Raw genomic sequence first — 72,089 nt, 5'->3', positions numbered from 1 at the left:
TGTTACTTTAAAAGTGAAAAATTAAACGTAAAACACATGCACGCATGCAATCACATGGACTCTTTCCATCTTTTGTTTGTTTCCCCCCTTTAGCTCTAGGGTTTCATGATTTAACTAAGTAGTTAATGTACTAAATAGTTTGTTGTTTATCTCAAATGAGTATAATCATTTTCATTTGGTAATGCCTCAATTTATTCTCTTTGGACTAGTTATTAGTTAATGCACTATAGAGTTTGACGTGCTTGAGTTTTTCTACTTCTATGAGTTGAGTTGCCTTGCCAAACAAGTGTTTTCCTTAAAAAATTGCGTCAACTTAAAAAAACCCGACCCGACCCGATATTTATCATGGAGCCAGGTTTGGGAATCGTGGGTTTTCCAAAAAACAACCCAACCCGAGATATTTCTCGGGTAGGGTTGGGCTCTTCAAAACCCGACCCGAGTTGCAGCCCTAACCCCAACGGCTAGTTTATCGCGCAGTCCCGGTCGACCGGGCTCGCGCGGTCTCCCTCTAGAGGGCATCTGGAATTTTAAAAAATGGCATTTTGACTGCCCCGGTCGACCGCGGCTGCAAAAACAGTTTTTGGCTGCGATCTTTTAAAATTCATATCTCACTCGTTTCATATCGGCCTTTGATGTTCTTATACTCTACGGACATTAGAAAAATGAGACCTATCTGTTAAAAATATTTTCAAAAATTTTTGAAAATATTTTGAACCATTAAATAAGTTTTAAAGTGCTGTTTTCACAACTCAAGTGGTAATGTCATTTTTTTTATTTGTAAACTTTGGTTGGCACTTGGGCTTTGGTTCCTTGGGCTATGGACTTTTTCTTTTACTAATGTTTAGGACCTTCAAAAATAATTTTCAATGTAACACAAATGGGTTCCAAGTTTGGTTTTGATGGAGGTTTAGAAAACACTTTGAAATGCAAAACCACTTCAAAGAGATCTCCAATACAATCTAGAAGGATAAACTACTTAGCACCTTGATCGTATTGGCTTCAAAGGTCATTGGGTTCCTGGGCTTCGAAGTGAACACTTTTCTATGGCTTTGGTACATGTGACTTCTCTTCTTGAATCATCTTCACATTGAATGCTTGAGATAGTCACCAACACTTAATCATCTTCTAGCTCCTCTTGGCATTGCGAAGGCATATTTCTGGGATCTTTAAGTTGAGCTTTATGCTTGGAAATCTTCCAAGGATGATTCCTCCAATGTGTGCAAGCTCTCTTAGTTCCATTGTGCATGTTGATCCTCAAGCCTTGTGTTGTGTTATATTGTGTAATAGCGATATGACATATGAAGTTCCTGTTTAAGGCACAATAGTCCAAGGCAACACATTAGTCCATAAAGACTAATCAATTTGGGTTTGCTAGCATCAAAATAAGAAGGTAAAGGTGAATAGTTGAACCCATGGGAACCCTTGGGCTAACAGTAAAAAAGGGATGCGATGGAAGAAGGCTTTGGATCAATAAGTAGGGTGTTGAGGTCCTTATATAGAAACTCAAGGGTCAGTATGGGCATATGGCGTAATCAAATATACGGTGAGGATTTGTGTAGCCTTGCTAAAAAGGCAACTCTACAGATAAGGACAGGAGCAAGTAGTAAAGGTCAAGGATCTCTTAGATCTTTGGGATTAGTACGGACATGTATGCCCGGTCACCTTAATAAAAACTTGCCTCTTCCAACCAGCTTTCCTAAAATCTACGCTCGGGATAGAAAAGATGCACACTAAGGATATAGTAGATTTCATATGATGAGTGGGCGTGCATCCACACATGCGGGGCATCCATCCTTGATATTTGATCAAACAGCATCCTCTTAAAAAGTTGAAAAATTCATCTTCTTTTGGATCAAATGGATCAAATATCAAAGGTGGATGTCCCGCATGTGTACATGGAAGCCCGGTCATCATATAAATTCTCAGGATATAAATAAGTTTAGCAGCTAAACCCGTAAATAAGGGGATCTGCTCGGTGCCCCCTGGGGCGGGGATTTTCCGATTTAAGTGGGGACGGGGACTAGAATCAAAATTTTTTTTACAGAACCGAGGATGGGAATCGCTGTCGCATCGTCCACACCCTTCAATCTCGTCTATAAAATTTACATAAATATCCATATATAATCAATATTACGATATACCTTTATAAAGTGTTATATTTTAGTTTGGAAGTTTGGAATCTTATTTAGTAATTGTTTGGTCAGATTAGAAAAAAATAGAAACTGTAATTATAGCAGGGCGAGGATGGGACGGAGATATTTTTCCTATAGTGTGCGGGGAAGGGACGAGTATTGGATTTTCGTGGCGGGGTTGGGACGGGATGCCCTGCCATCCCCGTCATGGGGATGGGGAATTTCCACTCAGGTAGGGACGGGGATGATGAATGCAACATTCTTCCCTCTGCCACCCCTAGATGTAGGTCCATTCTTAAACTGTTGGGTCCCACCTTTTTTATCTGGTTCCGTGCACTAGGACCACACAGAAGGCATTTCACAGCTGTTGCATGAGAGACCACACCTAGGCTTACTTTTCAACATATTTTGTCTTATTCATTTAATTCAACTGAGGTGGGTGCTCTCTCAGGCAACAGACGACCCGTAAAATGCCTTCTGCAATGATCCCTAGCAAAACCCATGTATAGATATTAACTTTAAGGGATTTGCTTGTGTCCATCGCATAAGGCATTTCGCAGTTGGTTTGTTGCATGTCAGACCAACCACCTTGTTATTGAGGACAAAAGCTGTTGAAAAGTGAGCATCTAGTCTGACATGCAAAAGGCCATGTGTGAAATGCCTTTTGCGATGGATGCAAGCCAATACATGACATTAATAAAAAAAATTGTAAAATCTATACTATGCCAAAAATGTTACTTGTAGATAAACGATGCATATGATAGCTCTAAACTGTGTTTTAAAAGTTTTCTTTAAAATATTAAAATAATCTTTCTAGAGTAGTGAATGGCAGCCGTACAAAACATGTATATTTAATTGTAATTTTTCACTTTAAGTTGGATTATTAAAGCAAAATGTTATCAGCACGACCATATTTTCATATTTGCACAATCCAAGCTGTCTTTTCTTCTTTAATTGGCTCGTTAGACCCTTTTAGGAAATTTAATAACTTTTTGACAGCTCATTAAATCCTAAAAGACAAGATGGGTTAATGAAAATATCTCAATATGGTTGTGCAGATATCATTTCCTTTATTAGACATTGCAAAAAATATCCCTCAAGCAAATGAATAAAAATATGATGGGTATTAGCATACATTAGTACATTAGTACCCTGCCTTCGAATCTAGGATTCTACATGGAACTCAGATTTTGAGAAATAATTTCGGACCTTAAGATATGGATCCAATAAACAGGGTTCAGATCCAGCTATTGTGCCCAAATCCTTTCCATTAATATTCAAACCATTTGGATCCATGGAACCATCACGGTCCATTAACACCCTTAATAGACTCCCTTGGTATATTGATGTGGGCTTGCCCCCTCGAGAATCCGATCGCAACTTATGGAAGCCCACCAATTGGTTGGTCCACATCAATTGCAACTTCTCCAGTTTGACGGTAGTGATGATTTAAACGACTGCGTATAAATTGCACAAAAAAAATCCATGCGTACCTTTATGCAAGATATTCAGAAAATGCATGGCGTTAGCTTTAAGATTTACAAATTCCTCTATTTTTGTTTGGATTTTCGGTTATAGATTCGTATATCTATTTTATATCTTTTTTTATTTTATGATTTTGGGTTTATCATATGTTTCTCTGTTTTGAACAATATGTTCGCTAGCTACCCTTTGCAGCCCTCATATGGGTAAGCTAATCTGCCGGCTTTTGTTACACCAGTCTTTGTTTCATGAGTATATTTTTTTTCATTAGGCGTATTTCAGAAGGTTCCTTTTCTAGAATTCTTATTACCCAATGAATTCGTTGGTTTCAGTTCCTACGTGTTTCTGATAGGATACTTTAGTAAATATGATCTTATTTTGGTGGATTTTCTTATTACTTACAAATAAATCACTTCCATATGTAAATATCTACCATTCATTCTACTAATGTAGTGGACTGCCTGAAGAAAAACTGGGGAATAATTATACTCTATCCATGAAAACTAGAAACAAAATTTTATTAATCATTTAAGTTTTCTTGGTTGCTCTGGTTTTTTCATCACTATTTGTATCGCACGGTGTTTATTACTAAGTATAGATGGAATGAAAACAACTTCATTACTTGTGCAAAGTCGTAGTAGATTTACTTTAAGCTTAAATTCAAGCTCATCCATTATGACATGCATGGTTTTAATTGAAGAGATTTAGACGGTGAGTGCAGTGAAGTCCATATTTTTCGAAAAGTATATTGGGCCCACCTAAGAAGATGATTCAGCCATACATATACTAGACCACAATGTAAATTTGGCATACACCGTAGATCATCTCCACAAGATGATTCCAACCCTCATATCTATAGAGGGGCTACACATTATATAGGCTCTAAATATAGCAGGGTTAGGATTATTATTAGTGAAGGTTTAGTGATGGACACAAAATGATTCCATCAATATATTTTTATGCTAAATTGGTTGTTTGTTGGTGCCAAATTGTCGCATTAGGGACGCTTATATTAAGTCGCCGTTATACGCATTTTTAGTATACGGCCTAACATTGCCGCCCAAATCATTTTTGGGGCAACGGTTATATTAATTGGTCAATATTTAGTATAGGTCATTTCGTGTGACCGTTACATAAATTCGACGCCAAAGCCTATATTTCTTGTAGTAATTTATTCCAGAAACAAATCAGATTAAATCATGCAAACTTTTCCAACTCAAGCCATTCATTATTATTTTTACCGAAAGGCTAGTTTTAACAAAAAAAATGTTACTTCAAATGCAGTGAAAACTTGTCATCGCTCAAGAAGATACCAAGTGAAAATCTTTTAAAATCTTTTAAGAGCCAAGGCTCTGATACCAAGTGAAAATCCGATATATGGGGTCCCAAGTTATAATAGAAATGGCAACTATGAGGAGGGAGAATACGGTTGTTTAAGAAAACTAGAATTTACCAATTTGAAAAAACTTAAACCGATTAAGAGATCAAAAACAATATTTTAAGCATACAGGTTAAATCTAATGGTGCAATGCAAATGAAAGAGCAAAGAGATAGAAAGAGTGCACCCGAGATTTAAAGTGGTTCGGTCCTCAAACCCGAGGCCTACTCCACTCCACCAACCAAACCCGTTGATGGCTTCACTATTTGATCTTCTTAACCTTGGCGAAGATCGGTGCCAATTACAATTGCTTTAACCTTGGTGGCAATCCTCACCACGGAGAAAAAGGGCTCCGCTTCTCCGAATACTCGCCCGAATACAAATCTTGAAAGATGAAAGAAAGAACTAAAAAATCCCTTCAATAGGGTTACAAAAGATGTACAATTGAGAGCCTATGATCCAAATCCTAGAGTTGGTGATGAGAGGCACAATTGAAGCTTGATTCACTCTTGGGTATTCAAATGAAGTTTAAGAGTGTTAGGATTTACAGTTTGTATGTTTAGAAAACCCATATTTATAGGAAAAACCAAAATATGACCGTTCAATGGCATTGAGGTAATTCCAGCAAAATTCCAAACGGCTCTTTTTCAGACCGTTGGAGTGTTCTCGGAGTTCCGAGAATAATTCTCGGAGTTCCGAGAATTCTCGGAGTTCCGAGAAGCCACACAGAAATTGGAAAAAGTCTACTGGACCATTTCTCGGAGTTCCGAGAATAATTCTCGGAGTTCCGAGAACAACTCTCGGAGTTCCGAGAAGCCTATGCAGAGCAGATTTTCAATTCTGTTTTGGGCTTCCAATTCTCAACCAAGATGGGATTGCTATGAGGATTCCAAGGTGTTGGAACTCCACAAATACAATCACTTGTTTATTTAGGGTGTGTAAGATTAACTTAATTATGCCTCTAAAAACCTAATCTAGGTTTGGATCAATTACATTCTAAAAGACAAAAAAAAGGTCTTCAATAAGAATTTCTTCATGTCTTCAAGTCTTCATGACTTCTTGCTTGATGACTTTGGCCTTCCAATTAGTGGTCCAATGTGGGCTTCTTGGCCTTCAATCCAAGCATCCTTGATCTTACTTTATCATGATCTACAACTAGGACATTCAAACACATTAGTGATAAATGATCACTTGTGTATTGGAATCATCAAAACAAGATGGGAATGCCAAGGTAAAAACCATTGGGCTTACAATCTCCCCCTTTTTTATGATGACAAGCACAAGAGATTTACAAATCAAAGCCTATACTCTTTTCACATTTTTCTTACTCTAGAGTCTTTACTCTAGATTCTTCTCCCCCTTTGTCATCAACAAAAAGAAGGGGTAAGAAAAACAAAGGGTTTAAAATTTACAATTTTAAAGCTCCCCCTTTTTCAAAGAAAAATTCAATTTTAACTCCCCCTAGTTAAAATAATTTTACAATACAAGAGGGGTTATCAAAAAAAACATACAAATGAAATATATTCAATTTTAAGTTCAAAAACCCCTAATCTACACAATATGAATAACATCATATGGGGGTTTTGGGAACCCAAGATTTCTTGGTCCCACATCTAGCCCTACTCTTGGATGCACATTGGAATTGGTAATGACCATTCATTCCACAAAAATGGCATCTAACAAGAGGGTTAGATACACTAGTCCTATCATGATAAGCATGTTGAGGTCTAAGACTAGTTTTACTTAGGATTATGTCAATAATTTTATTTCCATTTAGAAATCCATGTAAACATAATCTATGTCTTTCATTTTCATTATGAAGATGGGATGTTTGAACTAAAAGCTCATTTCTTTCATCTTCATAAGAATTGGAGGAGCTTGCCATATTTTGAAATTTTAAAAGTTGGCAAGTTTTCTCATCCAAACTACCCTTAAGGGTATTAATCTCAAGTTTATGATTTTCAAGTGTAACTTGTTCTTGATATATGGAAGAAGATAAATCACTTTTCAAAAATTCAAGTTCTTTTTCTAACTTTAAAATTGATTTTTTAAGAACTTTGTTTTTGGAAATTTGGGTATGCAAGGTTTCACATAATTCATCATAAGGTATGCTATCACTTTTACTACTAGATGAAGAATATGAGGGGTTAGAGTTTACCTCAACTTCATGGGTGAATCTCATGAAGCAAAGATCATCTTTTTTATTTTCTTCCTCTTCACTCGAGCTTTTGCCCGATGTGCTTAACGCATCCCAACCGGCGGCAAGAGCCTTATGCTTCTTCCAATCCTTCTTACCCTTGTACTTAGAGGAAGTTGATTTTAGAAGTGGACAATCCGGTCTTTTGTGTCCTATCTTCTTGCAATTGAAGCATCTTAAGGCTCCATCAACATCACTTTCTTCTTTCTTTTTCTTATCTTTCTTATGCTTCTTTCTCCACAAGCTCTTGAATCTTCGTAAAGCTTCTTCTTCGTCACTATCCGCTTCACTTGATGAGTCTTCCTTGGAAGCCTTGAGTGCTAGGGATCTAAATTCCCTCTCCTTCTCCTTTGGCTTCTTTTCCTCTTGTCGGCTAGTAAGGAGCATCTCATGGGTGATGAGAGATCCTACAAGCTCCTCTATGGTTAGCGTCTTGAGATTTTTTGACTCTTGAATCGCGGTCACCTTTGGATCCCAATGGGGAGGAAGAGACCTAAGTAACTTACTCACAAGCTCATCGTTAGGATAAGATTTACCAAGATTAGCTAGTTCGTTAGAAATAATAGAAAAACGAGTATACATTTCCGAAATACTCTCGTTTGGACTCATTCTAAACATTTCATACTTGCTCTTTAACAAGTTTATTTTGGAATCCTTGACTTGTGATGTTCCCTCATGGGTAGTTGCAAGGGTATCCCAAATAGTCTTGGCGGAATCAAAAAGAGCAACTCTATTAAACTCCTCGGTAGCTAAGGCACAAAACAAGGAATTTATTGCTTTGTAGTTCAAATTAGCTTGCCTTTTCTCTACCACATTCCATTCTTCAAAAGGTTTGGAAGGTACATTGTATCCATTTTCAACAATGTACCAAAGTTCCACATCTATCGAAAGAAGATAGATGCGCATCCTTGTTTTCCAATGTCCATAGTTTGACCCATTGAAGAAAGGAGGTCTAGTTGTGGAATGGCCTTCCGGAAGTCCGGTTCCAATTTGGTGTGCCATTTCACAATTAGAAGTTGCCAAATAAAATCTTTCCCTAGTTAGATTTTGAAATAACTTTCACAAAAATTTTAAAATCTTTTAAGAGCCAAGGCTTTGATACCAAGTGAAAATCCGATATATGGGGTCCCAAGTTATAATAGAAATGGCAACTATGAGGAGGGAGAATACGGTTGTTTAAGAAAACTAGAATTTACCAATTTGAGAAAACTTAAACCGATTAAGAGATCAAAAACAATATTTTAAGCATACAGGTTAAATCTAATGGTGCAATGCAAATGAAAGAGCAAAGAGATAGAAAGAGTGCACCCGAGATTTAAAGTGGTTCGGTCCTCAAACCCGAGGCCTACTCCACTCCACCAACCAAACCCGTTGATGGCTTCACTATTTGATCTTCTTAACCTTGGCGAAGATCGGTGCCAATTACAATTGCTTTAACCTTGGTGGCAATCCTCACCACGGAGAAAAAGGGCTCCGCTTCTCCGAATACTCGCCCGAATACAAATCTTGAAAGATGAAAGAAAGAACTAAAAAATCCCTTCAATAGGGTTACAAAAGATGTACAATTGAGAGCCTATGATTCAAATCCTAGAGTTGGTGATGAGAGGCACAATTGAAGCTTGATTCACTCTTGGGTATTCAAATGAAGTTTAAGAGTGTTAGGATTTATAGTTTGTATGTTTAGAAAACCCATATTTATAGGAAAAACCAAAATATGACCGTTCAATGGCATTGAGGTAATTCCAGCAAAATTCCAAACGGCTCTTTTTCAGACCGTTGGAGTGTTCTCGGAGTTCCGAGAATAATTCTCGGAGTTCCGAGAAAAAATCTCGGAGTTCCGAGAAGCCACACAGAAATTGGAAAAAGTCTACTGGACCATTTCTCGGAGTTCCGAGAATAATTCTCGGAGTTCCGAGAATTCTCGGAGTTCCGAGAACAACTCTCGGAGTTCCGAGAAGCCTATGCAGAGCAGATTTTCAATTCTGTTTTGGGCTTCCAATTCTCAACCAAGATGGGATTGCTATGAGGGTTCCAAGGTGTTGGAACTCCACAAATACAATCACTTGTTTATTTAGGGTGTGTGAGATTAACTTAATTATGCCTCTAAAAACCTAATCTAGGTTTGGATCAATTACATTCTAAAAGACAAAAAAAAGGTCTTCAATAAGAATTTCTTCATGTCTTCAAGTCTTCATGACTTCTTGCTTGATGACTTTGGCCTTCCAATTAGTGGTCCAATGTGGGCTTCTTGGCCTTCAATCCAAGCATCCTTGATCTTACTTTATCATGATCTACAACTAGGACATTCAAACACATTAGTGATAAATGATCACTTGTGTATTGGAATCATCAAAACAAGATGGGAATGCCAAGGTAAAAACCATTGGGCTTACAAGAAGGATAAAAGACAAGAAGAAGATCTCACAATTTTTTTTCCTAAAATATTCACGAAAATGCCCTATATTACATTTCATTACAATCTCTTTACCAATATCTTGTAACTCTAAACACTCTCATTGACTAAGATTAAAAAAAATAAAATGCTACAAGATAACATAAAAAAATACCCGTAAGATTTCCTCGAATTCTTCATCTAAATATCCCGAGTACCCTCCGGCTCCTCTTCAAAATATGACAATTTATTTATTATTTTGTAACTCTAAATAGTTGCCCTTAAACAAGATGAAAATCATATCAAACAAATCAAAATTAGACCCTTGTAATTCAACTTAAGTCGAAAATTTATAATTTAGTATTATAAATCCACGCGCGTTGTAAACAAGTTGACTAAGAGTGATCTTTCCTATGTCACCCATTCCATGAGCAAATCATTTCATTATGCCATCTTTATTTTTGTTCCAACCAAGACGCTCCCTTGTATCAAGCTCGCTCACTCCTCCATCAATTGTGAAATAGAAATTATTTCTCCCCTCAGTTATCCCATCTAGTCCACCAATCATCTTGTCCAGTCAAAACAATAACTTCACGACAAAATGAAACTCGGGTCAGAATAAAATCAAAGGGAGAACAATTGCCTTACCCACTTCTTACCAATTCACATGAAATCTTATCAATCTCATCAAGCTCTCTTCCTCTGCCCGTCTAACATCTAGTCCAAATCACACCTTCTTCCTTTGCTTCCTTTCTGCACATCAAGAAGGAACAAAAAATTGGTATAAAAGAAATAAGTACATAGACCTAAGGATGCCATTAAACAATAGATATAGGGAAAAATTTGACAAAACAGCCTATACTAAAACACATTTTTATAAACGAACCTGTACTTCTGATAAATAGAATACTCAAAGACTAGCATTTCATCGGAATTAAGATCACCTTTTGCAATAACTGAATGATTTTGGATGATGAGAAGATTCTTGGCAGACTTGTTTCCCCAATTCAATAAAGTAAGAAAGGGATGCGATGGAAGAAGGCTTTGGACCAATAAGTAGGGTTTTGAGGCCTTATATAGAAAATCAAGGGTCAGTATGGGAGTGTGACTTGTTGAAATATACGGTGAGGATTTGCACAGCCTTGCTAAAAAGGCAACTCTACAGATAAGGACAGAAGCGAGTAGTGAAGGTCAAGGATATCTTTGATCTTTGGGATTAGTACGGACATGTTTGCCCGGTCACCTTAATAAAAACTTGCCACTTCCAACAAACTTTCCTAAAATCTATGCTAGGGATAGAAACGATGTACACTAAGGATATACTAGATTTCATATGATGAGTGGGCGTGCATGTACACATGCGGGGCATCCATCCTTGATATTTGATCAAACAGCATCCTCTTAAAAAGTTGAAAAAGTGTTCTCCTTTTGGATCAAATGGATCAAATATCAAAGGTGGATGTCCCGCAAGTGTACATGGAAGCCCACTCATCATATAAATTCTCAGGATATAAATAGGTTTGGCAGTTAAACCCGCAAAAATGGGGATCTGCTCCGTGCCCCTTGGGGCGGACATTTCCCGATTTAAGTGGGGACGTGGACTAGAATTAAAAAAAAATTCACCGAAGCGAGGATGTGAATCGCTCTTGCATTGCCCCCACCCTTCAATCTCGTCTATAAAATTTACATAAATATCCATATATATAATCAATATTATGAAAATACCTTCATAAAGTGTTATATTTTAGTTTGGAAGTTTCGAATCTTACTTAATAAGTGTTTGGTTAGATTAAAAAAAAAAAGTAGAAACTGGAATTATAGCAGGGCGAGGATGGGATGGAAAATTTTTCCCTATAGCGTGTGAGGCAGGGACGAGGATTGGATTTTCCTTGCGGCGTGGGGACGTGATGCCCTGCCATCCTGTCGCGGCGATGGGGAATTTCCGTTCAGGTGGGGACGGGGATGATGAATGCAACATCCATCCCTCTGCCACCCCATGATGCAGGCCCATTCTTAAACTGTTGGGTCCCACCGTTTTTATCTGGTTCCGTGGCTAGGACCATCACATAAGGCACTTCACGGTTGTTGCATGAGAGACCAGCCACCTAGACTCACTTTTCAACATATTTTGACTTATTCATTTGATTCATCTGAGGTGGCTGCTCTCTCATGCAACAGCCGACCCATAAAATGCCTCTTGCAATGATTCCTAGCAAATCCCATATATAGATATTAACTTGAAGGGTTTTGCTTGCGTCCATCGCAAAAGGCACTTCACGGTTTGTTGCATGTCAGAGGCCATCTGTGAAAAGTGAGCATCTAGTCTGACATGCAAAAGGCCATCTGTGAATTGCCTTTTGCAATGGATGCAAGCAAATCCATAACATTAATAAAAAAATTCTACAACCTACACTACCCCAAAAATGTTACTTGTAGATAAACGATGCATATGATAGCTCTAAAGTGTGTTTTAAAAGTTTTCATTAAAAAAGTTAATATAATTTTTCTAGAGTAGTAAATGGCAGCCGTACAAAAATGTATATTTAAATGTAATTTATCATTTTAAGTTGGATTATTAAGGCGAAATGTTATCAGCACAACCATATTTTCATATTTGCACAGTCCAAGCTGTCTTTTCTTCTTTAATTGGCTCGTTAGACCCTATAAGGAAATTTAATAACTTTTTGACAGCTCATTACATTGGTTAATGAAAATATCTCAATATGGTTGTGCAAATATCATTTCCATTATTAGACATTGCAAAAAATATCCCTTAAGCAAATGAATAAAAAGAGGAAGGTTATTAACTTACATTAGTACATTAGTACCCTACCTTCGGATCTAGGATTCTACATGGAACTTAGATTTTGAGAAATAATTTAGGGCCTTAAGATATGGATCCAATAAATAGGGTTCAGATCCATCTATTGTGCCCAAATCCTTTTCATTGAGAGGATCTCACAATTTATTTTCTTAAAATATTCAGGAAAAATTCATATATTAGATTTCATTACAATCTCTTGACCAATATCTTGTAACTCTAAACACTCTCTTTGAGCAACATAAAAAAAATGAAATGCTACAAGATAATAATAAAAAATCTCACATCATATCTCCTTGAATTCTTCTTCTAAATATCACAATTTCCTTTTGATTCCTCTTCAAAATATCACAATTTCTTATTATTATCTTGTAAGTCTAAATAATTGACCATTGTTGGGGTAAAATCGGTACCTCCTTTGATGGCTGACACATGACGTTGATTAAAGATGGGAAACCGAATAAGTCTCCCATCAGACGAGATCCCGAAAGATTCTCCTCTTATATCTACAAAATAGCAACGTCCTCGATACAGAAAGCGCCACCAATGGAAAATCCTACCCAAGGACGGAAACTCACTGATGAAGTCACTCGCCCAAGGTAGAAATCGACTCGAGGATGGAAACTTGGTACTTATCTCCCTAGGAAATCGCCCAATAAAGAAAGACTCCTATTGAGACAAGTTCCCTAAATAGTTGTGGACTCCTCCTCTATAAATAAGACCCCCCACACTCTAAGGTACGAATTCAATAATCTATTACAAGATTAATATGTTGTCTTCATCCCCTCTCCTTATTCTATTGTTGTGCCGATTTTTTATTTGAGCGTTGGAGTGGTCCCTTGGAACCACAACTCCAGGGCCTATAACGCTTTGTCCGTGAGCGCAAGTTGATCAAAGATTGTAGCTTTCAGTAACCACTGATCCTAGAACCGGATTTTAGAATCATCACCCTAAAACAAGGAACGACAGATGAAAATTATATCCAACAAATATAAATTTGACTCTTATAATTCAACTTAAATGGAACATTTATAATTTAGAATTATAAATCAAGGTTCGTTGTAATCAGGTTGAGTAAGAGTCATCTTTCCTATTTTACCCATTCCATGAACAAATCTTGTCATTATGCCATCTTTATTTTTGTTCCAACCAAGACGCTTCCTTGTTTCAAGGTCCCTCACTCCTCAATCAATTGTTAAATAGAAATTATTTCTCCTGTCAGTTTTCCCGTCTAGTCCACCAGTCATCTTGTCCATCCAAAACTAGAACTTCGTGGCAAAATGAAACTCTGGTCCGAATAAAATCAAAAGGAGAATAATACCAATTCACATGAAATCTAATCAATCTCATCAATCTCTCTTCCTCTGCCCCTCTAACAAATAGTCCACCTCACAACTTCCTTTGCTTCCTTTCTGCACATCAAGAAGGAACAAAAATTTTGTATATAAAAAATAAATTAATAAATCGAAGGAAGCCATTAAAAAAATAGATCCAGGGAAAAACATGATAAAACAGCATGTACTAAAACACATTTTTATAAACAAAAAGGTACTTCTGATAAATAGAAGACTTTTATAGGAAATAAGATAACCTATTGCAGTAGCTGAATGATTTTGGATCATGAGATGATTCTTGGCGGAGTTGGGTTTGGTTTCCGAAGGGCTAATTCCTTTGATGTCGGCCATTGTCCAACCTATGGCTTCCTTATTATCTTTTACCAATTTAATGAGTTCCTCCTCTTGAGGGGAGGTTAGGTCCGCAGCAATTATTATATGCAAAGTACAATTATCACTCAAAAATGCATAACGTAAATGAGAAGGCAAGGGCTTCAACTCCAACTGTGGCGGTTCTTCGATTGATGTCTTTGGACAAGATGTTGCGAGTGCTCCAACAGGCTCCACGTTTTGGATGGCAAAAGCTTTGGAAAAGAAATCATTTCCATCATTTCCTAGTTCGTCCAAGCATTCTTGGAATCCTGCATCAAAATCAATTTCAAAATTAGAAACAATATCGTCAGGAAAGGAATGCAACATATTGATTTCTTCATGAAAATTTGGTTGCTTACCCAATCTAAAGACATTAAAATCAACCGATGTGTTTTCAAAAGACAATTTCATTAATCCATTTCTACACTTAATTAGAGCGTTGCTAGTGGCAAGGAACGGCCTACCAAGGATGATAGGAATTTGATCCTTGATATTAGCAACAGGCTCGGTATCTAACACAACAAAATCTACGGGAAATAAAAAATCACCTACTTTAACTAACACATCCTCAACCATCCCTTTGGGTATTTTAATTGATCTATCCGCCAATTGAAGAATGATGGTGGTTGGTTTGAGGTCTCCTAATCATAGTTGCTTAAATGCAGAAAAAGGCAAGAGATTTACACTTGCACCCAAATCCAAAAGAGCATGTTCAATATTTGTGTTACCAATAGTGCAAGAAATAGTAGGACATCCTGGATCCTTATACTTAGCCACCATTTGTTGGGACAAGATGGAACTTATATTTGCGGCCAAGAATGCTTTCTTGGGCATATTAGTTGTGCGCTTTTGTGTGCACAAATCTTTCAACACGTTGGCATAAGTAGGAACCTGAGAAATCGCATCTAATAAAGGAATGTTAATTTGCACTTGTTTAAACACATTTAAAATTTTATCCATGGCATCCACCTTCTTATTATTAGCAAGTCTCCTTGGAAAATGAGCTTTAGGCACATACTCATTTTCAGGTGGAGAACAGCCTGCTCTTTACTTACCTGTTTGGGTTCCGCAATCGAGCCTGTTGGAGGGGCGTCTTTTCTTACCTCTTTGGATGTATCTTGTATATCTATAGAAGGTTCAGATCTGACGTCCTCCTTGTGGTAATCTCTACCACTCCTTAAAGCATATACGGCATTACATTCGTTGGAGGGCTCTTGCGGCGGCAAAATTGGTTGAATGGCATTCAACTGATTAGGCGGTACCTGTTGATTCACATTCATATTCACGTTCCTTGGATTAGGAACGGGTTGACTTGGCATCTTCCCCTTTTCCCTCTCATGCAATGCCATGGCAAGTTGGGAGATTTGCTTCTCCATGTTGTGTTGGCTTGTCATGAAAGTGCTAGTGAGAAGTTCTATGCTTTTTTCTAAGGAAGCTATGCGTGCCGACTCTCCTTATTTTTGAAAACCCGGCGGTTGCTGATTTGAAACATTATTAATCATGGGGTTTTGAAAAGTAGGAGGGGAAGGGGATGGCCGAACAAAAGTGGGAGGGAAGGTGGGCCTAGGTTGGCCGAATTGGCCTTGGCCTTGGAAATTAGATGGCCCACTTTGACTCCATGAAAAGTTGGGATGATTTCTCCATCCCGGATTATAAGTGCTAGAATAAGGATTATTAGCATAAAGAGCATTCACATTCTCATTAGAATTACCAAATTTAGCAAGAGTTGGACACTCTTCCATGACATGGTCCGTGGCTTGACACCAATTACACATGGAAACACTATGTGCAATTTGATTGACTTGTGAAGGTCCTTTAACAACTATTGCTTCTAGCCTTTTGATTAAGCTATCAAGATGAGCCTCTTTTGCCACGGCAGCCTCTATTAGAAATCCCTTACTTGAAGTGGCTCTCTCATTGTCTTGAGTGGATTCCCACTCTCTTGTTTTTTCTGCCAAATCAAGTAAGAAGTTCCATGCCGCGGCCTCATCCGTGAAAGATGTAAAACCGTTAGGACACATGGATTCAAGAAGTTGCTTTGTTTGGTAATCTATGCCCTCATAAACAATTTGGCATAAGTGGCACAAATCAATTCCATGGTGAGGACACTCTTGGAGTAGGTCTTTGAACCTCTCCATAAACTTAGAAAATGACTCTAATGGCTTTTGTTTGAATTGTAAAATATCGTTCCTAAGCTTATTAGTTTTATGTAATGGAAAATTTTTTTTAAGGAAAGCGACGGCGAACTCCTCCCAAGTGGTGATGGAATTCGTTGGTAAGCCATAGAGCCACTTTTTGGCTCCATCCTTGAGTGAAAACGTAATAAACCGCAACTTTACCGCATCATCGGTAAGTTGTTGCAACTTAATCAAAGCACATACATCTTCAAACTCACACAAAAATAAATAAGCATCCTCCGAAGGGAGGCCATGAAAATGAGGAAGCAAAGAGATAAATTGCGATTTTAGCTCAAAATTATTGCCCTGTGCAATCGGCAATCTAATGCAAGAAGGTTGCGCGGTTCGGGCCGAATAGCAGCGATCGCACAAACTCTTGGGCGGCTCTTGTTCTTCCGCCATGACTAGTTGATTTGGATTTGGTGCGATTACTTCCGCCGTCTCTAACTGGTTTGCTTTTTCTAGTCGATTGGCCGAGTTCCGCACCCAACCTGCACTCATAAACATAAGAAAACCAAGAAAGAGAGACGGATAGGCAAGAAACCAAAATTATAACTAAACTAAAATAACTACTAATCTAACACTTCGAACAATTAAGATTCTAATGCAACTCTCTTCCCCCGGCAACGGCGCCAAAAACTTGTTTGAGAAATTAAATAACCGCAAGTGCATGGATCGTGTAAATACGGGTCGAACTCAGGGAAGAGAAATCTAGTTGTCAATCCTATTCTTGTACCGATTAGAATACTAGCTATGATATAATGTTGCCTGGAATGGACTCAGGGTTTCCGTGGACTTGACCTCGGAGCCAACACTATATATAAGCGTATATTCTAATCAATCTAAGAAAAAAATTTAACTAAGATCTTTTTTATTTAAAATCCTAATTTAGGCAAAGTGTACCAAGGTTCTAATGATCTCTTTTAACTACTTATCTAATTTAATTAGAAAACCAAAATTCTAAGGGCCTAAGTTAATTGGAAAAATTGCGAAAGTAATTTGGAATAGTGTAAAAAACCTTAATTCAATATAAAAGATTACTTAGGGTTAGAATCCACCATGGGTTTGGATTAGATTGATTAATTAAAACAACTCTTGAATTGGGTTGAAAATTCGATTAACTAGTCAATAAGGAATAAGATCAAAGGGATATCATTCCTTATAAGTATTTAATCAAATCCACTCTCCAATTTACATTGATTATATAGAACTTTATATATGTTAATCAACAATCATTCATACGAAAGAGGAAAGCCAATGGCATGAATGATTGAGATTTTCTAAACACAAAATCCTATACAATTTTTCAATTGAGTAGATTGATTTAATTATAAATATTTCTCCTTCCCCATGGCTTCAACTAAACCCTAAGTAATTAGAATTTAGTTATTCATGAAGAAGTGAAGAAAAACAAAAATAAAAGAGATAGATAGGAGAAGAATTGCCATATAGAACTAGAAAGAAAATTAAACAAAAGCTAATTACTTCTTCACTAACTTGAATTGAAACAAAATTACATCAAATTGAACTTAACAAAAAAATAACAAAAAAATTAAATAGAACTTAGTCTTTTTCTCCTCCAACTTTGGCCAAATCCTCCTCTTCAAGCTTTAGTGTCATCTTGGATTGAACGGTGGATGATTGATCCTTGGTTAAGAGTAGAGAAGAAAAAGAGCATGAAGAAGAAGAAAAGAGAATAAGAAAACCTAAGAGTGAGAGAGAGCTTGAGAATGGTGGAGAGAGCTAGAGACAAGAGAGTGTAGCGAGAGAGTAGATTAAGGGAGAGAAAGACTTATGGGCAAATGAAAATTGGAGCAGGAAAAAAAAAACTAGAGCCAAGAGCAAGGAACGACCACCCATATATCACCTTTTTTTTTTAGATGGCGCCCCTCTTTTTTATTTCCATAAGCTGATCCAATCCATCCATCTAACGGCTGAAATTTGACTAATTTCTAGATGGGAGGTGGCTAACATATCCCAGTAGAAATAATCAACTAGTAATTATCCCACTCCTTGACCGAACTATGGGACAATTTGAGCCGTTCATTTGTGAGTCTTGATATTTCAATGGGCCATTAGATAAATCAATTGTGGCCCTCCATAGAGTAATCCAAACCGTTCAAATGATGGGCTATCAACATAAATGGGTTGCCCTTCTAATTCATCTCCATAACTTGATCCGACCGTCCACTTTATAGCACATCATTTAATTGGTTGCACTCCTAAAATGATTTTTCAAGGCTTATTCGAACCAACCAATTGATGGGCCACACTAATTAGAGAGAGAATCTGAGCCTTACAAATGATGATCCACAGTTGTTCTCACACTTCAATTTCCCTTTGAAATTTCATCTTTCTAGCTCCATTTTTCGTGAAATTCGAGAATATCCTTGAAACATCAAAAATAAGGAAAACACATCAAATAGCACTGCTCTAAAAGTAAAAAGATAATCTTTTCCTACCTACAATTCACACATAAATGTGCTCATCAATCCCTATGATCCAAGATGCCAAATTGGGTTTCATGGATGATGTGTTTCTATTTCCATGGTTTTACGGTTTGCTTTTCATGTGATGGATGGCATGGTTTGGTTTGTGATGTATGTTTTTTCTTTTATGCAATGGATATCAAATCAAACATATGCAATGATGATTGTAACTCCTACATTAAATAACCCTCTTAAAAATATTAAGTTGATAAACGGGGTTAAGTCGAAAGGATAAGACCTCGTGGCCTTCCATAGCCATCTAACCATTGGCTAGTCTAGGAAATAGGACAGTCACATGCCAAAGCAGAAGCCGATCTTGTTTCTTGACTAGAGTAAACCGTTAGATTTCTACTAAGATAAGGAGAATGTGCATGATACATTGGTCACATGCCAAAGCAGAAGCCATTGTAGATTGCATAGTTTTCACAGGCGGTGGTTAAAACTTAACCAAGCAAAGGGTATTAACGTCCAAAGGATATACATATTGCAATGCTTGGAGGCCAAACATAAATCGGATCTCATAAGATTAGATGAATCCACTTATTCAAAGTTGTTGAATAAGTTTCCGATACCTATGGGAGAAATTATAAATTTCTCTTGATTCACGAGGTTGAGGGGCCCATGAATGAGAAGTGCAATGGGTGGTTCCATCGTAGATCAAAATCCTGGATCTGGTGGATATGTCATGAAATTAACTAAAATGGTAGTTTTGCTAATTATACCTCTTTCCTTTGCGCGTTGATACCATGGCTTTATTTAACCCATTAGTTGAGATCCTAGACGAAAATAAGTTAACTGGTCCAAATTACCTCGATTGGAAAAGGAACCTAATGCTAGTGCTCACAGCCACTAAAGTTTATTGGGTTCTTACCACTGAGGAGCTTGAACTACCTGGTCCCGATGCGCCTCAAGCAGACCATGATAGAAAGTCTACGTGGTTTGAGGACAATGAGATGGCAAAGTGCTATATCCTTGGCTCTATGTCCAATGTGCTGCAGCAGCAACATATTGGAATTGTAGCGGCCTCAGACATAATGCTAAATATTAAAGAAATGTTTAGAGAGCAACATCGCTAAGCTAGGCTGTTGGCGATTAGAAGCCTAATATCCACCAAGATGGTAGAGGGAACCCCAGTTAGGGACTACTTGCTAAATATGATGGGCTATCTAAACAAGCTCGACATCTTGGAGGCCATCATGGATGCTGAGACATAGATCGACATTGTCTTATCTTCCCTATGTGGGTCATTCAAAGAGTTTGTTATCACCTACCACATGAACAAAATGACAATGTCCTTGACAGAGCTGATGAAACAACTTCAAACAGCTGAGAATCTACGAAAAAGTAATAAGAAAAGTGCCTTCCTAGCATAGGGTAAAGTACCATCAGCATCTAAGCCAAAAGGTAAAGGAAAAGGAAGAGCAAAAGGCCAAGGCTGTAAGAAGAACATGCCAGTGGTAAAGAATAAGAAGAACTTTAAAAATAAGAAGTCAACTAAGGGCAACGACGGTTGCTTCCATTGTGGAAAGATTAGACATTGGAAACGGAACTGCAAGAGCTGTCTAGCTACCAAGCAGGGCAACAAGCCTACCACAGGTATGTTGCAAGTGTTTGTTGCTGAAACTAATATCATTGGTCATTATTTTCTTGGTGTGTTGACACAGGTGTGACCTCACACATCTACAATATTTTGTAGGGGTTCAGGAAAATCAAAAGGTTGACTGAAAGCGAGCTCACCATACAGGTTGGAACTGAAGCAACAGTTGTTGTCCATCCTGTAGGAGATTACGTTTTGACGTTCTCAGACGGTTATTTAATATTAAAGGATTGTCTCTAAGTAACTTCAATAAGAAGGAATTTAATTTCAGTTTCAAAATTGTTTGATGATGGATATTCTACTAGTTTTAATAAAAGTTCTATTTTTATTAAAAAGGGAAATTCCTTAATTGTGGAACATACAATGAGTCATGGCCTATACTTAATTAAAGCCTTAGAGAATGTGAACAATGTTGAGAATATTTCGAGTGTTGATGTTCCAAACCTCAAAAGGGCAAGGAACACAATAATTCCAACATATCTTTGGCATCTTTGATTAGGTCATATTGGCCTAGAGCGGATCACAAGATTAGTGAAAGATGGTCCATTGGATTCAATCCAAGTGGAACCCTTTCCAACTTGTGAGTCATGTCTCCAAGGCAAAATGACTAAAATTCTCTTCAAGGGCAAGAGTGGAAGAAGCGAAAGTGTATTGGAATTGATACATACGGATGTATGTGGTCCTCTTTCTCATCCGGCGAGAGGAGGGTTTGTCTACTTCATGACTTTCACGGATGACCATTCAAGGTACGACTACCTGTACCTAATGCAACGTAAGTCCGAGACCTTTGAAAAGTTCAAAGAGTTCAAGAATGAAGTAGAAAACCAGCTAAACAAGAAGATTAAGACACTTCGCTCCGATAAGGGAGGAGAGTACCTCTCGGATGAGTTTAAGGACTACTTAAAAGAAAGCGGAATAGTTTCTCAATGGACTCCACCTGCAATACCAGAGTTAAACGGTGTGTCAGAGAGGAGAAATCGAACACTGTTAGACATGGTTCAATCTATGATGAGCTTTGCACAGGCACCTTTGTTTCTATGGGGATTCGCCCTAGAAACGACGCTCTACATCCTTAATCGAGTACCAACTAAATCAGTTCCAAGGACTCCATATGAGATATGGATGGGCAGAAAACCCGCATTGAATCATATAAGGATATGAGGTTGTCATTCCCATGTTAAAACGATAGGTGTTGAAAAGTTGGAGGCACAAACCAATATGTCTCTTTATTGGATATCCTAAGGAAACAAAGGGTTATATGTTTTATAACCCTGGTGAGCAAAATTGTTTTGTGAGCCGGAATGCTACATTCTTAAAAGAAGAGTTCATTCAAGATGCAAGCGGAAATGATAGGATTGCCTTAGAAGAGCAACCCGAAAATCCAATAGAGAGATATAAGGAAGTTGAGCAAGTACCCACTAAACCTATTCCAACACTCTAACGTAGTAGTAGGGAGGTCAAACAACCTGATAGACTTGTCTACTTGGGTGAAGTAAACACAGAAGATACAGATCCCCTTAACTACAAAGAGGCAATGTTAGACATTGATGCAAGAAAATGAATGGACTCTATGATTCTTTATGTAGTTGGAACCTTCGTTTTGATCAAGCAGTCAAAGAGTTTGGCTTTTGTCAAAACATAGACGAGGCTTGTGTTTACAAGAAGGTCAGTGGGAGCACGGTTACGTTCTTGGTTCTTTATGTAGATGACATCCTACTCATTGGGAATGATGTAGGAATGTTATCAATTACAAAGTTATGGCTTTCAAGCACATTTGCTATGAAAGATATGAGAGAAGCTTCATAGATTCTAGAACTTAAATTGTTTAAGGACCGTAAAAATAGGAAGCTTGGACTATCACAAGAAACTTACATAGATAAGATATTGGCAAGGTACAACATGGCAGATTCCAAGAAGGGATTAGTTCCTTTCAGACATGGAATCAGGTTATCCAAGAAGATGTCTTCCAAGACACCTGAGGATAAGCAGATTATGAACAACATTCCCTACGTTTCGGCTGTGGGAAGTCTTATGTATGCTATGTTATGTACAAGGCCAGATATCTATCACTCTATAAGTGCGGTTAGCAAATATCTGTCGGACCCAGGTCTAGAGCATTGGACATCAGTTAAACATATTTTCAAGTATCTTAGGGGAACTAAACATTATTATTTAGTTTACGAAGTAGACGAGTTGGTCGTTTCTGGTTTTACCGACGCAAACTTTCAGTCTAACGTTGATGATATGAAATCATCATCTGGTTTTGTGTTCACCTTAGCAAATGGAGCAATGTCATGGAGAAGTTACAAGCAAGAAACTACGACAAATTCCACGACTGAGGCTAAGTACATTGCTGTGAGTGAAGCAGAGAAAGAGGCGGTATAGCTGTGAAAGTTTCTGGACGACCTTGGAGTCGTGCCCTCTGTTGAGAGACGCATTACGTTGTACTGTGATAACAGCGGAGCAATGGCTCAAGCAAAGGAACCGAGGTCTCATCAGAAGTCCAAGCATGTGCTTCGAAAGTATCATGTGATACGGGAGATCATTGATAGAGAGGATGTGGCTATTACAAAGGTTGCCTCAACGGATAACGTGGCGGACCCTTTTACCAAGCCTCTTAGTCAAAAGGTGTTTGACAAGCATGTTGAGGGGATAGGTCTGAGATATATGCATAACTGGCTTTGAAGGCAAGTGGGAGACTATTAGAGTTGGTGCCCTAAAACCCAGTATATTTCGTATGTTAATCAATAAAAGTTTTTTTTTATGACAATTAATTGGTAACTAAAAGTTAAATATGTGTGACATGCTACTTGTTATTGACAGGTATTTGTCCTTAGATAGTAAAGTAGGAAACCCATGCTCATGGATTCACAAATCCTAGGGAGCAAGGAGATATGAGATTCCGGTTCTTTGCAAACCTTAGTAATTCCTAGTTGGGGTTAAGGTTGGACACTGTGGGACCCGATCCCGTGAGGGAGACGCGATCCGCCTCCCTCTTGGTCTCTGGTACCCACGCGAATGGCGTGTGCTTTTTATTATTGCTATAAATCATCTTTTCTGTTAACTTGAGACCATAAAAGAAATCCAAATTTCATGCAAAAGAGAATGACCATAGTCGCCAGTCTGTGGGACCCGATCCCGCGAGAGGAGCGCGACCCGCCTCTCTCTTCGTCTCTCGTACCCACGCGAATGGCGTGTGCTTTTTATTATTAATATAAATCATCTTTTTCGTGAACTTGGGATCACAAAAGAAATTCGAATCTCACGCAAAAGAGAATTACCAGAGTCACCAACTAGGTAAGGGACCTAGGACCAATAAGTGACACTACAATGATCTGCGATCCCAGAAGTCTAGATTCGTTATCTGATTACGAGAATGAAAGGTATGGTGGATTGCCACCATATGCACCTTTCTTGTCCGATAATCCGATCTTCAATTCCAAAGATTAACTCATTTAAATTTCTTTTAAAGGCTCATTTAAACTCTATTAATGTGCGAACTAAGGGACATGCATCCTAGATAATCTAATTTTAATGTGATTCCTAGATCTATCTTTCGATTCTCTTGATTCGGTTTGGTTCCATCTATGTGAGAGTTCTCTTAAAATCTAATTTGGAGAAAATCCTAAGTGATTTAATCAATTTAATTTAGGGTTTGAAAATGATCAAGAAATAAATAAAATAAAATCCTAAAACCCTACTGAAGTGTGTGTAGGTCGACTCGTGCTTAGTATGCCATCCAAGCATCCAAGTTGCCTACGTACCCAAGCCTCACTGGGATCAGAGTCGACGTAGTTCGGTGACCTAAAATAAGCTACATGCCTAACTCATCTAGGACACCAATCTGGACTGGACAGACTGTCTTAATAGTTTTAGAAAGATTATGTAATTCAAGTTGATTACATTTTATTATCCTTGTACTCCATCTAAGATGCTATATGATCCTATCTAAGTGCAAGACACTCCCTAGACTAATGCATGTGGGTCCTACATCTCAGGTTAACTAGGCTTGTCCTATAGGAAAAAAAGGATTAACTAGTGAACATAATCTATGACTCGGTTGCTAATTATAGCAACTGGCCGTGGTGAGGTTGAACTCCTAACTCTAGGACACCCTAAGACCTAGAACACGACGCGACATAAGTGTTCCTAAAGGGGCTCTAAAGGCTCCTACGAGATGGGACCCTGATCCAACGGTTCCAAAATTGATTTGGACTTGGGTTTGCCCAACCCAAATTATTAAGTTAATGATTTTGTTTTTTGACTTTTAAGGGATTCCTATGACCTAGAATTCAAAGTATTCTAAGGCTCTAAGGGTTGGCTATTTCCATGCTTGGGTTGAATTCATATAAGGAAATTGTTCTTTCTACCCTTATTCTATTCAGCAAATAAATTATGATATACTATTGCCTGGCATTTTCTCAAGATTTCTATGGACAAAAACCTCAGAGTCAATAATATGTTTAAATTTAGATGCTAAAAAGTCCACGGTCGATCGCAATGAAGAAACGATTATGAATACAACTCTTTCATCTAAGATGACCTAGAATAGCAAGTTACGAAGGAAGTTAATGATTTTTAAGGTTTCTGTTCCAGAACCTTAGGGATCATATGCATTCTGGAAAGTTATGATATTCTGGAATGTTTCATGATTTTTAGAATTAAAATGAATTTGTAATGATTTTAACAAAATTAGGCCAGATTAATGGTGTTAGAAAGCAACATATACCAAACATGCTCCAAATTGGTCCAAATTAACACTAGAACATGCTCATAATAATATAAAATCATAGTAGAAATTTCACACATTATTTCTGGATTTTACTATCTTTAACAGATTTATTTATGTTCTGGCCGAATCAATAAAAAATATCAGAACATGTAAATAAAGTCTGAAAAATTCATAATATGAGTTTTCTGGGTCAATTCACCCTAATACGAAATTTAAACTTATTAGAATTTCATTTGATGGTATCTCCTTCATACATGTGAAAATACGTGATTTTCATTTAAAAATTTCAATAAATATAATAAATAAACTCAAAATCTTTTGAAAATATTTGAATGATATTCAAATATTAAAAGGCTATTGAGAATAAAATTTCGTCCAATTTTGAATTGTTTTGATACATGAACGAATTTTTATTCGTCAAATTTTCTTTTTCCATGTATTTTTTGAACGAATTTTAAAGTTATCAAGATAAATGAATTCTATTAGAACTTTTAGATTTCTAGTGTTCTTTTATCCCAATTGATACTCAAAAAATTTAACCTCATAAAAAATCCTTGGATTTGAACCACTTGCTTTGTAAATCGACTCAAATACCACTTGAAACTCTAATTGGTTGATCGAATTTTAAAGTTATCAAGATAAACGAATTCTACTAAATTTTTTGAATTTCTAGTGTTCTTTTAATTCAATTGAAACTCAGAAAATATAACTTTGCGAAGAATCCTCGGATTTGAAATAGTTGCTTTGTAGATCGACTCAAAGGCCACTTGAAACCTTAATTGGTTGAACATCCAATTTTCGACATGTAACATGATTCTTCTTCCACCAAAATCAGTAATAAAGCAAATTTACCCATCAAAATCATATTAGATCATGCAAGACAACCTCTCATGAAATTCTCTACAAAAAACCCATGGAGAAAACAAAGAAAAGACACCCCTAAACATGTTACTAGTTCTAGATTACATGGAATAAGATACTAACTGTTGATCGGTTTCCTTGTCTCTAAGGCTGGTAATCCGAGATATACGATTTGTCAAGCCCTTTGATAGGCAAAAAGAAAACCCGAATCGCCGGGGGAGATGGACCGATTTGATTCGCTAATCCAACCGTTCAAAATCTTCACCGAAGAAACCCTTTTGATGACGCTTTGTTGTAAAAGGAACCAGATCACCAAGGATTAATCTACCAAGGAAAGTCTGTCATGAATATTTCGAACCCAAGGTTTCAACTCTACAAAATTCCCCAACCAGTTTCGACCACCAAATATCAGTTTAATCCACTAAGGGCCTTGTCTCAACACAACTCTGATTTCCTAACTCTCAATCTCCAGAGAATGACTATAAGAACAATTGGTTGGGGCTAATAATTTCTAGGAGGGATGTGATATAGGTGGGTAGAATAAGATAGATAATGGATGATAGATCAAAAGTAAGAGAGGACTGCACTTGTTACTTGATGAGCACATTTACGTGTGAATTGTAGGTAGGAAAACCATGCATTTTTGTTATTTAAAGCGGTACTACTAAGGTATTTTATTGTTTTTGGTGTTTCAGGATATTTCTGAATTTCCACGGAAAATGGAACTAGTGTGAGGATTTTATTGGGTAAGGGCCATTCAAATTGTGACTCCACAATTGTACAGTTTAGATCGTTATATGGAGTTGATTTAGAGGCACAACCTAATTGCATTCCAGCCCAACAAATGAATGATTCCGGTGGGTGCAACCAATTTATGATGTGAACCATAGAATGTACAGCTTGTATTCCCAAAACATTGAAGCATAGAGGAATGACATTTGTGGCTTATTCATTGAACGGTTCAGATCGTCCTATAGGGGTGCAATCAATTGACGGTTTGGATGATCCTATAGGAATGATTTGGGATTGTAACATATTTACATCTTGATCAATGAATTGGATGGCCCGGATTGGTTTGTGGGAATTGATTAGAAGAGACATCATTTATACTGTGGCCCAATCTAACGGATGGTTAAGATCAGTCCATGAAAATGATTTAGGGGCTATGACCAATCCACAATTTCACCCATCAATGGTACGGTTTGAATCAATCCATGAAAATAATTTAAAGCACAATCAATTTATGGAAACGATTTAGAGGGTGTGGTTGATTATCATTATGTCCTAAAACAATGAGCGGATTAGATCAATCAAATGGACAGTTAGGATAGTCCTATGGGGCTGATTTTTGGGCCCATGAGTACTTCACATTTTGACCCATTTAATTGACGATTTGGATCATTCCAATATGTGGTTTGGTTGCTATTAGGGGATGTAAAGGTGGGTTCCACAATAGAGAGCACTTTTATAGAAAGAAACCACCAATTTTGGAGTTACACTAAAAGGGCATTCATGGAAATTGCATGTAAGAGAGCAAGAACCGACCATCACCTTTTGGCATCTTGCCACTAAAAAAATTGTCCAACAAACATGCATATACCCATTCTTACTCCCACGTGTTGGATTTGAAGAAAATAGCATTTTCTATTTGCAAACATATGCATGGACATGTGGGGCCCACTTTAGTTGGACAAGTCTCATCTCATAGATAAAAGATCAATGGCTAACTAAGAAGTTTGTTTTGGGTTAATTTTCAAAGAGAATCTGTGTTGGAGTTGGATTCATAAAAGCAAAGTTTATAAAAGGATTTTTGGAAAGTCCCTACCCAGAGATCGTTCAGCCCTTTGGAAATCGGTCCCACTATCTCTCATTGTTTTGGCGATTCTGTGTCTTACCCAATTTGGAATGCCCATAATTATTCTTAGAATTTGAGAAAGACACTAGCCAACGCCCTATAAAGAGATATTTTCTGTGTAATGAGCAATTTTAGGGATGAAATATTTCTGAAATATTGATTTTTATCATCATTGAAATTTCAGCAATTTTTGCTATATGAAACGGCAAGTTTCTATCATCTATTCTACAAAGAACACAAGATGTATAAAAATTGATGATTCGGCTACTGTTGGAGGGGGGAGTTCTTATAAAGTGGCTTGTTTGGGATTTTCTCTCCTATATTTAGAAATCAGCCCCTTCTGAAATCACTTCCTTATTTTTAGAAAGCAGCTTTTGTGGGAAACTTTGGGATTCTAAAAATTTAGATACTTGCAATAACACCTACTTCATATCCCCTCAAAAATTGGCAAGACTATGTCTCTTTCTAAAAGTTATTAACGTATACCCTCCCCTTGCTACGAATTTTTTTTGGCAACACTTTCTTTTCTCAGGATTTTGGGGATTATATTTTCGGTACTCTCTACTCTCTCTTTAATCTCTTGCTCTCCCATGCTCTCCTCTCTCTACTTCTCTACCACTCTCAAGCTCTCTCACTTTTTCATATTTTTTTTGTTCTCTAGTTTGTAATACTTGGAATTTTCATCAACAAAGATCTCTCCCACTTGGAAATTTGGTTCAACACTATTCTTCTTCAAGTTTATGTTTCGGCACCGTCATATCTCTCGGCAAAGGATTCAATCATTGCGAAAAGACTAAGTGTTCTTTAATTTTTGTTATTTCTTTCAAATCTAGTACAATGTATTTTTTGTTTAATTTCAATTAAAAGAGAAAGTACTTTGTATTTTATTTTACTTTTCAAGTTCTTAATGACAATTCAATTCTCTATTCTCTCTATTTTCTGTGTTTCTTTCCCCTTCTCCATGACTAGCTAAACCCATTATACTTAGGGTTTAGATGAAGCCATGGGGAAGGAGAAAGAGAAGTAATTAAAACAAGTGGCTGTGGACCCCGATCCGAGAGAGAGGTGGGGGACGAGCCCCCAGCGACCTCTTGGATCATCCACGTGTGAAGGAGAGCTCTACCAAGGAACTCTCGAAACGGTTGCCACCCTCATAGCATAGCACAAGTGGCGATATAAAAGAGATACATCTCGATTCGGGAACAAGTCCAGATTCGAAACGTATCTAAACAAACTCAGAGTCGCCATCCACGGTATACGGCCATGGATCCTTTAAACAAAAATATGCTCTGTATACCATGGATAACCAGAAATATATATGGGTTCGTGCCTGATTATGAATGGAGAAGGTCTGAGAGCACCCCCAATTCGTCTGAGTGCAAGCACTTGGTCTCTTATGCCATTTATTATTAACTTCAAAGAGTTTCGGGCGAAAATCATATGAAATAGGAACAATTCTCAAGAATCGTCTACCTAAGCATGCATTTCCTGAGGATAAAGAAATAAGCATACAAAATGAAATGAAAAATGTGTCACCTAAGCAAAGCTAGGTTATGAGTGACATGTCTAATGGGTGTCTAAGTTCTTGTGGACATACACATGCAAGCTACAGTTAAAGGTATAGTATCAGTACAAGAAAGTAAAAAAAACACATCAAAACATAAAACACAAATCAATCCTATATATGACAGGACAAGACAAGTCCTAACTCTAATGCGACTTGACTCGGACCAAGATGGCCGTCCATCCCAGCTGCTCTACGTATCCCGGCCTCGGGAAGAATCAGAGTCAACGTAGTTCGATGCTCTATTCTAAACTACTATGCCTAACCATCTAGAACCGCTATCCTAGACTCGATCCACTAGACTCGACTGATTTTTAAAGCTTTTTTGTACAATTGCTTAAGTTCATGTGAATTGTAATTTTTAGGATTCTCTATATGCCCTAACTAATGCAAGTTGATTAGCCTTAAGCTAATGTAGGTGGGCCCTATATCCTATGTGTAACTAGGCTGTGCAACCTAAGGAAAACCATGGGCTGACTATATGCTTCCTAGTCTAGCCATCGGTTCGACTGAATGTCTAACCGATCGACTTGAGGCCTCCTAACTCTAAGGACACTCACACGACAGGACACACCATATCAACAAATCAGGACAGACTCCTAACTCTAAAACACCCTAAATGTCTAGGACAAAATCTTAACTCTAAGGGAAGATCTTTTTGAAAAGGTTTTGAAGAGCTTTTTGTATTTTTTTTTTAGTTTAAAATGTTTATTTTTAAAGGTTTGGCTGGACCTGGGATAAGAATCCCAAGCTGCACTACGTACCTCGTGGAAGAGGATCAAGCCGACGTAGTTCGAAAATCGAACTTTCCTAACTAAAACCTAACACTCCAAATGACTTAAGGGTTTTAATATTTTTCAAATGTTTTTGATATCTTTAAATTTCTAATGTTTTTAGATTTTAAAGCTTTTCCAATGCTCCGAACCTTTAAATGTTTTCAATCTTAAAGGGGACACGCAAGTACAACCACAAACTAGGGCAAAGCCCTAAAGCCAAAGGGGAAACCCCGAACAAGCAACCAGCGTCTCAAAGAGACAAACCACAGCAAGAAAGTTAGCGCCCCAAGAACAGAGAAAACAATCTAAGATCTCAAACAGGGAAGGCTTTATAATGACTGAGTTAGTCTCTAATGGAAAAAAAAACTCCTAACTAATAACATCAAAGAGAGGTGCAAATAAGTCAGGGACTCTTTAATAACACGGCTAAAAGAAGGTAAACAAGCCAAAGACTCGCTATTAATACTACCACAATAAGGTGGAACGAGCCAAAGACTCTCTCTAGAAGAAAAGGGGGGCTCTAATATGAGGCTAGGTAAGCCTCCTAAAGGGGGAACTCTCTAAATGAGACAAGGCTTGTCTCCAGACATGGACTCTGTAAATGAGGCAAGGCATGCCCCCTATACACAAAGGTGGGCTCCAAGTATCCCTATCATTGCCCTTGCAAGGGGTAAGCAAGGCTAAGACAACTAATTGACCAAATTGGTCTCTAATTAACAGAGGTACAAATTGAGGTGCAACCTCAGAGAGGATTCTACAAATGAGGCCAAGCAGGCCTTCTAAAGGCTAATTACTTACAAAACCAAGACAGATAACTCCCTAATAACATCAATAAAGATCAAATGAGTCAAAGACTCCCCCGATAACATCACCACACAAACGAATGATTCAAAGGCTCTCTAAATGAGGCAAGGCATACCTCCTATGGGTACACCATTTATCAAAATCTAAGCAATCTCCCTGAGGTTAAGCTAAAAATGAGGCTTGCCTCCGAAGGAGGATTTCCTAATGAGACAGAATATGCCTCCTAGTACAGGTTCTAGTATCTAAAGAAGTCTAGAAGACTGCGTTAGTCCACCAAGAGAGCAGAAAAGAACTACTAGGCAATCTCAAATTTTCATTCAATTCTTATATAAACAAATCAAGTACTAAGCAAAGAAAGACTTATAACTAAAGAGTACACAACCTGTAATAATAGCAATCATAGCATGATAAACAACATTAATTAGCCCAGACCAGCCGCTAGGTAGCCTAATGAAGTAAAAACAATATCAAACACTTCAAAGCCAACCACAAACCCCAATACGGGGACTCCAATGAAATCAGATGATGCCAAAGTAATCATCTGATTTCCTACACGTATAATATTTCTACAAACCGCCTTGAAATCAAACGATATTCGTGTCAAGGACATCGAATAGTGCAAATCGTCTGATTTCCTTCTTCAATTAAACAATTTATTTAAAATAAAATTAATTAGCCCAGACCAGCCGCTGGGTAGCCTAATGAAATTAAAAAATGATATTAAACACTTCAAAGCCAACCACAAACCCCAATACGGGGACTCCAACGAAATCAGATGATGCCAAAGTAATCATCTGATTTCATACACATATAATATTTCTACAAACCGCCTTGAAATCAAACAGTACTCATGTCGATAACATCGAATAGAGTAGTCATCTGATTTCCTTCTTCAATTAAACAATTTATTTAAATAAAAATAAGTATGATAAGCTTTCAAGATAGTCTCACCTGAACAGTCCATTCATCTTCAGAACCTAACTCAAAACTTAACATAAAAGAAGAATCTTAAATTTTTAACAAATTATACAAATGCATGCAATGATATTTCTGATTTTTATAAATTTTGGTGCATAACAGGGGTCATCAACTTGTGCAGATTCAAGTGCAAAAAAAACGGTGAGCCACAAAACACAAAGACGGGCTCCAAGTAACCTTATCATTGCCCAGAGAAGGGTTCTTTTAAAAAAAATGGTTAAAAGAAATCCAAAATGTTGGGTAGGCCTACTAAACAAAAGAGGGGAGCGCTACTTGGATTGAGCGAGTCCCCTAAAGATGGGCTTGGGCTATCGCCTTCATCGCCCTTTCAAGAGAAAGGGTCATCTAAGATTTAAAGGTACCTGAAAGGAGAAGAAGAGAGAAGAGGGTACTACCACAACCAGGTAAGTCCCTCTAATGATGGGCTTGGGCTAACGCCTTCATCGCCCCCAAGGCAAAGAAAGGGCTACCCTGTTTTAAGGGTACCTAAAAGGTAAGAGATCTCTACCTAGAGAACAGGGACAGATTTGTGTGCATGATCTTGTGTAAAAAAAATGAGCTTAAAACGTGTACCAAACATGGGAAATTTATGGGCAGAAACTTGGGGTAATCATTGGACCAAAATGTGAACTAAATTTGTGTAAAGGATTGGGATTGATCTATAGAAAACCAGGGTTGCGCAATGTCAATACGTGGCTGAAATGTACCAAACAGGGAGCTAAAATTGTGCAGAAAAACTGTGGCCAAATTAGGGGCTGGCCTCATTATGCCTAACATCTCCTTGAATTTTAAATAGTAAGATGGGGGCTGACAAATACCATTACAACATTGATAACTCATTCCACAATAACAGGGTAGCACACAATCAAAAGAAATAAGTGCCACAACACAATTTTGGGTAATACCAATACCAAAACATAAAAGTGCTAACATCATTACATCAAGAATAAAATAGGGGCTGAACCTGTATCACTTACCAATACATATCATGCATTAGATACTCGTATACACACAACCACGGGCACATACACAAAGGATGTCCACACTCTTACATACATATGCACAGGTACATATCGACTTGCATAACTATAAATCACAAACTTAATAAAAAGCATTAGCTTATACAATGGAAATCACATTCATCATACTATAGATATCACAACTTCTAAAAAAAAATATGGTACAGACCTTATGATAAAAGAAAAAAATGGTTAAGTATATCCAAATTTTTTTTTAAACAATAAAATATGATATACTCATTTGCCCACAAAAATTAAGTCGTGCTTTAATTTCTCGGAGAGCAATCATAATACCATACGATTAGATTTAATCTATAATACAAAGAAAAGAGAAATTACCTAATTCTTTCAGGGATTTGGATAGAAAATCGATTTGCAATTACCAGATAAACTATACCGCCTCAAATCAATGAAAAGAAATAATTTATAAGTAAGCATTAACAGCACAGATTAATGACCGAATGACCATCTTCTCAACAATGACGCTTAGAACAGAGATAATGCATCATCAGATAACAACATGAATACTAGATCATAAATCAATGCTACACAATTTGCAATAAGATAAAGACCCATAGAAATCCTTAAAAAAAAAAATAATAATAATGCTCACTCAGGTAGCCATCCTCCGTCCAAGGTATTTGCAAAAAAAATATATATATATAGAAATATGTTACTTTTACATAATATATAAAGGTATGATATATTTAAAGAAATTAATTTTTTTAGAACCTTATTTCCATAGGAATTTCTAGATAACATGTAAAATAAGAACAAATTACTTAAACAAAAAGCAATTATCTCAAGATTTCATTGATCTTAAAAATTAAATAATCATGAAGAGGATTACCTCAAAAATAGAGTGAGAAAACCTCAAATAGAATCAGATTGTGATGCAATTAGCTTGTCTCTTGATCTTTTCTCCTTTCAGTTCAGCACAACAAAGAGATTAGGTTTGATTCATGAACTAGAGATTCGAATGAGGTAAAAATGAACTTGATCTAGGGCTCAAAAAATTGGATCTGAGGACTATTCGAAGGATGACAGCAGATCTTGGTTTAAAGTGAAGAAAATCATCAATCAAAAGATTTTTAACTAAAAAAAAACATGATTTAGAGGTATGGATCTAAGATTTCGAAACAGTTATGGTTCAAAGTTAGGGTTTCTAGCTTAGAAAACAGATCTTGATGTAACAGAAAAATAGGAAAATGATAACAAAAACTAAAAGAAGGCCACCGGATCTTCTGACAAACGGCCGGAATATTGCCGGAGTTTTGGCCGGAGACAATAGGAGAAGAAGATCGGAGAAAAAAAGAAGAGGCTAGAGCAAAGAAAATGACCGAGGATTGCCGGAGAGGTGGCCGGAGTTCCGATCGGAAATGACCGAAGTTAAACCGGAGGATGATCGGAGAAGGCAAAGTATCGAGATCCTCTTTCTCTTTCTAGAAAAACCCATAGCTCCTCTCTATAAAACGAAAATGAAATTCTTTTTTTTTTAAATGAGCTTAAATCCGTATTTATACACATAATTTGAAATTGATATTGGCACTCCACTTTGATGAAGCGCACGAAAATTTGATGAGCTTGCGAATTTTTGATGAACGCGTGAAATTACGTGTCTTTTTCGGATTCGGATTGACACCGTTCCAGGATAAATCACCCCCCTTTTCTGAACTTGCACTACGACACCATCTCAGCTCGTTTGCTAGGCAAACGTGCTCGGATTTCGACGAAATTTCGCAGAGACCTTGCTGAGACTCTAATCTAGCTTAGGGTGAAGTTTGGGACCTTACCTAGTTGATTTGATGGGATTTCACACAATCATGGGAGGTTTAGGGTACGGTCAAAATGGGGTGTCTATAGATGCCCCTCTTTGGCAGAGCGTACTTGTCAAGCGAATGCCAAAGTCGAACAGACAGCACATTTTGATCGACCCGAAAACAAAAGAAAATAATTTTTGGTTTCTTTTTTTTTTTGTTTAAAAACGATATCTACAAAAGTAAAACAACAAAAAGAAACTACAATACTCACAGCAAATAGGGAAATGATCCCTCACTAATCCTAAAAAAAATAAAATAAGACCCATGACATCTCAAAGAGAAAGCCTCTCTAACGCTCATGACTCAACTAAACAATCGCAAAACACAAACACTCTTTCATTTTTGAAATCACAAACACTCAAAGAAATTTTGTTGTATATGGTGCCGCATAAACCAACTCCATAGAAATCCAAATTCATATGGTTCTGCACAAACTAGATCCATATGAACCTCCTCTTAGACATACTAAAACAAAACATAAAACCAAACACTCAAAGAGTTTTTTTTTTTTTATGATGCTGCATATACCAGCTCCTTGTAAGTCCAGATTCTTATAAATCTGCAAAAATCAGATCCATGTGAACCCCTCACAGATATTACGAAACCAAAACATCCAAAGATTTCTTTTCCAAAAACATGGTGCTCCATAAACCAGCTTCATACAATTTTTCCAAATAAACGATGATAAACATAAAACCAAACACTCAAAGAGTTTAAAACCAGGGTGATAACTATACAGACCATTGCTGAAAATCCATCTGTTTAGTTATCAAGGTAACTCTGACTCCTCTCTTTCAAGGTAGCGAATCACCCAAAATTTACATGGCACCGCATAAACCAGCTCCATGTAAACCCTCGCAGATATGCCTGACTCCTAATTTCATTAGGTAGCAACACATTGCGGACTAACCTTGATTTGTATGGTGCCGCATAAACCAGCTCCATACAGATACAAAAACCAAACACTCAAAGAGTTTTTTTTTATCATTTTATGAAAAATCCACCAAAACGATTATAAAACCAAACACTCAAAGAGTCTTATTTCGAAAACTAAAGAAAAAGACCAAACCACACAGCACAAACTACAGCAATTTCCAACTTTATTAGAAACTTCTCAACATGATGAAAGAAAATCAAGACCATGAAACACGGAGCATTCAATTTCTAATTTTATTAGAAACTCAAAACAATGGATGATTGAAGGAAAAGACATTATAAGCTTTCAAATTAGTGAAAGAAAAGGATCAAGCCATGAGATACAGACTTTGGTAACTTTCTACCTTATTAAAAATTTCAAAACAAATGAAGCAAAAGATCGACTCTTATTGATTTCATTGATGGACCAGTCATCTCTCACAAAGAGTGGCTAAAACATACATGATCTTGGTTAAAGATCAGGCTCAAGTAACTTGAATAAATTCTCGGGTATCAACTCTTTTTCAAAAGTGAAAAATATTCAATGGAGATCTAAAGATTGCCAGAATGAATTCTAGATTCCGTTGAGATAAAGAAATTCCAAAAGACCTGACTCCAAAGGAGAACAACTGGAATGAGGAGCCTGACTCAAAAGAGCATGCTCAAACTTCTCTAGTTGTTATCTGATGAAAATATCCATCTCAAGCATCATCGCTTGCTTGACATCTTTTATGACGTAAGTTATAAAAGATGCCCGTAGTATGATTATTTCCATAATAAGATTCATTATAGAGCAACATAAGAAAAACAGGCCAAAGGCTTTTCATTATCAAACACTTGGGATTTACAAAAGATTCTTCTCATGAACACTTGAATTTACAAGGCTTTTCACAGGTACAAGAAATTTGTTCTGCTCAAAATTCTCTTCATTTCTGCCATTTGCTGATACTGCAAAGGAGTTTAAGAGTCTGCCACTTCCTGAATTCTGCTCGGTTTCACATTATCCATGGGAACCATGAATTCTTTACTTCTCTGAGGTTTTTTTTTATCACCCCAGCTTTGGGAGAACTTTGACTAACAAGACCCCAAAACTTGAACTCGACTCAACAAGGAAAGACTTTGACAAAAAACAAACGAGGACTTTGACAACACATGACTTTTATACTAAGAGAGACTGAATTTGCTTCTTAGACTGATAAATGTTTTAAAATGTTAAAAGCCAACCACTCTCAGAATCTTCTGAATACCGCGTTTAAAGGTGTTTTATTCCTCTTTTCAGTATTTCAGTCATGGTTATTATCCCTTTGGATTGCTTAGTCTGAACCTCCCTAACTCAAAGAGTATCAAAGAAAGCCTTCCTGGCGCTTATTCAGACATTTGAAGTAATGCCAAAGAAAAGAAAGTCTAGCTGACTCTTGAAATTGTCCTTTCTACATGAAGTCATTGCCATGACCAAATCGCCTTTTCAGGTTTTCGATTTAGCGGACCGTATGCCTTAATTTTTGCCTGGACTGTCTGCCCTTGCAGATTTTCCATCCAGCAGGCTCTGCACCCTAATTTTTGCCTAAGCCGCCCTTTCGAGTTTTCAGCTTAGCGGGTGAATGACCCTAACTTTTGCCTAGACCGCCCTTGCGGGTTTTCCAGTCTAGCGGGTCTAAGACTCCATCATTTTTTTTCTTTCTGTTTCTCTACAAACCTGGGCCAAAAAACACCAGAAGGACTTTTATGTAGGCTTAAGTTCAAGCAGGGTAAACATTGGTGTGTTTGAATGTTTTTAAACCGAATCTGGACCCTCCAGACTGCCTACGTATCCCTGAAGAAAATGGGAATCAGGTCTGCGTAGTTCGCCCTTTTTGGGGTTTCAAAGATTTTTATTTTCAAAATGTTATGAAAGGTGTGACCGAACCTGAATTAGTCAGGCTACCTACGTACCCTTAAAAAGGGATCAGGTCATAACGTAGTTCAGGTATAATATCTTTTATGACGCAAGTCATAAAAGATGCCCCTGGTTTGAGTTTGTCAAAGAAAGGAAATATTATTATATTTTTTTTACTGGCCCAAAGGGTTTGCAAATGGTTTTAAACATATAGGTTGATGGCTCAAAGCTCAAATCGATCAAAGATGGCCTTCTGGTGTATCAGGCGTAATATTTCTTTAACTGATCCAGGTTTGTAGGTTCATTTAATTTTTCTCCGCTTTCATTTAGGAGTCTTACGGCTTTTCCAGGCAGGACTTCATCAATAATGTAAGGACCAGACCAGTTTGGCCTGAATTTCCCCCTCGGATCAAATATCGGTGCCCTATTGGACTTCAAAACCAAATCTCCTGGCTTCAGGTCACGGACTCGAACTTTCTTGTTGAAAGCTCTCTCAATCCGCCTTTGATATCCCTGAATGTGATATAAGGCTCTCAGCCTCTTCTCATCTATCATCTGCAGCTCATCATGTCTGGCTCTTGCCCACTCAGACTCTAGTAAGCTAGCCTCTATCATCACTCTCAAAGAGGGAATTCTCAGCTCAACCGGCAAAACTGCTTCCATTCCGTACACCAAAGAATACAGAGTCATACCTGTCGAAGATCTGATCGATGTCCGATAAGCCCACAAAGCATATGGAAGTTTGTTCGACCAGTCTTTATAAGTCTCAGTCATCTTACTGATAATGACTTTGATATTCTTATTCGCTGCCTCTACAACCCCGTTTGTTTGAGGTCTGTAAGGAGACGACTTATGATGTCTGATCTTGAACTCTTCACATAAGTGTAAAACCTCCTTTTTGAAATGTGACCCATTATCTGAAATCAACTCGTGAGGTACTCCGTATCTGCAAATGATATTCGCACGAATGAACTTTGCAACTGTGTTCGAAGTTATGGAAGCATAAGATGCAGCCTCGATCCACTTCGTAAAGTAGTCGATAGCTACCAAAATGTACTCATGCCCACTCGAGGACTTCGGATAAATCTTTCCAATTATGTCTATTCCCCATACTGAGAATGGCCATGGCGAAGACAAAGAATGCAACTCCGAAGGAGGAATATGAATGAGATTCGCATAGACCTGACACTTGTGACATTTCTTCACAAAAGCAAAGCAGTCTGCTTCCATTGTGGGCCAATAAAAACCAAGTCTCAAAATCTTTCTAGATAACATCTTCCCATTCATATGAGGGCCACAGACTCCTTCATGGGTCTGTTCAATAAGCTCTACAGCTTTGTCCTCATCCTCACACAAGAGTTGAATACCATCAAAAGATCGCCTGTACAGCTCTTCACCACAAATGATGAAGTTGGCAACTAATCTTTGAAGAGTCTTTCTCTCTTTGCTCGAAGCTTCAGGAGGATGTCCTTTACCAGAAATGAGGTTCTTGATGTCAATAAACCACGGCTTTCCATCTGGACACCTGGCTGATATCTCAATTGCATTCACATACGCCAGAGCCCACTGTAATCTCACAGCTAAGGGTTGAACCTCCATAGTTGCAGAGATGTCAAGCATCGAAGCCAAAGTAGCCAAAGCATCAGCAAAGTGGTTCCTGGTTCTCGACAGGTGAGTAAAAATGATATTCTTAAATTTTTTAACCAGAAATTCCAAATATGTATTATAAGGAATCAATTTATCCTCTCGAGTTTTCCATTTCCCATTGATCTGACAAATAATGAGCATTGAGTCCCCAAACACATCTATGTCCTGAATTTGAAGAGCTAAAGCTGCCTCAAGCCCTGCAATACAAGCTTCATACTCTGCCATGTTGTTCGTGCACTCAAACTGCAGTTTGATGGATATAGGGATATACTCTTTCTTTGGAGATATCAAAACAGCACCCACTCCTTGACCTCGGTTATTAACTGCTCCGTCAAAATACATCGACCATCTGGTACTCAGAGTTTCTTCTTCAATATCCATGATCTCTTCATCAGGAAACTCAGCCTTCAGAAAAACATTCTCCTCTGTAGGAGAATCAGCTAACTGCTCTGCTATAACCCGTCCTTTGATGGACTTCTGAGTGATATAAGTGATGTCAAACTCAGATAACAGTAGCAACCACCTTGCGGTTCTTCCTGTAAGGGCGGGTTTTTCAAACAAGTATTTCAACGGATCCATCCGTGACAGTAAGAATACCTTGTTTCATAACAGATAATGTCTAAGCCTTTGGGTAGCCCAAACTAATGCTAGACAAGTCTTTTCCAAAACTGTGTACTTTAACTCATATTCTAGCATTTTTTTACCGATGTAATAGATGGGCTTCTCTCTTTTAGACCCTGGATCCTTCTGAGCAAGCATACAACCCATCACAGTATTTGTAATTGACAAATACATCAACAAGGGTTGGCCATGAATGACGGGTGATAAGACTGGAGGCAAAGATAAACATTGTTTAACTTTTTCAAAAGCTTCCTGACATTCCTCATTCCATTTCTTTGAGGAATTCTTCTTTAAAAGCTTGAAAATTGGTTCACATGTCATAGTTAAATGAGATATAAACCTTCTCAAGTATTGAACTTTCCCAAGGAAACCTCTGATCTGCCTTTCTGTTCTTGGCGGCTCCATTCCCTGGATTGCCTTGATCTTTTGAGGATCCACCTCAATTCCTCTTTCACTGACCATAAATCCAAGGAGTTTCTCTGATGTAACTCCAAATATACATTTGTTTGGATTCAGGCGAAGCTGATATTTCTTGATTCTCTCAAAGAATTTCGTCAAGGCAACTGTATGCTCCGGTCTAGTCTTTGCTTTAACGATCATGTCATCTACATAGACTTCGACTTCCTTGTGAATCATATCATGAAGAAGAGTGGTCGCAGCCCTCTGATAAGTCGCACCAGCATTCTTTAAACCAAATGGCATTACTCTCTAGCAGTAAGTACCCCACTGAGTGATAAACGCTGTTTTCATCATGTCTTCGGGTGCCATCTTGATCTGGTTATATCCCGAGAACCCATCCATAAAGGATAACAGAGCATGTCCAGCAGTATTATCCACCAGGAGGTCAATGTCCGGTAATGGAAAATCGTCTTTTGGACTTGCTTTGTTCAGGTCTCGAAAATCAACACACATTCGAACCTTCCCATCCTTCTTAGGCATTGGTATTACATTAGCGAGCCATTCAGGGTATTCAACCACTTGGATGAATTTCACCTCTAGAAGCTTCTTGACTTCTTCATAAACTTTCAACTCCCATTCAGTTTTGAGTTTTTGGAGTTTTTGCTTCTTTGGATTAATGCCAGGGATTAAGGGTAATTTGTGTTGAACAATCTCCTCACTTAATCCCGGCATGTCATCATAAGACCAAGCAAAGACCTCCTTGAACTCTTTAAGTAAAGAGATTAATTCCTTGCGTTCCTCAGGAGATAAAGTTTTGCCAATCCTTATTTCCCGAATTAAGGTTTCATCACCAATATTCACAATTTCAATCTCCTCTTCAAGTGGTTTTGCTCGGCGACTCTCCTCCTGTTGAATCATGTGTTTGATTTCAGGGGAAGTTTCGTCGGCATCCTCATCAGAGGGGGAGTCTTGATTCTCATTATTATTATCAGATTTTAAAGCAGATTCAGTAGATGAAACAGAGACAGGAATATACACAGAAGAAAACTCTTTTATTTCATTGAAAGTAGAATTGAATACATCCAATAACGAATGGCCCACATCAGGCTTTACAATGGACTCATGAAATGTATTTACAGACTCAAATGATAGGTTGACATCAGCATCAACCGATTCAAACAAATGTAAAGAAGAAATGCCAGGCTCATCAGTAGAAACAGCCTCCAACTTGACTTCACTAGGTGAGATGGACTCATCACCGACCTCAGAAATAGACTTGACCTCTACGGTACCTGCATTAAAAGAATCATTAGAAATGGAAGACCCTGAATTAGACTCAGAGAATGACACATACTTATAAACAACTGACTCTTTTGAGGGAGAATGACAGGACTGAAAAGTAACCTGAGGTAGGACCTGAGAGGTCCAGTTAGTCAAAGGTCCATCAGCTGAGGTGATAAGATGAGTGGGATTCAGTATGAGCGGGCTCTTGCTGATCACGGCTACAGTCTGCGAACTCTCATGGAAAAGGGAGCTCAGTGCATCCGGCCCTACTGTATCTGCCCAGTCTATTTCAGCCTCCGCTTCAACTCTTGTGCCCTGCAGACTCATCAACTCATCATCAAGCTTTAAGTCAAAGAAAATCTCAAAGCCTGGCAGCCATTGCCCAGTCGATTCATCTTTCCATGCTTCGGCAAAGCCACAAAATGGGATATCAGATCCTTCTTTGCGGAACCTCCCATTCATAGTCAGATCAAATGGTCCCATTGGCAAGTCCAAACCTCTACGACGACACTTTGCCCATTTCATCATGTACTGTTTCATCTCTCTGACCTCTGCCTTGGTTGGTTCATAACCGAGCCCAAACAAACCATTGAAGGTCTTGAATACTGGCCACTCAGTCATACCCTGATGGTATCTGCCCAGCCCTGCACCCGGGATATAACCTTGCAGACGGATCATTTTGACGACTTTGGAATTTGTACTGCTCAGGAAAAAGGTCTCTTCATTCATCGCTTCTTCTATAGTTATAGTCGCCACTTCCAAGGAGAAACCAGTCAAACTAATATCTCCCTCCTTTCCCACAGTCAATTCTTGCGAAATCTGACCCACTTCCAAATCCGGGTCTCCTTTAACAGTGACCACCTTATGGTTCAAAATGAATTTCAATTTTTGATGTAAGGTGGATGGAACAGCTCCAACCTTATGTAACCAAGGACGCCCCAAAAGCAACAAAAAGGAGGCTTTAATATCTAACACTTGGAATTCGATATCAAATTCTTCTCCCCCTATCAGTACCTCTGTGACTAGAGTCCCGATCACGTCTCTTCTGGTCCCATCATAAGCCAGAATACCCTGATCAGAAGGGACAAAACTCTCAGGTCCAAAACCAAGAGTAGTCGCTGTACTGAGAGGGCATACATTCAGTGCAGACCCATTATCAATAAGGACCTCAGGTACCTTCTTCTTGTTACAGACGACAGTAATTCGGAGCGGCTTCGTATGGTCTTTCCCCTCTGGGGGCAAATCACTGTCTGTGAACGAAAGAGTCTTCGCTGTTCTGGCCATGGAAACTACACTGACAACCTCGTCAGGAGTTATCTCAACAGACACCTGGGCAGAGTTCAACTCTTTCAACACCACTTTCCGGTGTTTCGAAGATGACATCAGAAGACCCCAAACAGAGATGTTTGCTTGGGTTTTCTTCAACTGTTTCAGAAGATTATCATCTTCTTCATTCACCACAAACCGATTCTGCCTCTGGCTATCAGCAGCCCTTGCAATCTCAGCCGGATTGTCAGCGCTCAACTCAGGAGGTTTAAAGACTCGCCCTCCTCTGGTCATGTGACGCATCTCATCACATTGATCATCCAGCAACAGTAATTCATCATCATCCATACTTAAGACGTAAGGAATTCTGACATCTTCTTGTTCGAAGTCTTCCATTTCTAAAACATATGCGGTCTTTCTTCCTTTCCCTGTGTCATCATAATGAGGAATATATGATTCAGATGAAGAAGACTCTGCAATCTCGATGTCACTGAATGACAATACATAGGGCTGTTTCCCTTTCACATCCTTAAGTTCTTCCTCGTCAAACTCCAAAACATATGTGTTATCTGTCATGATAGCACATATAAGGGTAGAGGGATCAAGGATGGGCTCATCACGAAAGATGGCATTGGCTGCAGGAGGAGGGATAGCTCGATGGTTCGGGAGAGGATTCTGAGTAATATTCGGCCCTTTAACTGAGAGCTCATCTTTATCAATCAGATTTTGAATTGCATGCTTCAAGGCGAGGCAATTTTCAGTCAAATGACCTGAATTCCTGTGATACTCACAATGCTAGTCCAGCCTCCAGTATGGTGGTAATGGATTTGGCACAGGTTTTAGATCCGGAAGTTTTATCTTTTTGTCCCTGACCAGCTTTTTCAATATCATGGGTAAAGGGTAAGGGAGTGGATCGAATTGCCTAAACACATTTTTCCTTACTGGCCTAGCCACCTCAGCAACAGCCTTGACCTCTGGTCTGAAAGCTGGCTTGAAATAGTTCATTGCATGAACCTCTTTAGGTGGGGCCATAGGCCTCTTGCCTTCCCGCACATCAGACAGTGCCTTTGCTCTAAGCCCCTTGGCTATAGCGTCCTCTGTCTGGGTGCCAGTTTTTATCAAATGATCAAAACTGGGATAGTGCTGGAGTGCTATGAAATGGAAGTACTGCGGAGACAGACTCTTGATCACTAACTTGATCTGATCCTCCTCGGGCATCCTCTGACTCAACTGTGCAGATTTGCGCCTCCAGCGTCTGATAAACAACGTGAAAGTTTCCTGAGAACCTTGCTTTAGCTGCTTCAGGTCTCTCTTCGTTATCTCAATCCCCTCCTCCATCGAAAACTGTTCAACAAACAGGTTCGATATATCGTCCAAAGTTCTAGTTTCTTCCGGCTTCAACCTCAGAAACCACTTCTTAGCTATTCCCAAGAGAGACATGGGAAATAGCTGAGCCATTTGTTCACGGCTCAACTCGTGCTGCTGAGAGAGGGTTATGAACCATCTGACATGGTTTCTCGGGCATCCAGTGCCATCATATCTATCATAATCTGGTGCTTTGAACTTCGGCGGTAAAGTAACAATGGGAGTCTCAAAGTACTCAGAAATATCGAACCTCTTCGGCCCTTGGAATTTCATGCTTTCAATGTCCTTGGCCATTTTCTGACACATACCGAATAACTCCTCCCTATTCATCTGCGGAGCGCAATATTCTTCGGCATATTGATCCTCGTCGAGGTCAATCTCCTCAGCAGGAATATGAGGTCTATTGGGGACAGGAAATACAGCAGGAGCAGGCTGGACGACAGGCGCTCTAGAAGTAGAGGTCTTGTCGGTATTTTGGGATTTTAGCACAGCCATTTCCTCCTTCAACCCCGAGATATCTCGAGACATGTTTCTCAACATCTCTTGAACGATTATCATGGGATCAGTTATATCAGCCATTTGGTCAGACTCCGATGAGTTAGGTAACTCAAAGGTAGGGGATAAAGATTCTCTGGATGATATGGGTGAGTCAAAATGACGGACAAGTCTAGAGACCGAGGAAGGTCTAGACCAGGTAGGTTTGGACTGGTTATCTTTTGATGGAGCGATGGTTGCTCTCTTTCAGAATCCTAAATGGAAATGAACATATTAGATTAAATGGATGATGAGTGAAATAAGACATTCTGAGCAAATAAAGGTAAGAAAACAATAAACACACTTTATTGATAAAACTTGATCCGATTACAAAGATAAACTGGTAAAATGAAGGATGGCATGATCATAATGCTGAAATTCGGAACTACAAGATGCTTAAGACATAAGATAGATGAAGATTCTCAATCATCTTTTTCCTCCAATCTAGCCCTCTTAGGCTTACGATTTTCGGTGTCCTCCAATAACCACTGATAATACCCTTCGGATACTCCACAATATGTCTTGCCTCGCAAGCTCCACGACAATCGCATTACTTTATGATCCCAATCTCTACAGATTTCTTCGGCAATATGACGATTGAATTGTACAAGAGGACGATCAGGTGCTAGGAGATAAAACTCAGTTCGAAAATCCCCATGCAAACATTCAGTTTGAAATCCTCCGTATTGACGAAAGATGCGGTCCGGGATATAGAATGAGGTTTTCTCTAGACCAAGAAATTGAACAATTCTATTAGCCCGGGTCTGGGTTACAAACTGATGGTAAACAGGGAACCACCAAGCAATTTGGTCAGGTTGACGGGAAGCTAACCAATCAATCCATTCAGCCTTAGTATAGGAAAACGTTTTGTGTTCCCATTGGTCAAACCTGGACAAGGTAAAGTCTTTGTTTTGCAAAGGTACATAAACTTGGAGTTTTAAACAAAGCCAGATGTACAGAAGGACTGGGGATCCAGCAAAAGTGGTACGTACTCCATTGACAATGTCATCCAATCCATTTAGGGTTTCTGCAAGCATGGTGGGGATTAGATTATTCCCTTTAGAAATTTGATAGACAAAGTCCAGAAGTTTAGGGGAAGCATAATGGATATCTTGGGAAAGTAACCATTTGGAGTAGACACACAAAACCAGGGCATGACTACGGCTGGTTTGGAATTCCTTGGTTAGCTTACCAGGCTGAGCAAAAAATTTGACCAATTGCTTAATGGACACACCTTTCTCCCCTAAGATGGATTTAACTGGAACAACTTGAGAGGAGATAAGCTGCTCAAAGACATGATTATAACCTAACTTGGTATCAATTTTGACCAAGGGGCCAGAGCGATCACGGTCCATCAAATAACACCATTCGTCAAAAATGGGGCAGACCTCTTGCATGCCGAATCGAAACACATGGACATCCGGCTGCCAAAAGGTGGCGGCTGCCTTAAGGAGGTTCCAGTCAATCTTATGGGTAGCAAGACGGTAGAAATGGGAAAAGTCATGACCAGAGAAGCTAAGGCGACCACCTCTACGATCAGAAATCCACTCTTTCAACACTTCATTAGACATGATAAATCACCTGATAATCAAGGAAGGTAAATAAAATGAGAATGAGGTCGACTCTAAATATTGAGATACAAAAGGAAAGGTATTGACAATAAATCATATGCTCAAAGGATACAGGTAAGATACAAACAGGATCAAACTTTTCCATCAATGATCTCGATAGGATCCAAGGGTAAAACATGGATCAAATTGATAGTCACTGGATGATAGATCATGGTCATAAGAATGACAAAGTAAGGTCAAGGACCAGATCTAAAATCTGCGTGATGAATGGATATATTTGATCAACTTAGATAAGAAGCTCTTACTAAGAAGTAGGTCCTGGTCTAAGAATCAAGAAATACTAAGATTGAATTTATCATCAACGAAACAAGATGGAGACCATGACCATAATAGTGTCAAAATAGAATCCACTGACCAGGTCCAAATCCGAAAGATGAACTGATACCAATGATAGACTTAGACAAGGAAACCTCACAAGAAGAGTAGGCCCGAGTCTAATAGGATCGACTTTACCATGAATGAATCAAAAGATAGACCATAGCCACAAGGGCGACAAAGAAAGAGCCACATGGCTAGGTCTAAATCTGAAAAATTGATTGATATGATTGATTGGATTAAATAAGGAACCTCACTAAATAAGTAGGCCCTAATCTAATAATCAATAAATATAAGTATATATACATGCATACACCCTAACCAGGGGCACCATCACTAGTCTAATTTAGCAAAGTCAAGAAAATCTTGACTCTTGACAGACTGATGAGTGTACTACGACTGCGTCTGTAGCCACATGCTACCCTAATCTATAGATAGGACAAGGCCCCTAACTCTAGGCTCCACAAGTGTAAGTAACACATGTTCGTCCTTATATGCAAACAAGAGGACAATGCAATATATAGAAGGGGTACCGTTGTGAGGTCCACCTGGCCGGGTGCATAGTTACTTGTACACTGTGACATAGAGTCCAGTGTACGAACTATGTCCGTTTTACACACGAAGTGTCCAGGTGCTGAGTATACTAGTGGTGCAGTGGCACTAGAAGGCGGGTATAGCCCTCACGGCTCCTACTCATAGTATCTCGAATAGGTCATCTGATAGTATATCCACAGCAAACCATAGCAGAAAATAACCACAAAACAGATAACATATGCATGGATGAAAGTGGTGTGTGAACCCTTGTTTTATTTACGTACTTATTTGGTGCCCCTGGATTCTAACGACAGAGTTCCCATTTAAAATGATTTTAGCCCAAAATTCCTCAAAGTTAGTAACAAATGGCATTTTAACAGAGTTCGGCAATGTTTCAAGAACTCCCCGGCAGAGTCGCCAGCCTGTGGACCCCGATCCGGGAGAGAGGTGGGGGACGAGCCCCCAGCGGCCTCTTGGATCATCCACGTGTGAAGGAGAGCTCTACCAAGGAACTCTCGAAACGGTTGCCACCCTCATAGCATAGCACGAGTGGCGATATAAAAGAGATACATCTCGATTTGGGAACAAGTCCGGATTCGAAACGTATCTAAACAAACTCAGAGTCGCCATCCACGGTATACGGCCATGGATCCTTTAAACAAAAATATGCTCTGTATACCATGGATAACCAGAAATATATATGGGTTCGTGCCTGATTACGAATGGAGAAGGTCTGAGAGCACCCCCAATTCGTCCGAGTGCAAGCACTTGGTCTCTTATGCCATTTATTATTAACTTCAAAGAGTTTCGGGCGAAAATCATATGAAATAGGAACAATTCTCAGGAATCGTCTACCTAAGCATGCATTTCCTGAGGATAAAGAAATAAGCATACAAAATGAAATGAAAAATGTGTCACCTAAGCAAAGCTAGGTTATGAGTGACATGTCTAATGGGTGTCTAAGTTCTTGTGGACATACAAATGCAAGCTACAGTTAAAGGTATAGTATCAGTACAAGAAAGTAAAAAAAACACATCAAAACATAAAACACAAATCAATCTTATATATGACAGGACAAGACAAGTCCTAACTCTAATGCGACTTGACTCGAACCAAGATGGCCGTCCATCCCAGCTGCTCTACGTATCCCGGCCTCGGGAAGAATCAGAGTCAACGTAGTTCGATGCTCTATTCTAAACTACTATGCCTAACCATCTAGAACCGCTATCCTAGACTCGATCCACTAGACTCGACTAATTTTTAAAGCTTTTTTATACAATTACTTAAGCTCATGTGAATTGTAATTTTTAGGACTCTCTATATGCCCTAACTCTAGGGACACTCACACGACAGGACACACCATATCAACAAATCAGGACAGACTCCTAACTCTAAAACACCCTAAATGTCTAGGACAAAATCTTAACTCTAAGGGAAGATCTTTTTGAAAAGGTTTTGAAGAGCTTTTTGTATTTTTTTTTTAGTTTAAAATGTTTATTTTTAAAGGTTTGGCTGGACCTGGGATAAGAATCCCAAGCTGCACTACGTACCTCGTGGAAGAGGATCAAGCCGACGTAGTTCGAAAATCGAACTTTCCTAACTAAAACCTAACACTCCAAATGACTTAAGGGTTTTAATATTTTTCAAATGTTTTTGATATCTTTAAATTTCTAATGTTTTTAGATTTTAAAGCTTTTCCAATGCTCCGAACCTTTAAATGTTTTCAATCTTAAAGGGGACACGCAAGTACAACCACAAACTAGGGCAAAGCCCTAAAGCCAAAGGGGAAACCCCGAACAAGCAACCAGCGTCTCAAAGAGACAAACCACAGCAAGAAAGTTAGCGCCCCAAGAACAGAGAAAACAATCTAAGATCTCAAACAGGGAAGGCTTTATAATGACTGAGTTAGTCTCTAATGGAAAAAAAAACTCCTAACTAATAACATCAAAGAGAGGTGCAAATAAGTCAGGGACTCTTTAATAACACGGCTAAAAGAAGGTAAATAAGCCAAAGACTCGCTATTAATACTACCATAATAAGGTGGAACGAGCCAAAGACTCTCTCTAGAAGAAAAGGGGGGCTCTAATATGAGGCTAGGTAAGCCTCCTAAAGAGGGAACTCTCTAAATGAGACAAGGCTTGTCTCCAGACATGGACTCTGTAAATGAGGCAAGGCATGCCCCCTATACACAAAGGTGGGCTCCAAGTATCCTTATCATTGCCCTTGCAAGGGGTAAGCAAGGCTAAGACAACTAATTGACCAAATTGGTCTCTAATTAACAGAGGTACAAATTGAGGTGCAACCTCAGAGAGGATTCTACAAATGAGGCCAAGCAGGCCTTCTAAAGGCTAATTACTTACAAAACCAAGACAGATAACTCCCTAATAACATCAATAAAGATCAAATGAGTCAAAGACTCCCCCGATAATATCACCACACAAACGAATGATTCAAAGGCTCTCTAAATGAGGCAAGGCATGCCTCCTATGGGTACACCATTTATCAAAATCAAAGCAATCTCCCTGAGGTTAAGCTAAAAATGAGGCTTGCCTCCAAAGGAGGATTTCCTAATGAGACAGGATATGCCTCCTAGTACAGGTTCTAGTATCTAAAGAAGTCTAGAAGACTGCGTTAGTCCACCAAGAGAGCAGAAAAGAACTACTAGGCAATCTCAAATTTCCATTCAATTCTTATATAAACAAATCAAGTACTAAGCAAAGAAAGACTTATAACTAAAGAGTACACAACCTGTAATAATAGCAATCATAGCATGATAAACAACATTAGTTAGCCCAGACCAGCCGCTAGGTAGCCTAATGAAGTAAAAACAATATCAGACACTTCAAAGCCAACCACAAGGTAAGAGATCTCTACCTAGAGAACAGGGACAGATTTGTGTGCATGATCTTGTGTAAAAAAAATGAGCTTAAAACGTGTACCAAACATGGGAAATTTATGGGCAGAAACTTGGGGTAATCATTGGACCAAAATGTGAACTAATTTTGTGTAAAGGATTGGGATTGATCTATAGAAAACCAAGGTTGCGCAATGTCAATACGTGGCTGAAATGTACCAAACAGGGAGCTAAAATTGTGCAGAAAAACTGTGGCCAAATTAGGGGCTGGCCTCATTATGCTTAACATCTCCTTGAATTTTAAATAGTAAGATGGGGGCTGACAAATACCATTACAACATTGATAACTCATTCCACAATAACAGGGTAGCACACAATCAAAAGAAATAAGTGCCACAACACAATTTTGGGTAATACCAATACCAAAACATAAAAGTGCTAACATCATTACATCAAGAATAAAATAGGGGCTGAACCTGTATCACTTACCAATACATATTATGCATTAGATACTCGTATACACACAACCACGGCCACATACACAAAGGATGTCCACACTCTTACATACATATGCACAGGTACATATCGACTTGCATAACTATAAATCACAAACTTAATAAAAAGCATTAGCTTATACAATGGAAATCACATTCAACTTATACATTCATCATACTACAGATATCACAACTTCTAAAAAAAAATATGGTACAGACCTTATGATAAAAGAAAAAATGGTTAAGTATATCCAAATTTTTTTTTAAACAATAAAATATGATATACTCATTTGCCCACAAAAATTAAGTCGTGCTTTAATTTCTTGGAGAGCAATCATAATACCATACGATTAGATTTAATCTATAATACAAAGAAAAGAGAAATTACCTAATTCTTTCAGGGATTTGGATAGAAAATCGATTTGCAATTACCAGATAAACTATACCGCCTCAAATCAATGAAAAGAAATAATTTATAAGTAAGCATTAACAGCACAGATTAATGACCGAATGACCATCTTCTCAACAATGACGCTTAGAATAGAGATAATGCATCATCAGATAACAACATGAATACTAGATCATAAATCAATGCTACACAATCTGCAATAAGATAATGACCCATAGAAATCCTTAAAAATAATAATAATAATAATGCTCACTCAGGTAGCCATCCTCCGTCCAAGGTATTTGCAAAAAAAAAAGAAATATGTTACTTTTACATAATATATAAAGGTATGATATATTTAAAGAAATTAATTTTTTTAGAACCTTATTTTCCATAGGAATTTCTAGATAACATGTAAAATAAGAACAAATTACTTAAACAAAAAGCAATTATCTCAAGATTTCATTGATCTTAAAAATTAAAATAATCATGAAGAGGATTACCTCGAAAATAGAGTGAGAAAACCTCAAATAGAATCAGATTGTGATGCAATTAGCTTGTCTCTTGATCTTTTCTCCTTTCAGTTCAGCACAACAAAGAGATTAGGTTTGATTCATGAACTAGAGATTCGAATGAGGTAAAAATGAACTTGATTTAGGGCTCGAAAAATTGGATCTGAGGACTATTCGAAGGATGACAGCAGATCTTGGTTTAAAGTGAAGAAAATCATCAATCAAAAGATTTTTAAGTAAAAAAAAACACGATTTAGAGGTATGGATCTAAGATTTCGAAACAGTTATGGTTCAAAGTTAGGGTTTCTAGCTTAGAAAACAGATCTTGATGTAACAGAAAAATAGGAAAATGATAACAAAAACTAAAAGAAGGCCACCGGATCTTCTGACAAACGGCCGGAATATTGCCGGAGTTTTGGCCGGAGACAATAGGAGAAGAAGATCGGAGAAAAAAAGAAGAGGCTAGAGCAAAGAAAATGACCGAGGATTGCCGGAGAGGTGGCCGGAGTTCCGATCGGAAATGACCGAAGTTAAACCGGAGGATGATCGAAGAAGGCAAAGTATCGAGATCCCCTTTCTCTTTCTAGAAAAATCCAGAGCTCCTCTCTCTAAAACGAAAATGAAATTCTTTTTTTTTTTAAATGAGCTTAAATCCGTATTATACACATAATTTGAAATTGATATTGGCACTCCACTTTGATGAAGCACACGAAAATTTGATGAGCGCGCGAATTTTTGATAGACGCGCGAAATTACGTGTCTTTTCCGGATTCGGATTGACACCATTCCAGGATAAATCACCCCCCTTTTCTGAACTTGCACGACGACATCATCTCAGCTCGTTTGCTAGGCAAACGTGCTCGGATTTCGACGAAATTTCGCAGAGACCTTGCTGAGACTCTAATCTAGCTTAGGGTGAAGTTTGGGACCCTACCTAATTGATTTGATGGGGTTTCACACAATCATGGGAGGTTTAGGGTACGATCAAAATGGGGTGTCTACAGTGGCTTATATAACAAATTATGTAGGGTTTTATTTTTGTACAAATCCCAATCATCCCCGGCAACGGCGCCAAAAACTTGATTGAGATATTAAATAACCGCAAGTGCACGGATCGCGTGTAGATACGGGTCGAACTCAGGGAAGAGAAATCTTGTTTTTGAATCCTATTCTTGTATCGATTAGAATACTAGCTATGATGTAATGTTGCCTGGAATTGACTAAAAATCCTAATTTAGGCAAAGTGTACCAAATTTTAATGATCTCTATTAACTACTTATCTAATTTAATTAGAAAACTAAATTCTAAGGGCTTAAGTAAATTGAAAAATTGCAAAAGTAATTTGGAATAGTGTAAAAACCTTAATTCAATATAAGAGAATACTTAGGGTTAGAATCCACCATGGGTTTGAATAAAATTGATTAATTAAAACAATCCTTTGAATTAGGTTGAAAATCCAACTAAACAGTCAATAAATAATAAGATCTAAAAGATGTCATTATTTATGAGTATTCAATTGAATTAACCCTCTAATTTATATTAATTATATAAAATTTAATCTTTGTTAATCATCAATCATCCATACGAAAGGGGAAAGCCAATGGCATGGATGATTGGGATTTGTACAAAAACAAAACCCTACATAATTTGTTATATAAGCCACTTGTTTTAATTACTTCTCTTTCTCCTTCCCCATGGCTTCATCTAAACCCTAAGTATAATGGGTTTAGCTACTCATGGAGAAGGGGAAAGAAACACAGAAAATAGAGAGAATAGAGAATTGAATTGTCATTAAGAACTTGAAAAGTAAAATAAAACACAAAGTACTTTCTCTTTTAATTGAAATTAAACAAAAAATACCTTGAACTAGATTTGAAAGAAATAATAAAAATTAAAGAACACTTAGTCTTTTCACAATGATTGAATCCTTTGCCAAGAGATATGACGGTGCCGAAACATAAACTTGAAGAATAATAGTGTTGAACCAAATTTCCAAGTGGGAGAGATCTTTGTTGATGAAAATTCCAAGTATTACAAACTAGAGAACAAAAAAAATATGAAAAAGTGAGAGAGCTTGAGAGTGGTAGAGAAGTAGAGAGAGGAGAGCATGGGAGAGCAAGAGATTAAAGAGAGAGTAGAGAGTACCGAAAATATAATCCCCAAAATCCTGAGAAAAGAAAGTGTTGCCAAAAAAAATTCGTAGCAAGGGGAGGGTATACGTTAATAACTTTTAGAAAGAGAGATAGTCTTGCCAATTTTTTAGGGGACATGAAGTAGGTGTTATTGCAAGTATCTAAATTTTTAGAATCCCAAAGTTTCCCACAAAAGCTGCTTTCTAAAAATAAGGAAGTGATTTCAGAAGGGGCTGATTTCTAAATATAGGAGAGAAAATTCCAAACAAGCCACTTTATAAGAAACTCCCCCCTCCAACAGTAGCCGAATCATCAATTTTTATACATCTTGTGTTTTTTGTAGAATAGATGATAGAAACTTGCCGTTTCATATAGCAAAAATTGCTGAAATTTCAATGATGATAAAAATCAATATTTCAGAAATATTTCATCCCTAAAATTGCTCTTTACACAGAAAATATTTCTCTTTATAGGGCGTTGGCTAGTGTCTTTCTCAAATTCTAAGAATAATTATGGGCATTCCAAATTGGGTAAGACACAGAATCGCCAAAACAATGAGAGATAGTGGGACCGATTTCCAAAGGGCTGAACGATCTCTGGGTAGGGACTTTCCAAAAATCCTTTTATAAACTTTGCTTTTATGAATCCAACTCCAACACAGATTCTCTTTGAAAATTAACCCAAAACAAACTTCTTAGTTAGCCATTGATCTTTTATCTATGAGATGAGACTTGTCCAACTAAAGTGGGCCCCACATGTCCATGCATATGTTTGCAAATAGAAAATGCTATTTTCTTCAAATCCAACACATGGGAGCAAGAATGGGTATATGCATGTTTGTTGGACAATTTTTTTAGTGGCAAGATGCCAAAAGGTGATGGTCGGTTCTTGCTCTCTTACATGCAATTTCCATGAATGCCCTTTTAGTGTAACTCCAAAATTGGTGGTTTCTTTCTATAAAAGTGCTCTCTATTGTGGAACCCACCTTTACATCCCCTAATAGCAACCAAACCACATATTGGAATGATCCAAATCGTCAATTAAATGGGTCAAAATGTGAAGTACTCATGGGCCCAAAAATCAGCCCCATAGGACTATCCTAACTGTCCATTTGATTGATCTAATCCGCTCATTGTTTTAGGACATAATGATAATCAACCACACCCTCTAAATCGTTTCCATAAATTGATTGTGCTTTAAATTATTTCCATGGATTGATTCAAACCGTACCATTGATGGGTGAAATTGTGGATTGGTCATAGCCCCTAAATCATTTTCATGGACTGATCTTAACCATCCGTTAGATTGGGCCACAGTATAAAGGATGTCTCTTCTAATCAATTCCCACAAACCGATCCGGGCCATCCAATTCATTGATCAAGATGTAAATATGTTACAATCCCAAATCATTCCTATAGGATCATCCAAACCGTCAATTGATTGCACCCCTATAGGACGATCTGAACCGTTCAATGAATAAGCCACAAATGTCATTCCTCTATGCTTCAATGTTTTGAGAATACAAGTTGTCCATTCTATGGTTCACATCATAAATTGGTTGCACCCACCCGAATCATTCATTTGTTGGGCTGGAATGCAATTAGGTTGTGCCTCTAAATCAACTCCATATAACGATCTAAACTGTACAATTGTGGAGTCACAATTTGAATGGCCCTTACCCAATAAAATCCTCACACTAGTTCCATTTTCCGTGGAAATTCAGAAATATCCTGAAACACCAAAAACAATAAAATACCTTAGTAGTACCGCTTTAAATAATAAAAATGCATGCTTTTCCTACCTACAATTCACACATAAATGTGCTCATCAGATTCCCCCATACTTAAACTTTGCTTGTCCTCAAGCAAACAAAAATAAAATATACAAAAATAAAAACAAAAACAAAAACAAAATACTAACTTACTTTCGTAGGAATCACGATTGCACTTAGCATGTGCAACAAGCCTTTAAACCCATAGGTTACCCTAGTGGACGAGTTTTGTCTCGTGTGTGTTTGCTGTAAATATACACACAAAATTCTAAAAATAAACTTTTCTTTCCAAATCTCACTATAGAATAAAGCCAAAAAACTCTAATCCTTTTTCTTTGATAAATTACTCAAAATAGAAGAACAAGAATACCCCCATACTTAAACTTTGCATCCTATCCCAAGTTGGAAAAATTAGAAAAATATTTTAATCAAGGAATCCTCTTTTGAATTTGTCCTACTTTGCTCCCTTAAACTTGCCTCTAATGTAATCGTACCATAAAAGAAATTTGATTTTTGAAACTTAATAGAAAAATTACAATCTTATATGGTCCACCATCCTTTACACTTTTCCATTACTTTCTAAGAATAGAACTCACTTTTGTAATCCTCTACTGCTTTTGGCGTGAATGACATGTAGCGCATGCACCAGACACCCTGGCTACTAAGCAGTGTCCGACTAATCTTTGATTTGCATATATCATAGACATTGATGCATATGAGTTCAACCTTTACTTTTGATTACGTGCAATGCTTTGATTTATTAAGCTTTCTAATTGACCCATGTATGGAGTTTTCAGTCAGTTGCTCTCAAGCCAGTTGGCTTTAAGGAACTAAGCACAAAAACCCTTCAGACTTAATAGCTAAAGTAAAAAAGGCTACAAATCAAAACTATAATCAAAAGGTAAACTTTCTAAAAATATATTTTTTTCAACCTTTCTTTCCTTTTCCACCATACCATATAAAAAGCAAGTTTCTATTTTTATTTCTTATTCAAATCCTTTTAAAAGAAAGATTCCACATGAAAAATAAAATTAAGAAAGGAAAGTATTCTTTCTAATTTTTCAAATTCCACAATTAAAATATCCACTAACTTTCTTTCTTAAAATAGGAAAACAACTTTCCTTTTAAGAATACCAAGTTCTTTCTAATTTGAAAAAAAAATACCAACAATAAAAGGAAAAGAAAATTTCTAACTTTAACTATAGAAAATATTAGAAAAGAAAGTTTACAAAAGCTACCCCCCATACTTGATTTATGCATTGTAGAAAGGAGGGTACGTACCGTATTTGTTTAGGCATGATTCGAGTAAGAAGGTTCATGGAGATCCATGACCTCTTCCGTATCCGGCTTTGACAACTCAATAAACGGCTTTAATCTTTGACCATTAACTTTACACAACTCACCATTGCTTGAATTTAGAACCTCGACTGCACCATGGGAGAAAACTTTATTAACCACATATGGTCCATCCCAACGGGATCTTAACTTACCTGGAAAGATATGCAATCTTGAATTGTAGAGAAGCACTTTTTCGCCCTCTTGAAACGATTTTCTCAAAATATGTTTGTCATGAAAAGCTTTTGCCTTCTCTTTATAGATCTTTGGATTCTCGTACGCTTCATTGCGCAGCTCCTCCAATTCAGAAAGTTGTAATCGCCTTTGAACACCTGCAGAAGATAAATCAAAGTTTAGTTTCTTAATAGCCCAAAAAGCTTTATGTTCCAATTCAACCGGGAGGTGACAAGCTTTGCCATACACAAGGCGGTAAGGAGACTGACCAAGATTAGTCTTGAATGCCGTCCTATGAGCCCACAAGGCATCCACTAATCTAATGGACCAATCTTTGCGGTTTGGATTCACCGTCTTCTCCAAAATTTGCTTAAGTTGCCTATTTGAAACCTCTAGTTGACCACTCGTTTGAGGATGATAAGGGGTGGCCAACCTATAAGTAATACCATATTTCTTCATAAGAGCTTCAAACGGTCTATTACAAAAATATTTACCCCTATCACTAATGATGGCACGAGGTGTACCGAAGCGCGAAAAAATATTTTCTTGAAGAAACTTGACCACCACCTTGTGGTCATTGGATTTGCAAGCAAAGGCTTCAATCCATTTTGACACGTAATCTACACCTAACAAAATATACAAGTTTCCAAAAGAGTTGGGAAATGGTCCCATAAAATCAATACCCCACACATCGAAGATTTCTACCACTAAGATCGGGTTGAGGGGCATCATATTTCACTTTGTAACTCTTCCTAATGACTGACAAGATCTACATGCCTAACAAAAATCAAAAGCATCCCTAAAAAGACTAGGCCAATAGAAGCCACATTGTAAAACTTTGTGCGCGGTTTTCTTTGCACTAAAGTGGCCATCACAGGCTTGATCATGATAAAAAGATAGAATCGATTGGTGCTCATGATCGGGCACACTTCGTCGGACAATCTGATCCGAACAAGTTTTGAACAAATAGGGATCATCCCAAAAGAAATACTTTACCTGTGAGTGAAACCGGTATTTGTCTTGGTTGGTCCAATGATCCGGTGTAGCACCTGTAACCAAGTAATTCACAATATCTGCATACCATGGCTCACTAGAAATAGCAAACAATTGCTCATCAGGGAAGTTTTCATTAATTGGACCTTCGTCATTCTTTGCATTAGGAAGTCTAGACAAGTGATCGGCAACCAAGTTTTTCGTACCCTTTTTATCTCTAATCTCCAAATCAAACTCTTGAAGAAGTAAAACCCACCGAATGAGGCGAGCTTTGGCATCCTTCTTTCCAACAAGATACTTGATTGCCGAATGATCGGTATAAATTATCACATGCGATCCAATCAAGTAGGACTGAAACTTCTCTAATGCAAACACAACCGCTAAGAATTCTTTTTCCGTAGTGGTGTAGTTGAGTTGTGCATCATTGAGAGTCCTACTTGCATAATAGATTACATGTGGTAATTTATTGAATCTTTGACCCAACACGGCTCCTATTGCAAAGTCGGAAGCATCACACATAATTTCAAACGGTTCGGTCCAATTAGGTGCTTGATTGATGGGAGCCGTAGTTAGCTCCTTTTTCAAACACTCAAAAGAATCGAAGCATTCTTTGGAAAACTCAAAATTTTGATCTTTGGCTAACAAGTTGGTTAGAGGCCTAGCATTTTTAGAAAAATCTTTTATAAAATGTCGGTAAAAGCCCGCATGGCCCAAAAATGATCGAATATCCTTCATACTTGTGGGCGGTGGAAGATGAACAATGAGATCCACCTTGGCTTTATCTACCTTAATTCCCTCTTTAGAAATCACATGTCCTAGAACGATGCCCTCTTTTACCATAAAATGACACTTTTCCCAATTGAGGACAAGGTTCTTTTCTCTACTCCTTTCTAAGACCAATTTTAAGTGATGCAAACATTCGGCATAGGTGGAGCCATGAATAGAAAAATCATCCATAAAAACCTATAAGAAGGTCTCCACCATGTCACAAAAGATACTCATCATGCATCTTTGGAAAGTTGCCGGTGCATTGCATAACCCAAAAGGCATGCGTCTATAAGCAAACGTTCCAAAGGGGCATGTGAATGTCGTTTTCTCTTGATCTTCAGGAGCTATGGGAATTTGGTTGTAACCGGAATATCCATCAAGAAAGCAATAATACTCATGACCCGCTAACCTTTCTAAAATTTGATCAATAAAAGACAAAGAAAAGTGATCCTTCCAAGTAGCGGCATTAAGCTTTCGGTATTCAATACAAACCTGCCACCCCGTTTGAATGCGAATTGGAATAAGCTCATTAGTGGCGGATTGTATAATCGTGACTCCCGACTTCTTAGGCACTACTTGGACGGGACTCACCCATTGGCTATCCGAGATGGGATAAATGATCCCATTATCTAACCATTATAAAATCTCTTTTTGGATGGCTTCCTTCATCACAGGATTAACCCTTCTTTGATGTTCCCTTGAAGGTTTGGCACCCTCAACGAGATGGATGTGATGTTGCACAATCGAAGGGCTAATTCCTTTGATGTCGGCCATTGTCCAACCTATGGCTTCCTTGTTATCTTTTAGCAATTTAATGAGTACCTCCTCTTGAGGGGAGGTTAGGTCCGCAGCAATTATTATAGGCAAAGTACAATTATCACCCAAAAATGCATAACGTAAATGAGAAGGCAAGGGCTTCAACTCCAACTGTGGCGCTTCTTCGATTGATGTCTTTGGAAGAGATGTTGCGAGTGGTCCAACAGGCTCCACGTTTTGAATGGCAAAAGCTTTAGAAAAGAAGTCATCTCCTATTGCATCCAAGCATTCTTGGAATCCTGCATCAAAATCAATTGCAAAGTTAGAAACAATATCATCAGGAAAGGAATGCAACATATTGATTTCTTCATGAAAATTTGGTTGCTTACCCAATCTAAAGACATTAAAATCAACCGATGTGTTTCTAAAAGATAATCTCATTAATCCATTTCTATAATTAATTAGAGCGTTGCTAGTGGCAAGGAACGGCCTACCAAGGATGATATGAATTTGATCCTTGATATTAGCAACAGGCTCGGTATCTAACACAACAAAATCTACGGGAAACAAAAAATCACCTACTTTAACTAACACATCCTCAACCATCCATTTGGGTGTTCTAATTGATCTATCCGCCAATTGAAGAGTGATGGTGGTTGGTTTGAGGTCTCCTAATCCTAGTTGCTTAAATACAGAAAAAGGCAAGAGATTTACACTTGCACCCAAATTCAAAAGAGCATGTTCAATATTTGTGTTACCAATAGTGCAAGAAATAGTAGGACATCCTGGATCCTTATACTTAGCCACCATTTGTTGAGACAAGATGGAACTTATATTTGCGGCGAAGAAAGCTTTCTTGGGCACATTAGTTGTGCGCTTTTGTGTGCACAAATCTTTCAACACTTTGGCATAAGTAGGAACCTGAGAAATCGCATCTAATAAAGGAATGTTAATTTGCACTTGTTTAAACACATTTAAAATTTTATCCATGGCATCCACCTTCTTATTATTAGCAAGTCTCCTTGGAAAAGGAGCTTTAGGCATATACTAATTTGCAGGTGGAGAAACAGCATGCTCTTCACTTACGTGTTTGGGTTCCGCAATCGAGCCTGTTGGAGGGGAGTCTTTTCTTACCTCTTTAGATGTATCTTGTATATCTATAGAAGGTTCAAATCTGACCTCCTCCTTGTGGTAATCTCTACCACTCCTTAAAGCATATACGGCATTACATTCGTTGGAGGGCTCTTGCGGCGGCAAAATTGGTTGAATGGCATTCAACTGATTTGGCGGTACCTGTTGATTCACATTCATATTCACGTTCCTTGGATTAGGAACGGGTTGACTTGGCATCTTCCCCTTTTCCCTCTCATCCAACGCCATGGCAAGTTGGGAGATTTGCTTCTCCATGTTGTGTTGGCTTGTCATGAAAGTGCTAGTGAGAAGTTCTATGCTTTTTTCTAAGGAAGCCATGCGTGCCGACTCTCCTTGTTTTTGAAAACCCGGCGGTTGCTGATTTGAAATATTATTAATCATGGGATTTTGAAAAGTAGGAGGGGAAGGGGATGGCCGAACAAAAGTGGGAGGGAAGGTGGGCCTAGGTTGGCCGAATTGGCCTTGGCCTTGGAAATTAGATGGTCCACCTTGACTCCATGAAAAGTTGGGATGATTTCTCCATCCCGGATTATAAGTGCTAGAATAAGTATTATTAGCATAAAGAGCACTCACATTCTCATTAGAATTACCAAATTTAGCAAGAGTTGGACACTCTTCCATGACATGGTCCGTGGCTTGACACCAACTACACATAGGAACACTATGTGCAATTTGATTGACTTGTGAAGGTCCTTTGACAACTATTGCTTCTAGCCTTTTGATGAAGCTATCAAGATGGGTCTCTTTTGCCACGGTACCCTCTATTAGAAATCCCTTACTTGAAGTGGCTCTCTCACCGTCTTGAGTGGATTCTCACTCTCTTGTTTTTTCTGCCAAATCAAGTAAGAAGTTCCATGCCGCGGCCTCATCCGTGAAAGATGTAAAACCGTTAGGACACATGGATTCAAGATGTTGCTTTGTTTGGTAATCTATGCCCTCATAAACAATTTGGCATAAGTGCTACAAATCAATTCCATGGTGAGGACACTCTTGGAGTAGGTCTTTGAACCGCTCCATAAACTTAGAAAATGACTCTAATGGCTTTTGTTTGAATTGTAAAATATCGTTCCTAAGCTTATTAGTTTTATGTAATGAAAAAAACTTTTTTAGGAAAGCGACGGTGAACTCTTCCCAAGTGGTGATGGAGTTCGTTGGTAAGCCATTGAGCCACTTTTTGGCTCCATCCTTGAGTGAAAACGTAATAAACTGCAACTTTACCGCATCATCGGTAAGTTGTTGCAATTTAATCAAAGCACATACATCTTCAAACTCACGCAAAAATAAATAAGCATCCTCCGAAGGGAGGCCATGAAAATGAGGAAGCAAAGAGATAAATTGCGATTTTAGCTCAAAATTATTGTCCTGTGCAATCGGCAATCTATTGCAAGAAGGTTGCGCGGTTCGGGCCGGATAGAAGCGATCGCGCAAACTTTTGGGCGGCTCTTGTTCTTCCGCTATGACTACTTGATGCGGATTTGGTGCGATGTCTTCCGCCGTCTCTAACCGGTTTGCTCTTTCTAGTCGATTGGTCGAGTTTCGCACCCAACCTGCACTCATAAACACAAGAAAACCAAGTACGAGAGATGGATAGGCAAGAAACCAAAATTATAACTAAACTAAAAATAACTACTAATCTAACATTTCGAATAATTAAGATTCTAATGCAACTCTCTTCCCCGGCAACGGCACCAAAAACTTGATTGAGATATTAAATAACCACAAGTGCACGGATCGCGTGTAGATACGGGTCGAAGTCAGGGAAGAGAAATCTTGTTTTTGAATCCTATTCTTGTATCGATTAGAATACTAGCTATGATGTAATGTTGCCTGGAATGGACTTAGGATTTCCGTGGACTTAGACCTCGGAGCCAACACTATATATAAGCGTATATTCTATTCAATCTAAGAATCAAATTCAACTAAGATCTTTTTTATTTAAAAATCCTAATTTAGGCAAAGTGTAGCAAATTTTAATGATCTCTCTTTACTACTTATCTAATTTAATTAGAAAACTAAATTCTAAGGGCTTAAGTAAATTGGAAAATTGCAAAAGTAATTTGGAATAGTGTAAGAACCTTAATTCAATATAAGAGAATACTTAGGGTTAGAATCCACCATGGGTTTGAATAAAATTGATTAATTAAAACAATCATTTGAATTAGGTTGAAAATCCAACTAAACAGTCAATAAATAATAAGATCTAAAAGATGTCATTATTTATGAGTATTTAATCGAATTAACCCTCTAATTTATATTAATTATATAAAATTTAATCTTTGTTAATCATCAATCATCCATACGAAAGGGGAAAGCCAATGGCATGGATGATTGGGATTTGTACAAAAACAAAATCCTACATAATTTGTTATATAAGCCACTTGTTTTAATTACTTCTATTTCTCCTTCCCCATGGCTTCATCTAAACCCTAAGTATAATGGGTTTAGCTACTCATGGAGAAGGGGAAAGAAACACAGAAAATAGAGAGAATAGATAATTGAATTGTCATTAAGAACTTGAAAAGTAAAATAAAACACAAAGTACTTTCTCTTTTAATTGAAATTAAACAAAAAATACCTTGAACTAGATTTGAAAGAAATAACAAAAATTAAAGAACATTACCCCATAAGAAAGAAGAGAAGGCTGCACTTATGAGAGGAAAAGAGAGAGAGTCCCTCGTCAGGGAATTCCAATAGAGGGTAAAGAGAAAGAGAGAGTGGGGTAGTGGAATTTGGAGGAAGATCCGGCCAAAAAGATGGACGTCCCTTTTTTATCCTGGGGAAAGAGTGAGTTGCCCAAAATAAGGATAAGAGAATCCAACTTTCCAATTCACCAAAAAAGTTGTCGAATCAGTTGGGGAGTAAAAGATTGCTTCGCCGACTATGGGAAAACATCCAAAATTTTGCTCTAGAAGATCTAAGCCTTTGCCGTTAATACTCCCTTCTTCTTTTTTTAAAGAAAGAAAGTTGCCAAAATCTAAGAGAGATAAGGTTGATTGCTAATTCAAAGAGTCCTAGAAGTGTGTCCCCTTAAAGTGATAACGGAAGCCTCTTTTAACAGAAAGAATATCGGGTTAGAATCAAAACGAATATGGAGAGGAAACTTGCCCAATGTGATTCTTGGGGTAAAAGCATTACTGAGTATAGAGAAAAGAAGAGAGAATCCAAAAATGTCATGACTTTTTTATCTTTAGAAGGAGGGAGAGTGAAAGTAGCAACTTTCCCTAAAAAAAGGAAAAATTTCCGAGTGACGTCTGAAAAATAGGGAAATATCCGATTGAAGTCACCGAATTTGCACATGTCCAAGTGGTGTCGAAACCCTATTCCCGCCCGTCAAAAAGACTGAAATGCCCTTATGAGATTTTTGAAAAACAAAAGGGGCGACAGTTACATTTTGTTTGTTTTTTACTCCTTTTTTATTTTCACCACCGAAAACCCTTCGTTTTCTTCTTCCTCAAAACCCTGGTTTGAAGCCCTTGTTTTGAAGCCCTTGTTTTCTTCTTCCTCGAGATTTTCATTCCAATTTAAAGCCCTCGTTTTCTTCTTCCTCGAAAACCCTTGTCTCGCACTCATTTTCTTCTTCGTTCAAAATCAAAACGGTCGAGAATCGCGGTGGTCGTCATCGCATAAAATCTGAGTCTGATCTTCCTTTAAAACCCTTGCCTTCGCCACCGCCGTGACCATCACCGCCCGCTTCCTTTCGGCCTTGAGTTTCTCAGCATAAATAGGTAAGTGGAATTTTTTTTTTAGTTTTTTTTATGTCACTGACTTTTCCGACTTAGTTCCCCGGGAAGACGGTGGTTTACATTGATAATCCGTCGTTTAGACTTGATACCCCCTGTAAATATTGGATAACCCCCATTTATATTTGGAAAAGTTGTTTTTCTTATGATCTGAAACCTATTTTAAAACTAATAACTTATATTTAGAATTTGTAGTTTCATTTTGTTGGTGTGTTCTGAAGCAGTTGGTATGGTATAAATTGATAACCTCAGCATAGAATTGGATAACCCTTGTTTATAAATTGATAACCTCAGTGTAAATTGGATAACCTCCGTATACAATTGGATAACCTCAGTATAGAATAAACCTCAGTACAGAGTTGGATAACCTCAGTATAAATTGAGAACCTCTGTATAATAGGATAACCCTTGTTTATACTTAATAACCAGTTGATAGGCCCTACTTAAAGTTAATAAGCAGATGATAGGACCTCTTTGAACTTGGTATACCATATGTATAACTTGGCATCCCATATGTTTAACTTGGCATCCCGTATGTATAATTGGATAACCCTTGTCTATAATAGGATAACCCCTCTGTATGATAGGATAACCTTTGTTTATACTTAATAACAATGATAGGCCCTCTTTGAACTTGGCATACCATATGTATAACTTGTCATCCAATATGATTAACTTCACATCCCATATGTATAATTGGATAAGCCTTGTCTATAATAGGATAACCCCTCTGTATGATAGGATAACCCTTATTTATATTTAATACCAGATGATAGGCCCTCTTTGAACTTAGCGTATCATATGTATAACTTGTAATCCCATATGTTTAACTTGGCATCCCTTATGTATAATTGGATAAGCCCTGTCTATAATAGGATAACCCCTTTGTATGATAGGATAACCCTTGTTTATACTTAATACCAAATGATAGGCTCTTTTTGAACTTTGCATACCATATCTATAACTTAGCATCCCATAGCATCCCTTATGTATAATTGGACAACCCTTATCTGTAATAGGATAACCCCTCTCTATGATAGGATAACCCTTGTTTATACTTAATACCAGATGATAGACCCTCTTTGAACTTGGCATGCCATATGTATAACTTGTCATCCCATATGTTTAACTTCGCATCCCTTATGTATAATTAGATAACCTGAGACGTTTGACTTACATTCTAGAGTTGTCCTTTGATTGCACTTGCTGTTAGATTATCCATTTGAATTACTGGTGAGTTTCCTGAAATTAGATCACAATACGAACATGCAAACTAATAGATTATTTGTTTATACCTCTGGTATGAAACAAAAAAAATCCATCTTTCTTCTTTTTGTTCTTCTATTTGTCATTTACATATGTTTGTTTTGGTAGGGCCTCTCTGATGGGGGTTTTGTTTGTTGATTATGTTGGCAATGAATTCAGTTCAATTCTTTTAATCTCTAATGTGGGTTTTTTCTCATTTATTTGTATCTTGAGCTAATTCAGTCCAGTTAGAAGGCAACATAATTTGAATGAATTCATTTAAGTGTATCTTGAATGAATTCATTTATTTGTTTCCTTAATGTGGGTTGTTTATAACTTTTTGATGATGTTTGTACAGACCTCGATATATTTGTTGATTTGTTATATAGCTAAGGGAGAAAGAAGGGAGGGAAGAGACTTGTAAGTGTACTCTATTGTAGTTTACTATTTGATGTATTAGTAGTTCTTTTTTGTTGATTGATGATTTAGCCTGGCATGTAGGTTAAAAACGTCCCGGCACGATGTTCGCTGCATGTTTTACAGCTGCTATGATGTTCTCCTGCATGTTTTACAGCTGCTATGGGGAGGATGAAGCTGAGGGAATGGCATAAGAATGCTCTGAAGAAGACTCCCTTCAAGGATTTGATGAATTTAGAAGATGTGGTGATTCATAAGCCCCTGATCAGAGCACTGCATTATAATTGGAATTCACATACGAAGTCCTTTATTTTAGGGAGCATCGCAGTTCCCTTTGAAGCGAGCGATGTTGCATTGGCGCTAGGCCTCTCACTGAGAGGACAAAGAGTAAGCGTAGCTAGGGTAATCCCTACTGACAAGAGGAATCCCTCTCATAAAGTGCCGGGTTGGGACTTTCCCAAAGCATCTGTGATGGCACCGGAGATTGAGAAGAAGATTATGAAGGTAGTCAACAAGGAGGACCAAGTGTCGATCGATGCAACGGTGAAGTATGTTCTCCTTCACCTATTTGAAACGGTCCTCTTCACGCAGACCACACATCGGGCAGACCAGATGTTCTGGCCCTACATAGAGGACCTGCAGAAGATAGGCGACTACGACTGGGGCTATGCAGTATATGACTGTTAGTTTAATACCTCTCATCTGGAAAATACCTTAGCGGCTGCTCCTTGGTAATGCAAGTATGGTGTCATTTCAGCTTCTTTAATTCATTATATGTAGTTTATTATATGTTCGCTACTTATATGACGATTAACTAGGTGTATTATGCAGGTCTGGCTCTATGAGCATACCAAATTATGGGTTCCAAAGAATCCATAAGCCCGACCACGTCTCCTGAAGTGAGACTGGAATACTAAGTCCGGGTCGGAGGAGGAGTGGCCGAAGTATCAATCGATCGCAAAAAGACGCATCAGTGGACATGAGGTGAGACATAACCAACATAGATTTTTCATTAATTGTTGTTTTTAAATGAGGTTAGACAATGATAATAGGTTATTGAAATCATCAGGTGGTCGTCCCATTAACTCAGGATGGGGAGGAATTACGGTATCTGCCCTCAAGCTACCAGGTAATGCACTTTATATTGTAAGCACCGTCTTTCATCGCTTATTTCTCTCCTTACTGTCCTTTTATTATTTACTCTTTGGCATCATATTTGTATGGCAGTAGGAGGATGAGTCAGGCTCGATAGAGGGGCTTCTATCGCTGACGCGTTCCCCTGCGACCCCTGCATTTGCCAACCCACCCGAGAGACCAGGAAATGAGAGAGAAGACGGCCCGATTTGTGGTGGTGACTTTAACGATCCTCGTGAGAGAGGACGAAATAGAAAAGGAGAAAGATGAGCTATGAAAGGAGAGGGAGGAGACAAGGAAGGAGAGGGAGGGCATAAGGAAGGCAAGGGAGGAAATAGGGAAGGAGAGGGAGGAGGTAGGAAAGAAGATGGAACAAATAGAAAAGAGAAAAGAGGAGCTGAGAAAAGAGAGGAAGGATTTTGAAGAAGAGAAAGCTTCATTTAGGAAGGAGACTGAAGAATTTAGGAAAGTGAAGGAAGCTTTCCTAAAAGAGAGGGAGGACGGTGAAGAAGTAATAGAAGAAAGAGTTGGTGCATTGGACGAGGAGACAGTTGGTGTAACAGGGAAGGAGGGTGGCAATGTTTTGGAGGAGAAGGATGGTGATGTGTTGGAGGAGGCTCGAGTTGGTGTATTGGAGAATGAGGGAGTTGAGGGAGTTGATGTAGTGGGGAAGGAGGTTGTAGGTGTTTTGGAGGAGGGTGTAGGTGTAGTGGGGAAGGAGGTCGAAGGTGTGTTGCAAAAGGTGGCTCTCACCATTACTGACAGTCCTCTAGAGGTTCGAGATATCTTGAAAACGGTGGCTGTCACCATTATTGACAGTCCTCTAGAGGTTGGGAGCACACCATTGATTATTAACATTAAGGACAACCCTCTGAAGAGGAAGCGGGCCGAAGCTCCTCCTATGGGTAGTATTGAAAAAGTAGTGAAACGGGGAAGCACCAGGGCTGCGAGTAGGTTCAAACAATCACCCTTCGACGTAGAACCTCAAACCGATGAGCAGGATAATGAAGTGGCGAAGGGGAAGAAGGGACCCCCCAAGGGGAAGAAGGGAGGCACCCAGGGGAGGATGGGAGCCCCCAAGTAGAAGAAGGGACAGGGAACGAGTAGGCGAAGCCCACCTATTGTGAAGCTGCTAGCGTATGATAAAAGGTACGTAAATGCGAGATTGTAGCACATAGATTTATTTCTCACGGTAATGCGAGTGTATTGCAATTTTAACGGCTCTATGATTATGCAGCTTGGAAGTCATTACCTGCGACGATGGCACTAGGGTAATGGCGGAGGACTTGTACTAACTCTGGAGCCTTAGAGGGTACCTCTCAACATGTGTAATTGGCATTGCACTCCTCTCTTCAAATTTGGTTCCCATTAGCACCAATAGTAGTTTTGAATTCGATTCGAATCCTTTTTTCGAACAGATAGTAGACATATGCGCGAAGGCCATTCACTCCAACTACCGTTTAACCGATCATAACCGAATTGCATTAGCCAGTTCGTCACTCCATGTAAGAGGGTTTCTCTACATATGCATGTTATATAATACCTTTATTTATTACTGTTCATTTCTTTCCAACTTAATATATGCATACACGGTTGTTCAGGGGTATCTAACGGTTGGCCGTGAGAGGATGGATATAAAAAGAAAGCTCAAGATCTGGGCGCACGGAAAGAAGGTGTTGGTTGATGCTCTTGGGGATGAAAATCTGACCCAGTTGGATATGATCTTATTCCCGTTATGTCAAAACATGCACTGGACTCTTCTCGGGGTTGACATGGTCAAAAAAGCCTTCGTCGAGTTTAATTCAGAAACGCGCGTGAAATTTGAGGAACTGGCAGTACCGACCATAAGTAAAACACCTTTTGTATAACACCGTTTGATTGACACCCTAATTTATTTGTATAACACTATCACAACTTAATTTCTTTTTCAGATAAACTGCATAAAGCAATATTTCAAGGATCGTGCTATGAATATAGATGAGTTTCCGTATGAACAGAGGAGTGATTGCCCACAACAAGACAATGGGTTAGTCAGAATAGAAAGTTTGTTGTAAAGTTGTTTAATTATAAATTTAGTAAAAGTTTTCTCACTGCTTTTTTCATGATTTATTATGCAAGTTTGACTCTGGATTGTTTGTTCTACGATTCATCGACGATCTTTATCGTGGTGCCCCTTGGAACTTTGGCCTAGCAGACATCCCCAACATGCGTCAGGCTCTCTGTCAAAGATTTCTAAAGGGTGACTTCGGAGAGTGTAAAGTTACCAAAGATCGTGATATGTAAGATGTTGTAGGTTGAGTTCTTGTATACGTTGTGTTTTGAGTTGTTGTAAACATTTTTTTTTGTAAAGGATTGAGACATTGTAAACATTGATCTAAGAAAGTTGAATTGATAACCTGTTATCCTCAATTGATTGAGTTTTTTTAAACATTCACTGAGTTGTTTGAAATGCAATTGATTGAGTTGTTGTAAACATTCACTAAGTTGTTCGAAATGCAACTCCTCTTCTTACATTGTCGGTTGTTGGTAATTTATTCAGATTTTGCCCATGGACTTGAGTTGTTTTATACAGGTTTGAAATGCAGGTTTAAAACAGGTTTGAAATGCAGGTTAGAAACAGGTGAATTTGTGTGACAGATAATAGGTGATGGATGTGTACTCTGTTGGGTGCTAAAATCTGTATTTTTTGGGTGTGTAAGTGAATTCCTGAACAAGCACCATTGGGTGTGCTACATAGGCACAATTGGGTGCTGAAATCTGTAATTTTTAGAAAGCAAGAAAACTAGAGAAAAGTTTTTTCACGGAGCTCCATGTAACTACACGGATACGTTCTAGTGGTTCTTTTCTAAAAACAAACAGAAGAACGCATGTGTGGACCTCAATCCGGGAGAGAGGTGGGGACGAGCCCCCAACGGCTTCTAGGATCATCCACGTGAATGGAGAGCTCTACCAAGGAACTCTTGAAACGGATGCCACCCTCATAGGATAGCACGAGTGGCGATAAATGAGATACCTCTTGATCCAAGGATGAATCCTCAAACCAAAACGTACCTAAAATAACTCAGAGTCGCCATCCATGGATAGGCCATGGAACCCCAAAAATAAATCCTCTGTGCAATGGATAACCAGAAATATATGTGGGCTCGTGCCTGATTACGAATGGAGAAGGTCCGAAGAGCACCCCCAATTCGTCCGAGTGCAAGCACTTGGTCTCTTATGCCATTTATTATTAACCTCGAAGAGTTTTGGGGAAATTCATATGAAATGTGAACAATCCTCAGGAGTCGTCTACCTAAGCATGCATTTCCTGAGAATAGAAATAATATAAGTACATAAAAAATAAATGAAAGAAGTGTGTCACCTAAGCATTGCTAGGTTATGAGTGACATGCCTAATGGGTGTCTAAGTTCTGATGGATAAACACATGCATGCTACAGCTAAAGGTATAAGATCTGTACATGAAAGTAAGAAAACACAACAAAACATATAATATGACTCGATACCACATGCGACACAACACAACAAATCATAAACTCTAAACAATTTCGCCCGAGTCCTTAGATGGTCTGATGTTCATCCAAAGAAGCCTACGTATCCCCGCCTCCACAAGAATCAAGGCAACGTAGTTCTTCACACCTATTCTAAACTATGATGCCTAAGACATCTAGACCTTTATCCTAGACTCGATCTAAAAGACCGGACTAGTTATTAAAGCTTCTTGTGCGATTATTTAAATTCCAATGGATTGTGGATTTTATGACACCCTATATACCCTAACTAAATGCAGGTTAGTCCTAAGTTAATGCAGGTGGTTCCTACAACCTATGTGTAACTAGGCTGTGTGTTCTAAGAAAAATAATAGGATCACTAACGCATCCTAGACCTAGTCATTAATCAGCGATGTGAATCGCCAACTGACCAGACGGAGGCGTTCTTATAACTCTAGGACAAACTCCTAACTCTAAAGCAAACACCCAACCACCAAAACACTCTACCTAGGACATACGCCTAACTCTAGAGGAAGAGCTTTTTGGAAAATAATTTCTTAAAAGATTTACAAAGTTTGGCTGAACCTGGGATAAGAATCCCAAGCTGCACTACGTACCTTGTGGAAGAGGATCAAGCCAACGTAATTCAAAAAATATTCCGAGATAAAGATGCTAAACAAGTAAACATGTGTGATTCACAAACAAGTAAACTAGCGTGCTCACAAACAGGTACACCAGCGTGGTCACAAACAAGTAAACTAGCATGATCACAAACAAGTGAAACGCCAATCAGATAAAATATGTCTAAAGGAGGTGACACCCCTAAAACAAATGAGATGAAACCTTTCTCCAAAAGAAGAAGGCAAGCAAGATAATGAGACTGAGTGAGCCCTATACTATGATAAAGGGTTATCTAAGAGACTTAGAGAATCTTCTAAAAGAAAAGAAAATAGAAGGGAACGCTATATGGGCTAAGCTAATCCTCTAATGATGGGCTTGGGATGACTCCTTCATTGTCCTTGCAATGAAGGAATATCTATTTTTTTGTTTTAGACACGTCTAAAAGACTAGAAAAGTCCTCTAAAGAAAAGGGAAAGAGGGAACTATCAGGACTTAGCAAGTCCCCTAAATGATGGGCTTGGGATGACTCCTTCATCGCCCTTATAATGAAAATGCTTAATTTCTGAAGGTATACACATCTAAAAGACTGGGCAAGTCTTCTAAATAAAAGAGGAGAATGTTATTCAGACTAAGCAAGTCCCCTAATGATGGGCTTAGGCTATCGCCTTCATCGCCCTTTCATAATGAGAAAGGGCAAGGGTTCAAAGGGTGTCTAAAAAGCTAAGAAACTTCTATCTAAAGAAGGAGAAAGAAAACAGGGGGTACTACCATGACAGGGTATGTCCCTCTAAATATGGGCTTGGGCTAGCGCCTTCATCGCCCTATAAGGCACACTATTTGTAATAAAATCTAGAATCTATGTAGAATTGAATCACAAGTCAAGGTTTATCAAAATTTTGTAAATGAAAACCCATTTTGTTCACCTGTTTGAATTGAATTTTCAACACT

General features: G+C 38.2%; 1 protein-coding gene, 2 non-coding genes and 2 pseudogenes across 3 annotated transcripts; 4 read left to right on the top strand and 1 right to left on the bottom strand.

Annotated features, from left to right (window-relative positions):
* The first annotated feature begins 16,199 nt into the window (after positions 1-16,199).
* On the top strand, positions 16,200-16,306 carry LOC143856853 (small nucleolar RNA R71). The gene has a single exon (XR_013238396.1). It is a non-coding gene; the product is annotated as a small nucleolar RNA R71 (small nucleolar RNA).
* A 3,214-nt stretch (positions 16,307-19,520) lies between these two features.
* LOC143855904 (uncharacterized) lies at positions 19,521-19,850 on the top strand. Its single transcript, XM_077365954.1, has one exon. The coding sequence runs from the start codon at positions 19,521-19,523 to the stop codon at positions 19,848-19,850; it is 330 nt and encodes a 109-aa protein (XP_077222069.1).
* A 2,420-nt stretch (positions 19,851-22,270) lies between these two features.
* On the top strand, positions 22,271-22,756 carry LOC143855902 (secreted RxLR effector protein 161 pseudogene; annotated as a pseudogene).
* Positions 22,757-36,539: 13,783 nt separating this feature from the next.
* LOC143855901 (uncharacterized) lies at positions 36,540-44,732 on the bottom strand (annotated as a pseudogene).
* Positions 44,733-61,466: 16,734 nt separating this feature from the next.
* On the top strand, positions 61,467-61,573 carry LOC143856848 (small nucleolar RNA R71). The gene has a single exon (XR_013238391.1). It is a non-coding gene; the product is annotated as a small nucleolar RNA R71 (small nucleolar RNA).
* Positions 61,574-72,089: the final 10,516 nt, after the last annotated feature.

Source organism: Tasmannia lanceolata, unplaced genomic scaffold (assembly GCF_043159265.1).
Source record: "Tasmannia lanceolata isolate RefF3 unplaced genomic scaffold, GAP_Taslan_0.1 ptg000023l, whole genome shotgun sequence".
Lineage (NCBI taxonomy): Eukaryota > Viridiplantae > Streptophyta > Magnoliopsida > Canellales > Winteraceae > Tasmannia > Tasmannia lanceolata.
The sequence above is the reverse complement of the archived record's forward strand: the minus strand, read 5'-3'. Positions and strand labels throughout refer to the sequence as shown.

Excerpts from the sequence above, each read along its gene's own strand:
- LOC143855904 (XM_077365954.1), top strand. The coding sequence starts at position 19,521 with ATGGCTTTATTTAACCCATTAGTTGAGATCCTAGACGAAAATAAGTTA.